At 34.8% G+C, this 65,128-nt stretch overlaps 1 protein-coding gene across 1 annotated transcript; it reads right to left on the minus strand.

The window, feature by feature from the left end:
* Positions 1 to 53,372: 53,372 nt before the first annotated feature.
* LOC149569587 (protein indeterminate-domain 14-like) lies at positions 53,373 to 56,179 on the minus strand. The gene is made up of 3 exons (XM_089822267.1): positions 55,080 to 56,179; positions 54,360 to 54,759; positions 53,373 to 54,175 (listed from the first exon to the last, which is right to left on the minus strand). The coding sequence occupies exons 1-3, from the start codon at positions 55,195 to 55,197 to the stop codon at positions 53,641 to 53,643; spliced, it is 1,053 nt and encodes a 350-aa protein (XP_089678393.1). The 5' UTR covers positions 55,198 to 56,179; the 3' UTR covers positions 53,373 to 53,640.
* Positions 56,180 to 65,128: the final 8,949 nt, after the last annotated feature.

Raw genomic sequence — 65,128 nt, forward strand, 5'->3', positions numbered from 1 at the left:
CGTCAAGGGTTGGTAACCAGACCTAGGGTTGCATTTAACATAGTCTTGCATTACATACTTCATTTGCATTAGCACGCAATTCGATGGTAATTTTGTTCATACTCCACATGCATCATATTCCTCCATGGCTGCACAAGCATTTGGTTCATCAATTCTTGCTCCTCAATGGAATACCTATGACTGTCAAACAAAAACATGCAACACTACGTAAGATGTCAGTTCATACATATGCGTTCTATCTAAGTACAACATACATCTCATGTACATCAAAGCAAAAAAAAATAGACAATGACATGTACACAGGAATACTCGGCTCAAAATCTCATATATATATATATCAAAGAAAGGGTCAGTACAAAAATGGGCGCTGCTCGAGCACAATCGATCAAAAATGATACATGCGGTGCTGGCACACCAATTGATACATAGCCAAAGATCAAAATCAAAAATCAGACATAGAGCATCTAACTCTGTCCTGAACCCTCACCTCCAAGAGGAGCAGGAGGTGCAGGGGCAGCAAGTGGCAGAGGCAGTGGTGGCATATCTGGCCTGATAAGAGGTCATGCACCTCCAAACTCTCGCGCATACTGAGAGAATCACTAAACCTGCAATGTCTCATCAGGTACTGCACTAGTATATGCTGCATAATAGTATGCTACCCAAGCTAACTAGAAGTGGATCTCATCCTATGCCAGCTCCAATCTCCACTCTGCAGTCTCTGTGCACTCTTTCTAAAAATTTGTCTCTCCCTATCGCTCTACCAACTGTGCATCCCTGATTACCAATGCAATCTACAACTCTCCCAACTATCGGGAGGTCGCACGAACTCGCTCTCGATACCACCATACCGCATCCTGTACCCCACCTACCAGCTGATCTGACATATCCTCATCAACCATCTCTGGTGCCTACTACTGTGGAGGTGCCTGCTACGATGGAGGTACCTGTGGCTATGGAGGCACCTGCTGCTGTGGGACCTCCTGCTGAGGGGCCTGCTCCTCTATCCTTTGCCTCCTCCATCGACTGTGTCCTGCCCCATTGCCCCCAGCACCTGGGTCTGATCCCATCTGACGTGGGGGAATAGGCATCTATTGTACCCGGTGCTGGACCTGTGGTGGCATCTTTGGTTGTGCCTACTACTGTTGGGGCACCTGTCCCTGTCCCTACACCTGCCCTGCCATCCCTAGTGGGTTTGTGAAGCGTGGGAACAGATGGCTCATCAAAAATGCCTGATATGAAGGTGTCATCCCTGTATCTACTACCTCTGGCAGGTAGTCCCACTGAATAGTAGCTAAACTGCAGATATCTATCATGGATCACCTTGGATCCATCCGTGGAGGCCATCCCCGCTCAATATCCTTCTGCACCCTAGCATAGGCATAGTACTCAGGTGAAATATCCTGTGGTCAGCCATACTGCCGCCACAATCATGAGATGAAAAATCTCTCGATCACTGATGTTGTCCTATCCACCAACGGTCAAGAACCAAACATCCATGGCAGCTCTCTGGGGGCATCATCCCAGTCCTCTGTCTCTCTCCATGGTCGCCATACAACGGACACTAGGTCATCAAGATGTGTTCACCAGTGCTCAGTCTTACCCAAGTGGGCCTAGGTAATATGCCCTCGATATTTGCATATGCTCCCAGGCATCCTCAAAAATTGGCCTACATACAGGGAGATGCTCCTAGGCCCAAATCTGTAAAACATAAACTCTTGCTTCCATGGTCTTCTTCTCATGGAAGACGACCTTGTGCATCTCATGGAAAAGGTGAGCCAACATGAATTGACCCCATCTAAAGATCTCTGGTGCCTCCAGCATCCTACGAAGCATGACACCCCGTCCACACTCCAACCCATGCTATCCCCTGTCAGGACATACGAAGCAGCTCAAAAATATACCCAGCACGGATGCCAGCCTGTGTGTGGGTCCATAAGTATGCATCAACTCATCCTAGCTAATGGCCCTGCCTCTCGGTACCTCTCTCCCAAATACAATGGAAAGTGCCTCTGTCCCTAATCGAGACACTATATCATAGACGACCTGGGCACCGTGAAATGGGATCCTTAGTATCCTCTATATATCCTCCGAGGTAATCGTCATCTCACCCATCGCCAAATGAAATGTGTTCATTTCTGAATGGAAATGCTCTACCAAATCAGTTAGTAAGCCATGATTCACCATCATGGCTAGAATTCGGCATAGTGAAGACAAAGCCAATCAAGCAATGTTTGCCCGATTTGTGTCATCCAAACTCCGCAATAACTCTCCATATGGCAGATAATGAGATCTAAATGAAACATCTCTGAAGACCTCCTATACGCACAAAAGAAAAAATGACAAACAAACGATCAGTATCAAGTCAAATCGAAGCATCAAAATGAAATAAAGTACAATTTCTAAGTGCAAAATCACAAAACTGTCATGAAATTTCATGCGAGATTTGTAAAATTTTGCATGAGATTTGTGAAATCTCGCGCGAAGACTTTCAGTTTCACGCGAAATAATTCTTTCTTCGTGCGAAGAATCTAGCCTTCGCACGAAAAAAGATCTTCTCGCACGAAGATAGAGCTGCTTGCGCGAGAAAAGAGATTCTCGCACGAAACATGAATTGCCTCGCGCGAAGAATCTCCACCTTCGCACGAAACCAAAATTGTCCCGTGCAAACATCCTCTAGCCGCACGCGAAGAAACAGCCTATCCTATTTGTTCATGCAAAGAAAGAAGATCTTTGTGTGAGAAGAGATCGGTCTCGCATGAAGAAAGAATTCACAATCCTAAAACATGCTAAAAAGTGCAATAAATAACCTCAAACTGTGTGAAAGCAAAAGTATGAAGATGGGAAATCGACGACTCATCGGTGGTCCATAGTCTGCTGGCTAGCTGTGTTGTCTGGAGTGCTCAAAACGATGATATCTCACATTCACTGCCATGTCTCTATCAGAGCTCAAAATCACTACAAGACAAAAGCACAAATGAATTGAAAATGACCCTTCGAGCCCTTATATAGGTGTTGACCAAATTTTTCAAAGTGCTCGAATTTGCGTGAAAATCACACCCCTAGCTAATTGGACCGTTCTGGATCCATTTTTGGGATCAAATTTGAAATCTGACACACTTAAGAGCCTCAAAAATGCATTTTAAAATTTTGTGGACCAACGCGATCGAACGCTTGTGCAGCCCAAATCTTTTTGATACTTTGTGATTCTTGGAATCCTTTCAACTTTACATTCTCCATATTTTCAAAATTCATTTTGAAAATAGTCAACTTAAGTCAACTATGGCTAAATCTGGTCAACTTTTGGTCAAACTCAGTCTTTGCAACTTCGCAATCATTTCAAATCAACCCTGAATTTTCTTCAGATCCTCCAAATTTCTTTAGATCATTCTGATCTCTTCATATTTCTTCAAGATCGTTCTCATCTCTTTATATTTCTTCTAATCATTCTAATCTCTTCTATATTCTATTGAATCTCAAATTTCTTCTATATCTCATGATATACTACTTCAAATTATATTTCTGGTGTGTCATCTTTCAATTTCGCTCCTGAGGGGGCAGGATGATTACATCATTGAATACTTATTGCTCGAGGCATCTAGTTTTCATCTTATGTCCTTGTCACTTGGGGCATCTTGTTCCCTTCTATCTGGCATCTTTGCCATCTATCTTATCTTTTCATCAATTGATCAACCTTATAACAACTCTTCTCAGAGTTTGATAGACAGGTATTGGGATAGTCTAAACCCTGACTCCTAAGGACCAAGCCTCGTTCTGGGGATGATTCTATGACTCATGATTGGACCTTGTTATCTTTTATCAATCTTAGGTATCTAGGTGTTCTATCTAGATCCTTGAAGGTTAAGCTCCATTCTGGAGATAATCTTCTAAATGCTATCAATCTCGGGTATCTAGGTGTTCTACCTGGATCCTTGAAGGTTAAGCTCCATTCTGGAGATAATCTTCTAAATGCTATCAATTTCAGGTATCTAGATGTTCTGTCTAGATCCTTAAAGATTACACTCCGTTCTGGAGATAGTCTTTTAAATGCTATCAATTTCAGGTATCTAGACGTTCTGTCTAGATCCTTAAAGATTACACTCCGTTCTAGAGACAATCTTTTAAATGCTATCAATCTTAGGTATCTAAGTGCTCTGCTTGGATCCCTTAGGATTAAATTATGTTCTAGAGAAAGTCCTTAAAATCTTATCAATTGGTCTCTGTGTCATCAACTTCGGAACCAATCTCATCTTCACATCATGCTTTCTCATTTTCTTTGAATTGAACGTGTTGCTCGCACATTCATTCAAAGAGAGGCAAAATGTAATACCCCAAAATTGGCTCATTGCCATTATACCAATTCTGGTCTATTTCTGATAATTTCTAAGTCCTATTCTAATAGGCAATTCTCATTCTACTATTCGCTACTTGACTTAATTGTCAGACGCAAAAAACCCTAATCTGCATTCATCATATTTCTCATTTAATTCCTATAGTACGTACTCATATTAGTCACATTAAACCTACTTGATTTAATTATAATTTAATTATTAAGTATTTATACTTTAATTAAATTAAATTATATCCTAAGGCTAATGTACTATGGAATTAAATTTATTTAATTTAATAAATACGCCTATCTTGATTAATTAAATGTAATTATTTAATTAAATGGGAAAGGTATTTCTAATTAATTAAATGAAATTATTTAATTAAATAGAGTACTTACTTCTAATTAATTAAACAAAGTTATTTAATTAAATGGGAAGCCATTCCTAATTAATTAAATGAAGTTATTTAATTAAATAAGAAAAGTGTCTCCAATTAATTAAAGATTATTTAATTAAATAGAAAAAGTAATTATGAGAGCATATCTCATTTTATTAAATTAAATATCTCAACAAAATCTCTCTTTAGTTCAAAAAGGGAAATTTCTAGTTCACTATTGATCAAAAATGAGTTCAATCAGTTAACTCCTTTTTCTACTCAAATTAAATCTGTTAACTCCCTTTAATTTGGGAATCTCCATTTATGACTAAACCTCATCTTCAATCCTGACCGTTGATCTGAATTGATCTCAACCATTAATGGATTTCAGGAAAGTGTATTTAAGAGACCCTCATCTCTTCATTTTGGAGGATGAATTTGGAGATTTTTGCATCGAATTGCTGCTAGAATTCATACTCACATTTGCTCATATTTTTTACATACATTTTACATTCTTAGTTTAATTCTCATCTAGATTTAATATGCATACATTTTAGCATAGCTTTCTTTTACATGTTCTTAGATTAAACGTGCATATCTCATTCTAGATTAATCTGCATTCTCATATAGATTAGTCACATTTTCTTTCAAATCCTTCATTCTTATAGGGTCTGGTTGCTTAAACACCTCGAATCTGAGGAAATATGACAAGCAATTCCCTTTAGATAGAAGGCAATAGGTCACTTTGCAGGCTGATTTTTGGATGAACAATTCAATGTTCATTTCGGGATGAATCCGCATACAATGACTGTGTTGAAGTGTGTGTGTTAGCAGAGGCCACATATTCATGCATATAGTGTCTACAACCTTGTCATTTTTATCCACTCATCTAGAATGATGGATAAGGTATGTGCTTAGTTGTCATGATGCTTATCTTATCTCCTAGTTCTTTTTAGAGACATTTTAGGTGCTTCTTGAGAGGCCTTTATATATAAGCACTCCTAGTGTGTTTGAACATCATATATTGAACATACTGAATATAGTGATGTATTAGGACATACTCTGATTAATTAATCATATCCATTTTTGGTTTATAGTTTTTCTTATGTTTAAGTTCTTAGTTCTTGGGCAAATTTTTCCCTAAGGAAAATTCTTACATGGTATTAGAGCTATACCAAATTCTTACATGGTATCATAGCTTGGAAATTTTCTCATCACATAGTCATTTGAGACCATTGTTTCTTCAACACCTTAGCCCAAATCTGGAGTATTGCAAAAATTGGGAGTGTATAGATCTAGATCTAACCTCACCATTGCATCTGAAACACTGATTCGGTGAAAATCAGCTATAAAGTTTCCTACCCTAGACCAAAGTTAAAATTTGTGAGGAAATTATTTTTGCAAATTGGCACCCAAAGGACTGATTTGCAGAATTGGTATGATCATTTCAGATCTGTACTTTTATTTTTTAAATCTACATATTTTTCATCTGCATCTTTGCTATTTTTTTTGGATCTACATTATTTTCCAAATTTTTTTTGGCCATTTGGCCATAGGAGAGATTTTTTGCAGGTGAAGATTGAAGCTTGCTGGTGCAAATCAGATTTTTGTATCACATTCAGAAGGTCCAAAAACCCCCAGATTGGATTTTGTTTCATCCAAATCGAACATTTGAGGCAAAATCTAGAGCCATTTGATTTTTGGAGGCATGACAACAATTCAGAAAAAATAACAGTAGCAACAATTTTCAAACAATGATATCTCCCTCATACGGACTCCGTTTTGCTAGATTTTTTTTTTGGTTTTGGGGTAGGATTTTGTGATCTACACATTGGTGTAGGAATTTTGACATCTCTATTCTTGAATTTTTCTACAACTTGCAAATCATGAATTTTGCCAATTAAAATGCTTAGTACGAGCTCATCTGAACTCCAAATCAAGTACCATTTTTTTTGAAAGTGCATCTTTTTTTCTTATATTCTAATGTTGTAATCATATTATAGGTTCTATAGATAGAAATACTACTTTTAGAAATAGGCCCTAAATTGACAAGTGGCTACCAAGTGCCTAAATCATACATTGGTTACATTATTCTTTTTTTTTAGGGGTTACATTGATTAGTCCATCATGGAAGAGGCAGATTTGATTTACTTGACCTCAAACAACTATCAGGAATGGAGTCAACTTATTGTCAGATATCTTAGTCAGCACAATGCACTACCCTATGCGCCAAATCTTGAGTATAATCCTGACTAGAGTCAAATAATTTGGCATACTCTCTTTCTCTTTATGGTTGATGACATTCTAGATACAATGTCCAACATTAAGTCATCTGATCCATATGTTACTTGGATGTGTCTTTGGGAGCACTATGGAGATCTAACCATTCCTCCATTCCCAAAAGATCTTTTACCTCCAGTTGCAGCTAACTCCTCTTTAGATGAGAGCACACCTCTAGCTCCTATTACTCCTACTAATCTTGTTACAGCCATAGATGCTTCAGGTTCAATGCAACATGACCCTTCATGTCTTCCTACTCTACCTTCATGCGACATCTTCCTTTCCACCCTTGCAGGCCTATTCATGGAATCTCACATTGAAGATGTGGGAGTCACTATTGGTGATATTCATCTTCTCTTTAAGGTGAATTCTATTGCCATAGTGAAAAATTCATGTACTTTAGCATAGCGAGGTACACATGGTTTTTCAGGTGATGACTTCTTACCAGATATTTCAGCTCTATTCTTGGAGTCATAGACAATAGATTTGGAAGACTTCTTTGATGATCTATCGCTTCTCTTTGTTGAGGACAATTATTCTATAGTTGTTGCGAGAGCCCACTCTGACCCTCATGTCCATTCTCTACATGATCAATCTTCATAGGTTCTACATCACTCCTTGTTTGATTTGCACTTCTTCTCAATAGTTTTGGGGGAAGCCATCATCAGCATCAACACAGGGACACTTGAACAAGTTTTTAAGACACTGCTCATCTTCAAGATTCCTTCTCCACATAGGGGATGCATCTCACAGGCACCCTTGCATTTGTTTCTTCCAAAGGGGAGGAACATCATTCAAAGGTCATGGATCAATTTCTATATTGGAGTATTTCTCACTGGTCGACACACTACCTTTAGGGGGGGCTACCTCGTCTCCTTCTTCTCCTTTTTGGAGGGGGGGAGTTTTTCCTCTTAGGAGGTTTTATCCTTCTCATTTTCTCTATTGTATATATTGGATGTATGTCGTAATGGGGGGTTCTTGTTTACTCCATCCATCCATGCATCCCTTTTCATCTCTCTTTTTGGGGGAGGGTTTTTCCCATGAGGTTTTCCCTCTTTCCCTTCTTTATGAGAGATTTTCATATTTATATCATTATGTACATAGGTACCTAACATGGCCTAGTAGTCAAGACCCATTATGCATTTCATCCTAGTCTTTTTGAGCTTAAGTGCATTCCCCTAAGTTGCACTTAAGGGGGGGTTTTGGTGTAAATAATTATTCACTATTTACACTTACTTAAGTTTACTTAGGTTAATGTATATTTTTATTATTTATTTATTAGCCACGTAGGAGTATGCGTGCTCTTGTGAGTTGTCATGTTGAGAACACTGGAGTCTGCACCTCTTTTATGCACATGGTGTCTAAACATAAGAGTTAGCAGACTAATTAAGCACATGGTGCCTACAACCTTGTCATTCTTATCCAATCATCTAGAATGATGGATAATGCATGTGCTTAGTTTTCATGATGCTTATCTTATCTCTTGGTTCTTTCTAGAGACATTCTAGGTGCTTCTTGAGAGACTTTTATATACAGGCACTCCTAGTGTGTTTGAATATCATATATTGAACATACTGAATAGAGCAATATATTAGGACATACTCTGATTAATTGATCATATCCATTTTTGGTCTATAGTTGTGCTTGTGTTTGAGTTCTTAGTTCCTGGTTGAATTTTTCCCTAAGGAAAATTCTTACATGGTATTAGAGCTATACCAAATTCTTACATGGTATCAAAGCTATACCAAATTCTTACAACATGAGATAATCATTCATTTCCTAAGTGATAAGGGAAGTAATACAAGAAAAAATAATATTTTCCTCATTATCAATAGGAGGAGAGTCCTCAGAGAAGAGGGTAGAAAAGTACCAAGTAGCCTCCTGGAACAAAGTTGGCAAGGAAGTTAGTTGGATACCTTGAGAATTAACCAAAGAAGAAATATTACTCTGATTTTGGTGAGATTGCACCATTTTATGGAAAAAGGCAATGTTCTAATCACCTTCTTGGAGCCAATCAACTCTAGCATTTTGCTTCCAAAAAAATTCCTCTCAAAGTTCTCATTCTTCTAGAGCTCTCAAAGCAAGCGATTCAGCCCTTCTAAGATCCTCTAAGAAACCTCGATCTCTAATATGCCTTATCTTCTTGAGAAAGCCTCTTCATAGAGTGAAGGTTCCCAAAACATTGTTTTTTCCATATCCTTATAAGATTCCTTTTAACATATTGAAGCCTTTTAGAAAATGAGTGTTAGGATAAACCACGGACAGAAATAAAAACTACATGCAAATATAACCAATAACAAAAATAATAGAACACACAGAAATGAACACAAGGCACCAAGATTTAACGTGGTTCACCCAATCCCTGGGCTACGTCCACCAAACAGCAAGTCTGATCTTATTACAATCCAGTGATTACAACCTGATTACAATCTGTAATCCCTTACAGCTCAATATCACCGCAAGAACCAATTTCGTATCACCACACATATAAAATACCCAACCTTAAGCCCTTTTTATACAAGTATTAAACCACTATTTATGAAGTATGTACAGTACTTTCCTGATCAGTCACCACAATCTAACAATCTCCCACTTGGGGACTGATCAGGCTCCATACTAAACAACAATGAGAACATAGCAGTACCATATGCAAGAATGCCATCTTTCCACCAACATAAAACAAAATTAAGAAGAGAGGAGTCACGAAGCCACATCAACTAGAACTTACAAGGAGGATGCTTTGGAATACAAGCCCCAATAGCAAAATTTTTGATTGGCCAATGATCAGAACCCCTCCAATCTAAGATTTCTAAAGAGAGAGTAAGGGTGCCACTAGCCCAAAAACAAGAAACAAGAAATCTATCCAGATGTTCCAAGATAGCATCAACCCTAGTCCTTTGATTATTCTAAGTATAGAGACCATTAGAAGGCTTAACATAAAAGATATGTAAACGTGATATGTGTTGTTAAAGAAGAGTAGAAAAAGACCCCAATCTAGCCAAACCACCTTGCTTCTCCTCCAAACTTAAAACTGAATTGAAGTCCCCTACTAACACCCAAGGATGAAAAAGGTGATAGTGTCTAACATATTGAATATGCCTCCAAATTTCCTCCTTTCCCACAAGATCAACAGGTGCATACACATAGTAACCATGATTACCTCTCCTAATTCTAAAGTAGAAGCCACCATAGAGAGAGCTGAGCGAGAAGACACCTAGCCAAGGGGAGAAATTTTTCACGGATCCCAAATGATAGTTAAACCACTAGCACTTCCCATAGCCCCAACACACTACATTGCCCATGAGTTCAAATATTAGAGGCATGTTGGACCATAGACTCCATAGAGAGCTTAGTCTCTTGGATACAAAAAAAAACCAAGAGAATGATCAACCACTAGATTCTGAATAGCCTTTTGTCTAGGAATGCTATTCAACCCCCTAACATTCCATGAGAGAATAATCATCATTGAGTAGAATGGGGAAAATGAGCATCCAATGATCGCAATATATCTCCTGTGAGTTTAATTTTCTCTTGGTCTATTTTGTGCCCACTCCTTAGAGGAGTAAAGAAAACCCACTTAAAGGGTCTATGCATCAACCCCAAGGGGAGAGGAGACCCCTTACCCTTACCTGATGCTAGTACATCCTTAACCAAGTTGACTAGAACAACATCATTATCCTTTGACACCACAGGTGTCACCAGAGAATCTAACACAAGAGCTACAAGGACCTCATAGTTTTGATATAGCACAACTTGGGATGCCCCACAAGCATCATTAGGTACAAGTCCCTCATCTGGGAAAATTGGGTTAGAAGAGATAGTAGGAGGAATACCCTCCTCTAGAGCCATACTATCCAGCACCTCAAAGTAATTAAAACCAAAATTACATATTATATCTTCTAAATGCCTCTTCTAACCATGCCCCTTAGCTCATGGGCAAGCAGGGGTAAATCCATCCTTATCCTGCATTTGAGCCTTTCCCTTTCCTGTAGCATCTTGTTGATTCTTCCCCTTGGTATTATTATCCATATGAGGTTGTCCTTTCCCTATAATATCTGTCAAACCACTAGCATTGCCAGCTGTAGAACCATCCACTCCTTTGGAAGTCAAGTTACAAGGACACTGATGCTATAAATGACCATACTCATGACAAATGCAACATCAGAAAGGGAGGGATTCATAATCTAATTGCTACACCCTAGAAGAAGCCCCAAGAAATTTTTTTGAAGAATCTGGTAATGAGTTATTCAAATTAATTTCAACACAAATTCTTGCAGAAGAAATAACCTTTTTATCAAGGGATTGATGTGTAATCATAGTTGACTTTCCTAACAAAGCAACAATTTGCTGGAGAATGCCTTCTCGCTAGAATTCCAAGGGAAGGCAAGCCAACCAAACCCAAACTAACACTATTGAAGGGAGATCCTCGACATAATTAAATCTTGAGTGTCAGGGTTTGAAAAATAACCCCAAATGGTTATAGAAATAAGGGCCTCCTTTGAAAACACGATCACAATCAGACATGCAAAAGAATACAACAAAAAAATAGCTATTCCCTGCCAGAATGATCTCCATATCACCTTCCACCTGCCATGAGCGGTAGATCCATGCCTCAATTGTAGATAGGGAAATCTGGATTCCAAGGAATTTTATATCATAGCATGCTTGGTCCAATATTCAATGTCCTCCATCACAGTTGTTGGAGGAATAACCAGAATAGGGTGATCATGGCTATGTAGGAAACAACCATTAACTCTTTTCATCTTCGAGATCTCCCCTAAATAAAATGATTCAAATCTCATTGAATGCATAGATGGATAAGAACCACGTGTCCTCACCAATGTAGAAGAAATCCTAAGCCTTTCCATGCAAACAATAAAAAACCCCAATCCAAAATTGTTTGCAAAAGATTTCCAAAAACAAGAACCCACACAAACTTTGTCCAATAGTCAGCAATCCAAAAGGAACAAGGAAGAATATCAGTACAGGGAAAACAACAACCATGGGCTAGGGATTGTGCCCTAGCCCAGCCAGTAGCAACTGCTTCTCATCGCTCTCCTCTATATCATTCATGATCAAAGTGATCTTGAGTTAGGTTACTTATATATTAATTATTTTCTTATTAAATAGTAAACAAGTTAATTCTAATATATTAGGTAAGAATATATTCAAGGTAATATTTTTAAACTTGCTATTACAATTAATACAATAATTGTCATGCATGTTGAATATTGGATTTATTTAAGATTAAGATGTTATGATTAGGAAATCAATTTTATCAAATTCATATATAAATTTAAAATATTTGAGTTAGAGAAATGGACATGTCTCTAGTTTCTAACAAAAAATGTTGAGACCATGAAGTCACATATTGCATGCCAAAAAATAGATAAATTTAAATGATCAACATATATGTATTTAAGCATTTGAAATCAATGATTTATGTCAATTTACAATATTTATATTTGGGTTGCATACATAGAGTCTTGATGTCATGCCACTAACTAAAAAGAGTTATTATTCAATTTCCTTTCTCAAATTTCTATATATATATATATGGAACAAAAATTGGGTCAATCCATTAATTGTAACCTTTTCTTTATTCAAAATCAATAACCAAAGTTCCCTAATTAAATGGTCATACTAAAAATATGCCACTAAGTTTCCTCACAACTATCTTGTTGACACTATATTATCCTTTCTTGTAATTGATACATTTCATCTTTGCTTCTCTTCTCCTTATTTTCTTTTCTCAATGTTGCTTGTCTAAGTTTGATGATCTTTGCAACAAAGCCCTTGTATCATTGTCCATAGGTAAGAAAATTTGACCATGAACTCCTACTCCCATGCTGCTTGTGATTTTCTCCATTATCTTTTTTCATTGAGCGAACTTTGATGCACTAAGCCAAGTCACATCTTCTATTAAAAAAATTATTCCTTATAATGAAGATATTATTAATTATAGTGTCTAACACCTATTCAACATTTTAATGCATTCATGTAGTATTTAATGCCCACAATCTATAATTCTTGTTCCTACTTCTATATCATATGTCTATAATTACTGCAACTTTCAACATAAGGGTATCTTTTAACAATGTTGAATACTAATGACATAATTATCTTCTTAGATAGTTTAATCTCATGGGCCTTCTTTGTGAACATGCACAAAATAATGCAATGCTCTATCTTTCTCCATATTAGTTTTTATACATGTATTTATAAAATATATACCTACACATATTTGCTTGCATCAAATATTCAACCTAGAATTCAATTTCTCACCTTGCTTTATTTATAATTTCTTTGTAATACATGTTTTGCATCTCTAATTGTCCATGTACAACTTAAGGATTGAACACAAATATTTAAAGAAACCCCCCTTCAATGTTTTTCATCTATTATTCTAACATTCTATACAATAATGAAACATAGTTGAGAAATTAATTATATAGATAATTTTGAACAATCTCTTTGTAGTGCTTTAATTCACTAAGTTACAAGTACATTTTGTTAACACAAAGACAAATATCTCTCTCATTGAAAACTTTAGTAGGTTTTTTATACACTTATTCATAGTCTTTATGCATGCATGCATGCATAAAGACTATGAATAAGTGTATAGAAAACCTATTAAGGTGTTCAATGAAAGAGACATTGGTCTTTATGTTAACAAAATGTATAAATGTTTGTAGTGTATTTTTTTGTGGGTGCATGTGTGGAAACACACACATATACATACATATACATATTGGGAAAATGAGAATCATGAATATTGCGTGAAAAGGTTAACCACAAAAACCCTTAAAGAATACAATATTAAGTCCTAACCTAACCACCAAAGAAATTGAAATTAAGTGCTCAAAACATGTAAACATAAAACCAAAATCACTCTTTGCATTGGACTTAAATATCCCTTCTTTCTTCTCTGATTGTTGATATGTAGCTCTAATTTTACAAAATGTGCCTGTGAATGAACAAAAGAAATGAGACAATAATGATTAGAAGATTCAAAAGTATTTGGTTAATAAAATGAGTGAAAGGGAGGCCAATTTATAGGATTTTGGACGTGAAATCCAAAATGGTAAATGTGTGTTTAATTTATATTTTTTCATAATTATGATATAATTGGTTTTAGTAAATGGAAATGCAAATTGGAATGGAAAGGGGAAGGCTAAATTAGTGGGAAAAAAAGGAAGGGAAAATGTAAGGCGTGTGAAGGAAAAAATGTAGGTAGGGGGCATAATTAGGGTAAATGTAGGTGAATGAGTATGATGAGAGATTATTTAAATTTTAAAACTCATTGTTCCCACATTTGAAAATGAGACAATTAATTAAATTTTAAATTAATTGATTAACTATGGACCAAAGGCAAAAAGGAATAATAAAAAATCTATATTTATTATCATGACATGAGACATAGGAAGAATGGATAAATTATTTGTCATTTATCCCTAGAAGGGTGAATTTGATTAATTAAAAATATTTAAATGACCAATGATAAAAATGACATGATTGGAAATGGTCCAAAGATCAAATCAATTGGAATATGATAGAAATTGGGGATGATTATTAGTAAATAATTAAATTATTTTAATGTTTAATCAATGAGGAATGATACACTATCAACATATGACAAAGAGAATATGCATGAAATAGAGGAATACATAGAAATAAGAAAAAATGTTTCAATGCAAAGACACCAAAAATTTGCACCATAGGCATTGATCAATTTTTAGCATAACACTATACAACTCAAAGCATTATTTGAAATAAAAATCAATAAAAAATAAAATGGAAAATTTCCTCAGTAATGATAAGATATAAGGGTGTTCCCTCAAAAAAAAATCAAAAAATATAAGTAAGATGTCAATTTGTCGACAATGATGGCGTGCTTCAGTATAAACAACTAGATAAAATATCAAAGTTTAAACACAAAAGTTATGAAAAAATTATGAAGCCTAGAGTGAGAAAAACATCATGGAGAATACAAAAGAATAAGCTTGTAAATAAATCTAGGGATCCCAATAATGTATAAAAGGACTTGGAGAGGTAAAAATAGATCATTTTCACTCTTCCATTATAGAAAATTTGGAACTTTAGATCAAAGAAGAGAGAAAATTCTAATTCATAAAAAATTATGGTGATACATTTTGAATTAGAAGCAATCACAAAGTATGGAGGAAAAGGTATGTATATAATATCCTCCTTGTGATTGTGAAGTTAATGTACACTTCTATGACTTATTATCTTTTTTGGGCTGAAATTAGGGCCCCTAGGTCAAAGTTGTCCAAATAGGTGTGCATGATATAAATTTGGCCAGTTTACTATGTAATTAGACACTAATCTTTATAGTTAAGAGATGTTTTATGTAGTTGGGATAGGTCCTTCATAGTTATTCATCTTCCTCATAGTTTATCAAATGTATGTGTAGTCAAGTCTTCCAATTGAACATTAGGTGTGCACTTGGGATCTTATGCACTTAGGAAATGAAAAAATGAATATCAAATGTCCAAATTAGGTCAAAATTGATATGCCAACTAAACATTAGATCAAATCATTCATACTTGGTCAGTAAAATGTCAGATAATAGATCATTAATATGGTTTACCCTATTATATATAGGTTGATATTGCCCCTTTACAAATGTGCAAGAGTAGTAACCATTCATTTTTCTTTACATCTATATGTAATACTACTTACATGCCAAAGATCATGTTATATAGAGAACTTATCAAAAATTTGATAGATCAATGGAACTCATAGATGAGTTCATTTTATTTTCCCACAAGAGAGGTAACCATCACACTAGAGGATGTTTGGTACATTCTCAAGATTCTCAACCATGGAGAAATTACAATGTATGAATCAATGATAGGGAAGAAAGAAATGAGTAATTAGGTTACTATGTTGATAGTACACTAAGAATTAGACATTATGAGACTTTATGGAAGAATTTAGTAGAATAACATGAGAGGATATAAATGTCATTATAATAATGGCCATTGGAAGATTGCTAGTGTCAAAATAGATACATTCTTGATAGAAATGAGGAAAGTTCTAGAGTGCATGGTTATAGAGGGTATGGTATTTACATGGGGATAATCCATGTTAGTGATGATATGTTATCATTTTCATCAAGTATCATGTAGATAAATATTACCTATTAGTAGAAAGATCACTTTGTTATAGCTTTGGGCATTTGATTACATCATAGTCTTTTATCCTAGTATAGAAGATAGATGGGTTATACTAAATTTTTTCTATGTATATTGTTATGGTAGCATACTTGAATCTGGGACCATTTGGATACACTTAATATCGAAGACATTAGACTAACACACTAAGGTATTTTACTTGTAAACCATACTCAAATCTCTTACAAATACAACATAGATAGTGGTTGAATGGGGTTGTAATATAATGTATGCAAGAACACACTAGAGAATAATAGGTATTTCAATAAGAATAGATCAAATACACTAATAGATTTATAAATTCTACTTCCTATTTTAGAACCATAATGATAGAGGGTGAGTCATAGAGAGAGCAAAGGAGGGAGAGGGAAGTACTAAGGGTGAGATTAATAGTGAGGAGGATGACACGATAGAGTTTACTAGAAAGGATGATGATGATGAGGGTGGAGGTGGTCAAGACGACATACTTATGCATATAGAGGAGGAAAAACATGATTCACTAGAGAAAATTTATATGATACATTCTCTTAAAGATATATAAATGCAAGATATATTTGTAGGCGATGAGGCTAAGGATATTATTGATGCAAGAGCATCTTGACTATAAGAGCAATCTTGCATCACCCAAAAATATTTTCTTTTTAGTCTTTTCTATTTTAATAAGGACTAGTAGACAGGGTGGTTACTATTTATGGGAGCTTGCTATTTTTAGTAAGCTTTTCATACGATCTCAGAATGTTCTCGTTTTCTACATGAAGGTTCATTTTAGAGTTATAAGCCTACCATAAAAATCTCATTACTCCAACTTAAGTATCGGAGAAGTTATTACAGATTTTTGGTGAAAAAATTTGCAGAAAAATCCTCAAGCTCCCCAGTAGAGGCACTAGAGTGCCCAAATGAGGTCAAAAAATTCAACAAAAAGGTGTTTACACTATTATGATCCTATAGATCATGAGTTGGCATTTCTGAAAAGTGGTTATAATAACCAATAAGAGCAACTTTTCAAGAGTTATGGCCTTTCAAAGTTGGGCTACTTGAAATTCCTAAAATAAATGTCAAAAATGTATTTGGCCAACTCTATATGTATTGTTAGGGTCTCTCAACCCTAGGTATTAAGTTTGAGCATCTAAAACCTTCCTAGCCAACATAAAATTTCCTATTTAAGAAAGGCCTAAACTTTGTCTAGGATAGCTCTGGGTGATAGTTTGCAGCTTGTCTTGCAGATTATTGTAATGAAGGTGCCCATGTGGGTTAGCATATTGTACTTGTGAATTCTATAATTCTACATTTGTGGTGCAAATAAGAAATCCATATTTGTTTCTTGCATTTGCTATTATTTCTTTGTTTTCTATTATGGTTTATGGTATTAAGGGGAGCACCCTTCATCGAGTTGTATCAAAGTTAGAGTTCTTGAGTGTGTGGATAGATCATCAATTGTGAGGTAGTTCACACTAGGACTATGGTTTGGGTTGAGTGTGTAGACAAATCACTAATTGTGAGGTAGTTTGCACTAGGGTTTTAACATAAATGTGAAAAATTCCTTCATGAAGAGAGCATGGAAAAAGAGCTGTAGGTGTTGCACTTGAGGGTTTTCGAGCCATCCAAGGAAAAATGCAAGCATTGGAAGAACAAATTCGCAGAGGAATAAATCTTCTTGTAAGAGATGAAAGCAAGGACAAGGATGAAGTAGAAGAAAATGTCGAAGTAGAGGCAGTTCTAAAGCTAGAGGAAGAAAGAATTTTTAAGACCATCTCCAAGATTAGAAAAAGACCTTAACCCAAAGGAGCTAATTGATTAGATCAATGAGCTAGAGGAGTACTTTGAGTATGAAGATATTGATGATCCTGATAGGGTCAAGTTTGCAAAGGCAAAACTGAAGGGACATGCAAAGATCTAGTGGTAGGAGGTTCAGTTGGAGAAAAATAGAAAGGGAAAGAACAAAATCACCATATGGGATCAAATGATAGCTAAAATAAAGTGACAATTCATTCTTGTGGATTATGAGCTTGATCTATTAAAGAAAATGCAAGGGATGAAGCAAGTGGAAAAAAATGTTCAAGAGTATATTGAAGAGTTCTATCAAGTTCTTATTAGAACTAGCCATGCAAAAGTTGATAAGGAGAAAGTGGCCTGTTATCTTAATGGGTTAAGGCTAAGTATTCAGGATGAGTTGAGTCTAGTTCAAATGAATAGTATTGAGGAGGCATAGCAATTTTCCCTAAGAGTTGAAGAAAAATTGAACAAGAAGTTTAACAACAAGAATAGTGAAAGAGGTCGCAGTGGAAGAGCTGGTGGATGATCTTATCATGGTCGTAATGATGATCAAAAGAAAAGGGATGAGGCTAGAAGTATTAGTCAGAACCAAAGGGGAAATAATTCCAATCATTTCCATGATCATAAAAATAGAGATCAGGGAGGAAGAGGTAAAGGAAAAGGTTCTGTAAGAGCAAGCTTTCATGGGAAATGTTTTCACTATGGAGAAGAAGGGCATAGAGAATTTGAATGTACCTAGTGCCAAGGAAGGATAGAATGAAAAACAGAAGGCTAGGCTAGAGTTGCACATGTTGATGAAGATGTTAGATCATCATATTTTGAAGATGTTGAAAATGGAGAAGTCCTAGTTAACAAAAGAGTCCTGCTAAGTGGTGAGAATGAACCTAATAAAAGGAGTTTGTTTCGCACAAGGTGCAAATGTGAAGATAAGTGTTATGAAGTGATCATTGATGGTGGAAGTACTGATAATCTAGTATTAGAAATGATGGTCTTAAAGTTGAAGTTGAAGAGATAGAAACACTTACGTCCATACTATATTGCATGGGTGCAAGATGACCACAAGCTCATGGTCAATGAGTAGTGCTCAATGAAGTTCAAGATTGAAAGCTACCAGGATGAGGTACTATGTGATATCATACCTATGGACATATGTCATATGTTGTTGGGTAGGCCATGGTAGTTTGACAGGCATGTTGTACATGATGAGTAAGCAAATTCCTACACTCTAACCAAGGATGGAGTGAAGCATACATTGAAGCTGATGAAGGATAAAGAAGAAAAGGTATGTAGTGTTACCAGAATATGTTTTGTTTATGGAAACAAGTTTCTCAAAGGTATGAAGTGTGAGCATATGTGTTTTTCTGTAATTCGAAAAGATAGTAAATAAGAAGTAAAGGAGGTACTTGTAGAAGTTGTAGATATGTTGGAAGAATTTTTTGATATTGTACCAAATAATGTACCTAATGGATTTCCCCCAACAAGGAAGATTAGTCACCAGATGGATTTGGTTCTAGAAGCTAGTTTTCCAAACAAGGCAACACATAGAATAACATTAGTAGAAAGTGAAGAGTTGAACAAGCAAGTTCATGAGTTGTTGCAGAAGGGGTTATTCAAGAGATTTTGAGTCCATGTGCTATACCAATCATATTAGCACCAAAGAAGAATGGAGAATGGAGGATGTGCATAGATTCTCACACTATCAACAAGATCATGGTCAAGAACATATTTTTATTACCAAGGATGGATGATATTATGGACTATTTGAGTTGAGCTAAGTGTTTCACAAAGATAGATTTGAAGAGTAGATACCATTAGATTCATATCAAAGAAGGTGATGAAGGGAAGACTGCTTTCAAGACCAAAGAAGGATTATATGAGTGGTTAGTCATGCCTTTTGGGCTAACCAATGCACAGAGCACTTTCATGAGGCTCATGAATGAGGTACTAAAAGAGTTTCTAGGTAAGTTTTTCATTGTTTACCTAGATGATATTTTGAGCTTCAGTAAGACATTGGAGGAGCACTTGATCCATATTCACAAGGTATTTGATAAGTTGAGGGAAGAAAAATTTTTCATATACCTAAAGAAGTGCAATTTTTTAAAGAAAGAGTTGGTGTACCTGGGATTTGTAGTCTCAGTAGAAGGTCTAAAAATGGACTTAGAGAAAGTAAAGGATATCCTTGAATGGCCTACTCCAAGGAGTGTGACAAAGGTAAGATCTTTTCATGGACTAGCTAGTTTTTACAAAAAGTTCATAGGAGGTTTTAGTAGTATTTGTGGAGCCCTAACTGAAACAATGAGAGGGGATAGGAAAGCATTTAAGTGGACTGTAGGAGTAGATAAGTTTTTTTATCTGTTGAAACAAAAGGTTACTAAGCAACATGTTTTAGAACTTCCTAATTTTAACAAGGTGTTTCAAGTAGACTATGATGCTAGTGGTACAACAATAGGAGCTATTTTGAGCCAAGAAGCTAGACCTATTTCTTATTTTAGTGTGAAGTTGAATGATGCAAAAAGAAAATATTTTCTTTATGATTAAGAATTTTATACTATAGTTCAAGCATTGAAGAAGTGGAGACACTATCTTCTTCCTAAGGAGTTTGTTTTGTATACTGATCATCTTTCTTTACAATATTTGAATAGTCAAGAAAAATTGAACCAAAGGCATTTGAAGTGGGTTGAGTTTTTGCAGAGTTATACAATTGTTTTCAAATATAGGAGTGGGAAGTCTAATAAAGTTGTAGATTCTCTTAGTAGAAGACAACTTTTGTTGACAGAAATACAGATAAAGGTGGTTGGATTCAAGGAATTGAGTACTTTGTATCCAGATGATCTTGATTTTGGTGAAGCATGGAAGGCTTGTATAGAAACTATTACACTTGACAAGACAAAGTGGTTGGATTTCATGATCTAGGATAGTATGTTGTTCAAAGGAAGCCAGTTGTGCATTCCTACAAGTTCAATAAGAGAGAATTTCATCAAGGAGAAGCATAGTGGAGGATTGGCTGGACATTTTGGTAGAGATAAAACCATATCTTTTGTTGTTGAGAATTATTATTGGCCAAAGTTGTAGCAATATGTGAAGAAGTTTGTATAGAGTTGCAAAGTATGTCAGATGGCAAAATGAATAAAGAAGAATATAGGGTTGTATCAACCATTACCTATACCAGAGAAGCTGTGGGAGGATGTCAACATGGATTTCATTCTTGAATTACCAAGGACTAAACATGGGCATGATTCTATTTTTGTGGTGGTTGACAGGTTTTCAAAGATGGCACATTTTATTCCTTGCAAGAAGACTAGTGACGTTGTTCATGTGGCAAAGTTGTTTTTTTTGAGAAGTGGTCAGACTACATAGTCTTCCAAAGAGTATAGTTTCAAATTGAGATACCAAATTTGTTGGGTATTTCTAGCATACATTGTGGAAGAAGTTGAAGACATATTTGAAGTTTAGTTCATCACATCATACACTAACTGATGGATAGATAGAAGTTGTGAATTGTTGTTTGGGAAACTTGTTGAGATGCTTGGTTGGAGACAATCCAAAAGGATGGGATATGATTTTACCCCAGGTAGAATTTGCATATAATAATTCTATCAACAGGAGTACTAGTAAATCACCATTCTAGATTGTATATGGGAGTAGTCCCAAAAATGCTTCTCAATTAAGGTAGTTGGACAAAGGAGAGATAAGTAGAGTTGAATCAGAAGAGATTGCTGAACATTTGAAGAACATCCATTAGGAGGTGACGAAGCACATCATAAATATGAATACATAGTATAAAGCTAAGACATATGTAAAAAGGAGGTATAAGGAATTCCAAATTGGAGATGAAGTCATGGTTCATTTGAGAAAGGAGCATTTTCCAGTGGGTACATATAATAAGTTGAAGATGAAGAAGTTTGGACCATGCAAGATACTGAAAACGCATGATTCTGGAAATGCCTATGAAGTGGAGTTGCTTGCCAAATTGAATATTTCACCATTATTTAATATTTTAGATTTGACAAAGTATTATGAAGGAGGTGATGGAGATGAAGTTGTAGAAGCATAGTCAAGTATTCCAACATCTAGTTCACCTACAAAGGAAATTGAGGAGATACTAGACAATCATGTTAGAAAAAGTATAAGGAATAGAACTTATGAGGAATATCTAGTCAAATGGAAAGGGAGGCTAGTAGAGGATTCATCATGGCTAGAAAGGAAGGAGGTTAACTATCTTGGTTTTCCTCTGAACACCTAAGACGTGCCGAGGTCAATTCTCAAATTACCCCAGGTGTTTGATGTAGGAGTGTCTTGGGTGTAAGAGGGATCTTGCATCACCTAAAAATATTTTCTTTTCAATCTTTTCTATTTTAATAAGGACTAGTAGATAGGGTGGTTATTATTTATGGGAGCTTGCTATTTTTAGTAAGTTTTTCATATGAGCTTAGAATGTTCTCATTTTCTACATGAAGGTTAATTTTAGAGTTATAAGCCTACCATAAAAATCCCATTGCTCCAACTTAGTATCAGAGAAGTTATTGTGGATTTTTGGTGGAAAAATTTGCAAAAAAAATCTTCAAGTTCACTATTGGAGGCCTTAGAGTGCCAATATGAGGTCCAAAAACTTGATAGACATGCACTTGTTCCATTCAAGGATTGTAGAACAAGAGCTGCCATTTCCCAAAAGTGGTTATACTAGCCAATCGGAGCAACAATTTGAGAGTTATGGCCTTTCAAAGTTAGGCTACCCAAAATTCCTAACATATATGTCAAAAATGTATTTGGCTAACTCTACATGTATTGTTAGGGGTTTTCAGCCCTAGGTATTAAGTTTGAGCATCTAGAACCTTCCCTGATGGCATAAAGTTGCCTATTTAAGAAAGGTCCGAACATTGTCTAGGACAACTCTGGGTGATAGTTTAGAGCTTGACTTGCAAATTATTGTAATGAAGGCACCCATGTGGGTTAGCATATTTTACTTGTGAATTTTGTAATTTTGCATTTCCCATGCAAATAAGAAGTTCATATTTTTTTTCTCATATTTGTTGTTGTTTCTTTGTTTTCTATTATGGTTTATGGTATTAAGGGGAGCACCCTTCATCAATTATGCATGATAACAGTTTGAAGGAAGAAATTTAATTTTAGATGTAGCATAATATAGATCTAATGAGACAAATAGTAAGACTCTATAACAAGAGGGTGGAACAGAGAGAATCTTGATACATAGAGTGATAGATGTTGATTATAGAGAGGAATATGGTGATAGTAGAGAGAGAGACATTGATTTTTGAAAGAAATTTTTTAGGAGTGCATAGATTATAGGAAGATACTTAAACATTCATTAGTTGTATCATAGATGTTAGTGTATGATATATAATATGTATGCTATAATATTCTAAGGGGAGACAAGGTATTGGTGATGCATGCATGAGTGATATGTTCCATCATGGTGATTGTTGAGCTTCAAGGATTCATCTAGATCACATATAAGGATACACTCAAGAGGACATGTATTAGTGGTATAGTGTTTAGATCAATTGATCCACTTAAGTCAGGGAACACAAGACCACATATAGGAGGGGATATGGCTTCCAAATAGGATAGATACCAATTGGATCAAGAGAAGATGATGAATCTCCATCTACACTATGACATTTATGCATACATCCATCAATTATTATGTTGAGCATCTAGATCTTACTTTATGCAAACACCTTGATTTTTTACTTTGATACTTTTAGCTATATGGATATATATGAGATCCAATTACTTATACATGGTGACATGGCCTATTACATATACATAGTTTTTCACTTTTCTATGTGGTGATTCTTATGTGATTTCATAGTTTTACCTATGTGGTTCATTTACTATAGATTATGGATGGGATTTTTTATGCAATATCTTATTGTGATATTATATATATAGTGTATGAAATATTTTTGTACTTGGGGTCTTGAAATCTAGGGCATTGGTTTACTATCACATGCAGAGTATAAGTCTATGATTTAGGTTCATGATGAATAATTGGGAAAATTTAGCAAGCATTCAAAGTTGGGTACTTAGAATTGTAGAACTGGGTACACTAGCAAAATAGTGATTTTCACAAACGAAATGGACCTGAGAAAGTGTGCAAGTCGATTCAAAAAGACTTGAAAATTGGCACACTTGAAGCATTTTTAGAGTAGAACATAGTGGTACAACCCATTTAATCTCATCTTTCATGGTTTCAAATTATAACATCTTGAATAGGGCTACCAATCAATCTACATTTTTAGATACCAACAAAACCTTTAGATATTGCATTTAGAATCGTGTTTGTAAACTAGTCAAATGGATTCGTCATAGGCTCAAATATGGAGCATAGCATGTCTCTAACCCCTAGAATATAATGCAAAAATAATTTTCTCAATAGGTTCAATTGGATCAAAGTTATAATTGGTCAAATAGGGCTTCTTAGAATTTTGAACAATATTCATCAGCATGACAATAGTTAACAACCAACTTTGAGGGATTCAAAATGTAGTCAAAACATATTAAAATGACTTGAAATATAAAAAATAGGTTCTTGGATATTCATAATAAACACTCCCAAAGTGTTGAGTCATGAAACTTAACTAGGTGCAAGATATTCAATTGCAAACTAGGCTTCATGTTACTATTTGACACTTAGGCAAAAATGGAAATTTGAGCAATGCTCAAAATGACTCTTCACAAAATGAATTATAATGACAACTTATCATTATGGGACACATAAATATATTTAATGAAGGGTGTTAAATACATGAAACACATCATGGGCCTCAAAATGATGACCAGGTACATTTGCATGTAAAGCTCTCATAGGGGGCTTGATTATACTCAATTTTTAGAATGGTACTCAAAATAGGTGCTTCAATTTTGAGTCCCAACAAGATGTATCATTTTCTCTAAATCCAAATATTTGATCATAAAGAGAGCTAAGCCATTACGCATCTCAACAAATAATGTAGTGGAACTAGAAGCTCTTCGAGAAGGGCTTAGCCTAAGTTTACAACTAGGTATAAAGAGACTAATTATTGAAGGGGATTCCCAAATTATTTTGAATTCTTAAAGAAAAAGGAAGACTCCAAATTGGATTATTAATTCAAAACATGAAACTATACTTAATCTTATAGCTAAGTTTGAGCAAACTAGGCTTCTTCATATCTATTGAGAGGGAAATAAAGAAGTGGACCTTTTAGCAAATAGGAGAGTGGATGGAGAGGACATTACACTCCAGGCATCTAAGATCCTACTTTACTTGGGATCTTCATTATCCTTAGTCATAACCCTATTCTATCCAAATAATTATCTCACTTACTATTTTTTTTTTAAAATTTCCTTCTCCTTAGATCTAGCTCTAATCCTTATTAGTAACTTCTTTCTCATTTATACTTCTCATTTAAATCTTCAACTCATTAAAAAAGAGAAAACTTTATCTGACATACAAAAAAAAGTAATTCATAGGATAGGATTATTAGTGAATCTTAAACATTAATTTAAAATAAGTGTCACTTTATGGAACTAGACATCATGACTTAGTCATGTCTTTTACCACCTTCTGTTAAGTTATCTATCTATCAACTAGAACCTTCTAGGGCATTCATGAAGGATGAGCTTTCTAAAATCTGGGTCTATATATTACATCTATTTTTCACTCTTGTTACTTTCACTTGTTTTCCCTATTAAGCATCCTCTTTGTTTTGTGATCCATGACCTAGTATGGAGTCAACAATTTCTATGTTTCATGTACTTGAAGTCCAAACTATGGCTTTTAGCGGGGCTATCAAACTGAAGAGATGGAATAGGCTCCTTAATTTGGTTGATGACATGACTAGGGTAGCAATGAGTAAGGTTGTAGGAGATATTCCTTTAACTATGATAATACATGGTGCACCAACAGTTCTAGTATAGGGTCATTCATAGATTGTCTTGTTAGGGCTCATGTAAGCCATTGGATGATTATTTGTTAGTGTCACAATATCTTTGATTCAATCTGGCTAGAGGATCTCAAGCAAGTAGTTCTTAGAATCAATAGGCTTTTGGAAATTTCACTTGCATAAGTTTACATGTCAAATCCTCAGAGCAGTTTGGGGCATGCAAATTATGTTCTAAGGTGTCCAATTTTATATATAAGAGATATTAATTAGTTTAATAGAGAGTGACCTAAGATGGAGGCTAGTATCACCTTTCTGCTTCATTGGAGGGGTATAGTCATGGACTAGGATAAGGATTGGCTTCTAAATTATGTATGTATAGTTAATGCTTACATTGAACCAAGGGTGGAATTTAATGACTTAAGAAAACTTGAATTTTCTCTCCAAAATCTATTTAAAATCTAGTAGGGAAAAAATTACATATGTCTTAGTCTCGGGCTCCATGGTAATAGACTTGAAGGAAATGGATGACCTAACCATGGTGTATTAGAAGAAAGAGGAGGAAACTTGATCTCACCAGCCCTTCCTCCTTCATTTTTTTTGGTTAAGGTCTTTTTTCTAGTTCTTGTGGTGTGATTTTGTTGGGATTCTTTGTTTTGGCTAGTTCATTTCCTATTTCTGTTTTAGTCTTTGGGTCTTTCTATATATGTTTTTATTTTAGGATTAGGCTATGCTTATTCCAGCCTATATTCTTAGCTTGCCTTTCCCTTTTTGTCTCTCTTTTCCATTTCGGCCTATAGTCTCTATTTGGAATTCTGATTTCCTCTCTTCTCTTGAGTGTTCTTCAGTTCTTAGTAGTCTTCCCTATCATTGCCTAATTTTCTTAGCAATGCCTGTTATCTTGTTAGGGTATCCATATATCGTCTTTTTTCCTTCTTCCTCAGATGTTATAGTTTGTATACTGTAAATTAAAATATTAATGAAGTGATATTTGATGTATATCTGGTAAATGGAACAAATATATCTTTTGATAACTTTGAGTTTAAATTTTAGTTCTTTTGAGAAGATGATAGTTCCTTCTTTTTAATCCAAATTAATATTTCAATCGATAATGATATCAATCATTCTTGACTATAATTCTAACTCCTAGAATCTCTCTTATGGTATCCATTTTAGTTTGAATGTTATGATGTATAGGATTAGATTGAAAGTGTGAAATTGTGATTGAATAGTATATTTCTCAAATCCACTCTTTCAAGATCATTCACCATTTAGATATTCATATAGAAATAAAAATCATAATTAGATACAAGGTAAGTATATCCCAATCTTTGTAGCATTAGTCTCTGGTTCAATCCCTATATGGATAACACAAGGAAATGTGATGCTTTTTGAAATCTATCTCACTAAATCCATTACTATTTTTTAATTTTATGACTAATTTTAGGAATGGAATATAACCTCCCCTATTGTGAATAGGATCCCTAGAGAGCTTTTAATAGTAACAAGATAAGCTATTATCCCTTCTAGGGTTGGGTGGCTATCTTCTTTTAATTTCCAATGAGATATTTAGTAAAATTTATTCTAAACATGGATTTCAAGAAACAGAAAGTTAGCTTTTCAATAACAATCACATAGAGTACATATATTTAGAACCTTCCCTTTTTAATATACATTACTTTCTTATAATAGTTTATAAATTTTATATTTATTATTATTTCCATTCAATAACTTGTTATCTTCATATCATGAATACAGTATAAACATGATTTAAAAGATAGACTAAAGGAGCATCTATTATAAAGAAATCTTTTAAATACTGGGTAGTCTTGAAAAGATAAGAATAGTTGACCCTTTTTATAGAGGATATTTTGGACTGGTAGTAATCATATGGATAAGTTTGAAGTTTTATTTAGTGTTGCAACAAATTAAGGAAGTGACTTAAGCACAACAAGAAAGTTTATGGTCATGAGTTTCTCAAGTTCTCTAACAAATATCCTATCTCATTTCTAGATTGCAAATTAAACTTAAAGAGCATTTATTATAAGGGTATGTGCAGGATCATGGTGTACCAAACTATGGCCTTAAGTGGTAGTGAAAAATCAGAAAATCAGGGTTATGTCAACTTGACACATAATTTTCAAGTGGTTATGGAATTTATATCAAAAAGTTGTAAGAAAATAATCTGTAGGAAATTGAATTTAGTTTCTAAACTACTAGGCCTTATCAGGAGGAAAAAATAATTGATTGGTCAAAGGTTTGAATTTTAATGCAGTACTACAAAAATTTCAGGGCAAAAATAAAAAGTAGGTGTACGTCTGACCACCTTAATCAAAATCAAATGATAATATTTTTTTAATATAATTATAAATATGAAAAGTAGACTCATGCCTGGATGTGACGCATATTTTTTGGTATTTTTATTCCAAATAAATAATTAAATATGAATTTTTTAACAAAAAATTTTCGGAAAAAAAAAAGTCTTGTGTCTGACCACCTTAACTAATAGAAAATTTTACCAAAATTTTATTTTTATTTTTTTTCTTATACTAGGCGAAGCATAGAATGTGACGCAACTTTCAGATTTAAAAAGTGTTATACCATTTGAAAATTATAGTTGTTTTTCAATCAGTATGTCAATCAACACTTTACAATAATCTTCATTGATAATTAACTAATAAATACTTATCGATCTCAAAATTTGATAGAAAATATATTGATGAAATCTTGAGAGCGATATTAAAAAGCCCTTTTCGTTTCATTCAATTTCAATGAAAATAACATTGTCAGACGACTATCCGAAGTCTGAGTATCACTAAAACCCTCTTCAAACACGTCTTTTGGGTTGATCGAGTAGGCTTGGTAAATACCAAGCCTAATCGGATATCGGATTTCAAATCAAATATTGGATTTCAAATCAGATATCCGATTTAAAATTGGATATCCGATATGGCTAGGTGGATTTTGGTGGAAAATTTGAAATTCCAACCCATTTTGGAGGGAAAACCGGATTTAAGACTTATAGCTTATGATTTATAAATTATTTTTGTTATATTACTATGTAAATATGTATTATAATATATTATGTAATTCTCATTATAATCTATAAATATAATTTATATTATTATTATTTTTACTAAATATAATAACGTTATATATATATATATATATATATATATATATATGTTATTAATTTATATATAATAACATAATATTTTTATTAAATATAATAAAGTTATATATATATTATAACGTAATATTTTTATTAAATATAATAACCTTATATATATATATATATATATATATATTAATAACATATATATATACATATATATATATATATACATATATATATATATATATATACATATATATATATATATATATATATATATATATATATATATATATATATATATATATATATATATATATATATATATATATATATATACCTTATATATATATATATATATATATATATGTATATATATATATGTATATATATATATATGTATATATATATATATATGTATATATATATGTTATTAATATATATAATAACGTTATATATATATATTATTAATATATATATAATAACGTAATATTTTTATTAAATATAATAAAGTTATATATATATATATATATGTTATTAATATATATAATAACGTAATATATATTATAACATAATGTTTTATAGCTTATGATTTATAAATTATTTTTGTTATATTACTACTTAAATATGTATTATAATATATTATATATATAAAATAACGTAATATAAAGATATAACATATAATATATTAATATATAATAATATATTATGTTATTCTCATTATAATCTATAAATATAATTTATATTATTATTATTTTTACTAAATATAATAACCACACACACACACACACACACACACACATATATATATGTTATTAATATATATTATTATATTAATATGTATGTTATTAATATATATGTATATTATTAATATATATGAGTCAAAGGGGGTCATAGGTCCCTTCGACGCATTACATGCTGCCATATGTCCTTAGGGGTCCTAGGACCCCTAAGGACATATTAGAATCATTCTTATAGGTCAAAGGGGGTCATAGGTTGACCTATGACCCCCTTCAACCCATTAAATGATGACATATGTCCCTAGGGGTCTAGGACCCATAGGGACATATTAGAATCATTCTTATCGGTCAAAGGGGGTCATAGGTTGACCTATGACCCCCTTTGATCCATTACATGATGACATATGTCCCTAGGGGTCCTAGCACCCCTAGGGACATATTAGAATCATTCATATGGGTCGACAGGGCTCATAGGTTGACTTATGATCCCCTTCGACCCATTACATAATGACATATGTCCTTAAAGGTCCTAGGACCCCTAGGGACATATTAGAATCATTCTTATGGGTCGAAGGGGGTCATAGGTTGACCTATGACAACCTATAACCCCCTTTGACACATTACATAATGACATATGTCCCTAGGGGTCTTGAGACCCCTAGGGACATATTAGAATCATTCATATGGGTCAAAGGGGGTCATAGGTTGACCTATGACACCCTTCAACCCATTACATGAAGACATTTGTCCCTAAGGGTCTTAGGACCCCTAGGGACATATTAGAATCATTCATATGGGTCAAAGGGGGTCATAGGGTGACTTAAGACCCTCTTCGACCCATTAAATGATGACATATGTCTCTAGGGGTCCTAAGACCTGTAGTGACATATTAGAATTGTTCATATGGATCAAAGGAGATCATAGGTTGACCTATGAATCCCTTCGACCCATTAAATGACGACATATGTCCCTAGGGGTCTTAGGACCCCTAGGGACATATTAGAATTATTCATATAGATCAAATCAGGTCATAGGTTGACCTATGACCCCCTTCGACCTATTTAATGATGACATATGTCCTTAGGGGTCCTAGGACGCCTAGGGACATATTAGAATTGTTCATATGAGTCAAAGGGGGTCATCGGTTGACCCATGACCCTCTTTGACCCATTACATGATGACATATGTCCTGAGGACCCCTAGGAACATATGAGAATTATTCTTATGGGTCAAAGGGGGTCATAAGTTGATTTATGACCCCCTTGGACACATTACATGATGGCATATGTCCCTAGGGGTCCTAAGACCCCTAGGGACATATTAGAATTATTCATATGGATCGAAGAGGGTCATAGGTTGGCCTATGATCCCCTTCAACCCACTAAATGACGGCATGTGTCCCTAGGAGTCCTAGGATCGCTAGGGACATATTAGAATTGTTCATATGGGTCAAAAGGGGTCATAGGTTGACCTATGACCCCCTTTCACCCATTACATGACGACATATGTCCCTACGACCCCTAAGGACATATAAAAATTCTTCTTATGGGTCAAAGGAGATCATAGGTTGACCCATGACCCTCTTCAACGTATTACATGATGACATATGTCCCTAGGGGTCCTAGGACCCCTAAGAAAATATTAGAATCGTTCTTATGGGTCAAAGGAGGTCATAGGGTGACCCATGACACCTTTCAACCGATTACATGACGACATATGTCCCTAGGGGTCCTAGGACCCCTAGGGACGTATTAGAATAATTTTTATGGGTCAAAAAGGGTCATAGGTCAACCTATGACCCCCTTTGACCCATTACATGATGACATATGTACCTACAGGTCGTAGGACACCTAGGGACATATTAGAATTGTTCATATGGGTCAAAGGGGGTCATAAGTTGACCTATGACCCCCTTTGACCCATTACATGATGACATATGTCTCTAGGGGTCCTAGGACCCCTAGGGACATATTAGAATGCTTCTTATGGGTCAAAGGGGGTCATAGGTTGACCTATGACCCCCTTTGACAAATTACATATTGACATATATTCAAAAGAGTTCTAAGAATCTTAGGGACATATTAGAATTGTTCTTATGGGTCAAAGGGAGTCATAGGTTGACCTATGACCCCCTTTGACCCTTTACATGATGACATATGTCCTTAGGGGTCCTAGGACCCCTAGGGACATATTAGAATCATTTTTATGGGTCAAAGGGGGTCATAGGGTGACCTATGACACCCTTCAACCCATTACATGACAACATATGTCCCTAGGGGTCCTAGGACCCCTAGGGACATATTAGAATCATTCTTATGGGTCAAATGGGGTCATAGGTCAACCTATGACCCCCTTTGACACATTACATGATGACATATGTTTCTACGGATCATAGGACACCTAATGACATATTAGAATTGTTCATATGGGTAAAAGGGGGTTATAGGTTGACCTATGACCCCATTCGACCCATTAAATGATGACATATGTCACTAGGGCTTCTAGGACCCCTAGGGACATATTAGAATTTTTCATTTGGGTCAAAGAAGGTCATAAGTTGACCTATGACCCCCTTTGATCCATTAAATGATGACATATGTCCCTAGGGGTCAATTCTAATATGTCCCTAGGGGTCCTAGGACCCCTAGGGACATATTAGAATTGTTCATATGGGTCAAAGGGGGTCATAGATTGACCTATGACCCTCTTTGACCCATTACATGACTATGTATGTCCCTAGGACCCCTAAGGACATATGAGAATCGTTCTTATGGGTCAAACAGTGTCATAGTTTGATCTACGACCCCTTTCGACACATTACATAATGACATATGTCCCTATGGGTCCTAGGACCCCTAGGGACATATTAGAATCATGTAATGTGTCGAAAGGGGTCGTAGATCAAACTATGACACTGTTTGACCCATAAGAACGATTCTCATATGTCCTTAGGGGTCCTAGGGACATATTAGAATCATTCATATGGATCGAAGGGGGTCATAGATTGATCTATGATCCCCTTCGACCCATTAAATGACAACATATTTTCCTAAGGGTCCTACGACCCATAGGAACATATGAGAATCGTTCTTATGGGACAAAGGGGGTCATAGGTTGACCTATGACCCCCTTCGACGCATTACACGATGACATATGTCCCTAGGGGTCCTAGGACCCCTAGGAAAATATTAAAATTATTCTTATAGGTCAAAGGTGGTCATAGGTTGACCTATGACCCGCTTTGAACCATTACATGATGACATATGTCCCTAAGGGTCCTCGAAATCCTATGGACATATTAGAATCATTTTTATAGGTCTAAGGGGGTCATAGGTTGACCTATGACCCCCTTTGACACATTACATGATGACATATGTCCCTAAGAGTGATACGACCCCTTAGGGACATATTAGCATGCTTCTTATGGGTCAAAGGGGGTGATAGGTTGACCTATGAACCCCTTCGACACATTATATGACGACATATGTCCAAAGGGGTCCTAGGACCCTTAGAGACATATTAGAATCATTCTTATGGGTCAAAGGGGGTCATAGGTTGACCTATGATCCCCTTCGACCCATTAAATGATGACATATGTCCCTAAGGGTCCTAGGACCCCTAGGGACATATTAGAATCATTCATATTGGTCAAAGGGCATCATAGGTTGACCTATGACCCCATTTGACCCATTACATGATGACATATGTCCGTAGGGGTCCTAGCACCCCTAAGGACATATTAGAATCATTCATATGAGTCAAAGGGGGTCAAAGGTTGACTTATGATCCCCTTTGACCCATTACATAATGACATATGTCCCTAGAGGTCCTAGGACCCTTAGGGACATATTAGAATCATTCTTATGGGTCAAAGGTGGTCAAAAGTTGACCTATGACCCACTTCGACACATTACATGATGACATATGTCCCTAGGGGTACTCGAAACCCTAAGCACATATTAGAATCCTTCTTATGGGTCAAAAGGGGTCACAGGTTGACAATTGACCCACTTCGACACATTAAATGATGACATATGTCCCTAGGGGTCCTAGGACCCCTAGGAACATATAAGAATGCATCATATGGATCAAAGGGTGTCATAGGTTTACCTATGATGCCCTTCGACCCATTAAATGATGACATATGTACCTAGGGGTCTTAGGACACCTAAGGACATATTGCAATCATGTTTATGAGTCAAAGGGGGTCATAAGTTGACCTATGATCTCCTTCAACCCATTAAATGATGACATATGTTCCCAGGGGTCCTAGGACCCCTGGCGACATATTAGAATCGTTCTTATGGGTCAAAGGGGGTCATAGGTCATATGACCTCCTTCGACCAATTATATGACCACATATGTCCCTAGGGGTCCTAGGACCCCTAAAGACATATTAGAATCGTTCTTATGGGTCAAAGGGGCTCATAGGGCGACCTATCACCCCCTTCGACCAATTAGATGATGACATATGTCCCTAAGGGTCCTAGGACCCCTAAGGACATATTAAAATCATTCTTATGGGTCAAAGGGGGTCATAGGTTGACTTATGACCCTCTTCGACACATTACATGATGACATATGTCCCTAGGGGTCCTAGGACACCTAGAGACATATTAGAATGCTTCATATGGGTTAAAGGGTGTCATAATTTGACCTATGACCTCATTCGACCCCTTAAATGATGACATATATAGCTAGGGGTCCTAGGACCCCTAGGGACATATTAGAATTATTTATGTGGGTCAAAGGCAGTCATAGGTTGACCTATCACCCCTTTTTACCAATTACATGACAACATATGTCCCTAGGGTTTGTAGGACCCCTAAGGACATATAAGAATCATTCTTATGGGTCTAAGGGGGTCATAGGTTGACCTATGACCCCCTTCGACCCATTACATGATGACATATGTCCCTAAGGGGTACTAGGAACCCTAGGGACATATTAGAATCGTTCTTATGGGTCAAAGGGGGTGATAGGTCAACTTATGACCCCTATGACCCCTTTTGACCTATTAAAAAGATTCTAATATGTCCCTTGGGGTCTTAGGACCCCTAGGGACATATGTCATCATGTAATGGGTCGAAGGGGATCATAGGTCAACCTATGACCCCCTTTGACCTATAAGAATGATTCTAATATGTCCCTAGGGGTCCTAGGACCCGTAGGGATATATGTCATCATTTAATGAGTCGAAGGGGGTCATAGGTCAACCTATGACCCCCTTTGACCCATAAAAATGATTCTAATATGTCTCTAGGAGTCTTCGGACACCTAAGGACATATGTCATCATTTAATAGATCAAATGGGGTCATACGTCACCCTATAACCCCTTTTGATCCATGAGAATGATTCTAATATGTCCCTAGGGGTCCTAGGACCCCTAGGGACATATATCATCATGTAATAGGTCGAAGGGGGTCATAGGTCAACCTATGAGCCCCTTTGACCCATTAGAATGATTCTAATATGTCCCTAGAGGTCCTAAGACCCCTAGGGATTTATGTCATCATTTAAAGGGTCGAAGGGGGTCATAGGTTGACCTATGACCCCCTTCAACCCTTTAAATGATGACATAAATCCCTAGGGGTCTTAGGACCTCTAGGGACATATTAGAATCATTCTAATGGGTCAAAGGGGCTCATAGGTTGACCTATGACCCCCTTCGACCCATATGAAGCATTTTAATATGTCCCTAGGTGTCTTAGGACACCTAGGGACATATGTCATCATTTAATGGGTTGAAGAGGGTCATAGGTCAACCTATGAACCCTTTTGACCCATATGAAGCATTCTAATATGTCCGTAGGGGTTCTAGGATCCCTAAGGACATATGTCGTCATGTAATGGTTCAACCTATGACCCCCTTTAACCCATAAGAACAATTATAATATGTCCCTAGGGGTCCTTGGACCCCTAGGGACATATCTTGTCATTTAATAGGTAAAAGGGGTTCATAGGTCATCATATGATCTCGTTTGACCCATATGAAGCATTCTAAAATGTCCCTAAGGGTCCTAGGACCCCTAGGGACATATGTCATCATGTAATGTGTTGAAGGTGGTCATAGGTCAACCTATGACTCCCTTTGACCCATACGAACAATTCTAATATGTCCCTAGGGGTTCTAAGAGCCCTAAGAATATATGTCATTATTTAATAGGTCGAAGCGGGTCATAGGTCAACCTATGACCCCCTTTGTTCCATATAAATGATTCTAATATGTCCCTACGGGTCTTAGGACCCCTAGGGACATATGTCGTCATATAATGCATCAAAGGGGGTCATAGGTCAACCTATGACCCCCTTAGACCCATATGAAAGATTCTAATATGTCCCTAGGGGTCCTAGGACCTCTAGGGACATATGTCATCATGTAATGGGTCATGAACAATTTTAAGACATTCCTAGGGGTCCTAGGACTCTTAGGAGAATATGTCATTATGTAATTGGTCAAAGGGGGTCATAGGTCAACCTATGACCCCCTTTGACCCATAAGAATGATTCTAATATGTCCTTAGGGCTCCTAGGACCCCTAGGGACATATGTCATCATTTAATGGGTCGAAGGGGATCATAGGTCAACCTCTGACCCTCTTTGACCCATATGAATGAATCTAATATCTTCTTAGGGGTCCTAGGACCCCTAGGGACATATGTCATCATGTAATATGTCGAAGTGGGTCAGAGATTAGCCTATGACCCCCTTTGAGCCATAAAAATGATTATAATATGTCCCTAGGGGTCCTAGGACCCCTAGGGAGATATGTCATCATTTGATGGGTTGAAGGGGGTCATATGTCAACCTATTACCCGCTTTGACCCATATGAAGCATTCTAATATGTCCCTAGGGGTCCTAGGACCCCTATGGACATATGTCGTTAGGTAATGGTCGAAGGGGGTCATAGGGTATGACCCCCTTTGACTGATTAGAAGGATTCTAATATGTCCCAAGGGGTCTTAGGACCCCTAGGGACATATTTCATCATGTAATGGGTTGAAGGGGGTTATAGGTAAACCAATGACCCCCTTTGACCCATAAGAACGATTTTAATATGTCCTTAGGCGTCCTAGCACCCCTAGGGACAAATATCGTCATTTAATGGGTTGAAGGGGGTCATAGGTCAACCTATGACCCCCGTTGATCCATAAGAACAATTCTAATATGTCCCTAGCGGTCCTAGGACTGGTAGGGACATATGTCATCATTTAATAGGTCAAAGGGGGTCATTGGTAAACCTATGACCCGCTTTGACCCATATGAATGATTCTAATATGTCCTAGGGATCCTAGGACCCCTGGGGACATATGTCATCATGTAATGGGTCGAACAGGGTCATAGGTCAATCTACAACCCCCTTTAACCCATATGAATGATTCTAATATGTCCCTAGGGATCTTAGGATCCCTAGGAACATATATCGTCATGTAATGGGTCGAAGATTCTAATATGTCCCTAGGGGTCCTAGGACCCCTATGGATATATGTTGTCATTTAATGGTTCGAAGGGGGTCATAGGTCAACCTATGACCCCCTTTGACCCATATGAAACATTCTAATATGTCTCTAGGGTTCCTAGGACCCCTAGGGACATATGTCATCATGTAATGGGTTAGAGGGGGTTATAGGTCAAGTCAACCGATGATCCCCTTTGACCCATAAGAATGATTATAATATGTCCCTAGGGTTCCTAGGACCCCTAGCTATATATGTCATCATTTAATGGGTTGAAGGGGGTCATAGGTCAACCTATGACACCATTTGACCCATATGAAGCATTCTAATATGTCCCTAGGTGTCCTAGGACCCCTAGGGACATATGTCGTCATGTAATGTGTCGAAGAGGATCATAAGTCAGCCTATGACCCCTTTTGACCCATAAGAATGATTCTAATAATGTCCCTAAGGGTCCTAGGACCCCTAAAGACATATGTCATCATCTAATGGGTCAAAGGGGGTCATAGGTCACTCTATGAGCCTCTTTGACCAATAAGAATGATTTTAATATGTCCCTAGGGGTCCTAGAACCCTTAGAGACATATGTCAGCATTTAATGGGTCAAAGGGGGTCATAGGTCAACCTATGACCCCTTTTGACCCATATGAAGCATTCTAATATGTCCCTAGGTGTCCTAGGACCCCTAGTGACATATGTCATCATGGGTCATAGTTCACCCTATGACCCCCTTTAAACCATATGAAAGATTCTAATATGTCCCTAGGGGTCTTAAGACCCTTAGGGACATATGTCATCATGGAATGTGTCGAAGGGGGTCATATGTCACCCTATGATCCCCTTCGACCCATATGAATGATTCTAATATGTCCCTAGGGGTCTTAGGACCCCTAAGGACATATGTCATCATGGAATGTGTCGAAGGTGGTCATTGGTCACCCTATGACCCCCTTCGACCCATATGAATGATTCTAATATGTCCCTAAGTGTCCTAGGACCCCTAGGGACAAATGTCATCTTGTAATATGTCGAAAGGGTTCATAAGTCATCCTGTGACCCCCTTCGACCCATATAAACTATTCTAATATGTCCTTGGGGGTCATAGGATCCCTTAGGGACATATGTCGTCATGAAATGTGTCGAAAGGGGTCATAAGTCATCCTGTGAACCCTTTTGACCCATATAAATGACTCCACTAGAAATAATATAGTAAAAATAATAATAATATAGTATACCAATCATATATATATATATATATATATATATATATAATTTATAGATTATAATAATAATAACATAATATATTATATATTATAATTTACATATGATAATAATAATATATTATAGATTATAATTTATATATGATAATAATAATAATATGTATTAATAACATATATATAATATATTACATTATTATATTTAATAAAAAAATAGTAATAATATATTATAATAATATATATTATATTTATAGATAATAATAATAATAATAACATTATATATTATTATATATTATATCTTTACATTACATTATATATATATATATATATATATATATATATATATATATATATATATATATATATATAATAGTTATGTTATTATACTATATATTTATAGGTTATATATTATATCTTTACACATTTCATAACTCAAATTAGTTATATCACTTACAAATTTATTTTTCCCTCTAATTTTTGTGCCTTTCCCTCCAATTTTTATGCCATTGATATCAGATATCGGATCTCATACCGGATATCCGATATGAGATTCGATATTCGATATGAGATTCAATATCCGATCTCAAATCGGATATCCGATAAGACTTGGGCCTTACTTTCCAGGTTTGGTACCTGGATAGGTGGAAAAAAGTCAGAGCGGATTTTGAAGCGCTTTTAAACGTGTTCAAACTCTATTTTTTTCACATTGCCACTTTTTGGCACACCATGATCCTGCACATACCCATAAGAAAATTTTCCTCTGGACCTCAAACTCAAAAGGGTTAGATGCAAATTCTCTCTTGAACCAAAATTTTGTAAGTGGAAAGGTAACAAATAATATATCACTGCAGTATAGCCCTTTTAAGGATGTAATTTATATATAAGACTATTGTCTTGGGCAAGACTAGAGGTTTTCTTTTCCACTCTCTCCTACTAGTGCTTGCTTCAACATAAAATGTTGTAAAATTCTTCTATTTTAATAAAATTTATATGACCTTAGCCTTTTATCGATAAAAAAAATATTAAAAAAGACTTTTATTTATTTGATTTTAAATGTAAAAAATAAATTATATTTTTATAAAATAAAAATAAACATACAAGTAGTGTTTCCATATGCCTTTGATATCTCACATCATGCAAACATAATATAATTAGTTTTTTAAATCTTTAATGTATTTGTTTTCGCATGCGTGTATAAGTTTAGTTACAACATGTTTTCCTCTCAATGAATCAATAAACTTTGTAACCAAATTGTTTTAGATATAAGAAGAATATTTATCTTTATTTAGAATATTCATGATAAACAACATGGTTCTAATGACAAATTTAAATTTCAAATCCTAGTTATTTAATTTGTTGTTTTCTTCCAATTTTCTACAATTGAATTTTCTCTATATTAGAAAGGGTTTTAAATAATACAATCATAATAATTTTCTAATTTTTTTCTACAATTTTCCCCAATCAAGTTTTTTTTTTCAAAATATACAACATAATCTTTATTGAGAATCAATACAATAAGTTAATAAACATTATGCAAACACTTAGGAAGACATGAAGTAGACAAAACTTTCAATAAAATTCTACAATAGGTTTTCAAATTCTACCACAAAACCACAACTAAAATCTAAGAAAATCTGTGAATGCATGCAAATCCAAACCCTTCAAAACTTTCAACAATTCTTTTGATCCAATTCCAAATTTTGCTCCCCAAAACCCATCTCTCTCTCTCAAATGAACTACAAAGCCTCTAATAAAGAATCATAACCCTAACTAGGGTTTCTATTCTCACATGTTTCAAAAGCCACTAAATTTATCAAAAATATTAAATTTTTAAATTTTTATTCCTTTCGTGCACACTTAAAGAAATTTTTAATTGAAATATTCTTTTATTTTCTTTTCCTTTACTTTATTAATTAGTGCATTCACTATTTAAAGCATAGTTTATTATTTAAAATAATATTACTTATTTAAGCTCATTATTGAAATGCAACTCTAATTTAAATATTATTAATTAAATATTTATAATAAAGTAATACTAAATCTTTATTCTTTTACTATTATAATTGTCTTTTTATTCAACTTCTTAAATTAGACTTTTAAACTAAATCTTTTAAACTGGAACACATTTAATTAATTAAATATTAAATATCATCATATTTTAATTTATCTTTAACCAAAATTTTCAAATTAAACTTCCAAATTATGTCTTTTAAATTAAAGCACATATTTATTTTAATTTTTTATTAATTAAATATTCTCATATTTTAATATTTTCTTTTTAATCAAATAATATTTAATAATTCTCAATATTATATTATTAATCCAAATATTATAATTAAGTCATTTACCAAATAAATCACACAACCAATTCCACATAAAAGCAACATTACCAAAACTAACCAAAAATCAAAATTAAACAAAACATGCAAATATAAACTCATGGGTTTAAAAGGGTGGAAAGTTAGATACATATTCTTCCTCTCAGGACAAGTAATTAGACAATGGATGGCATTGGACCTGAACATTATTTTCACATTCTTACCACTGAGTTATTTCAATAGAGCATGCTCATCCTAACAATTTTAGAAAGTTGATGCCTAGTACCTGCATCGTGCATAAAAGATGAACATGTACATGTGCATATGTATGTATGTATGTATGTATAGATATATACATACATACATACATACATATATATATATATACATATATATATATATATATACATATATATATATATATATATATATATATATATATATATATATACATACATATATATACATACATACATACATATATATATATGTATGTATATATATATATATATGTATATATATATATATATACATATATATATGTATACATACACACACACACACACACACACACACACACACACACATATATATATACACATATACATATATGTATATGTACATCTACATACATACATACATACATACATACATACATACATACATACATACATACATACATACATACATACATATATATATATATATATATATATATATATATATATATATATATATATAAACTAAAAATGAAATAGTGGGGAGTGGTACATCATGTAGATTCTGACTAGCAGGTGAATATGACTCCCTCCCTTAACTATATTAGACACATCAACTAGAAAAGTAAACCATATACACACACCATACACATATAAGTATGGGTTAAGTACTAATAGTAAATCCTAAATATAAATAACATCATATTCTAACATGAATATATCATCATCGTGAGGACATAATAAACATATTTCTACGACACACCATATGAAATCATCATAAAAATAATTTCATTAACTAACTAAGAGCAATTAATACATCATCACTGCAAGTAGGAAATTGTTACAACTTGACATAATCAATTACGCAACATATCAAAGTATTTCATTTCAAATATCAAATAAGGCCTAACACATTTATAGAAGAGTCATATAGAACTTTAACAACTAAGTATACAATTACATTTATGAAATTTAATTATTTCAATTCAAAGTTAATTCCTAAATTGTGGTTTGACCAAGGAAAACCCCCCATCAACATCAAAAAACTCTTTTTTATTGCAAGTTGCATATCTCAGATCAACGAATAGGTTGTAGATTCAAATACACTTTTTAAATTTCTTTGGAACTATGAAACTAGAATCAGCATTGACCATAATTTTACATGATCAAAGAGGTCACCCTTGAATCTAGTGTTGCATGAGCTCAACCCTATTGACATAAGTCACCCTTGTTAGATCACCAAATAATTTTTGGATTTCACATATTTTAGCATTTCAAGCCTAGATCTGGTTATTTATCAGTTTTGAGTAGCACAATAGGCATAAAATTAGATCTAAAAGGTTTTTCCTCTATGTTCTCTATTGCTTTACTATATCTATCCCTAGCTCTCATTGTATCATATGATTATCAAGGACTTTGGTACCTTTTCCCCTATTCCCCTAGATCTAGCTTGTGTTGGTTCTCCTTTCTCATTTGGCTAGCACTAATGTCTTTAGATCTAGTCTTTTAGAATTGGGATTGAAAGGATTGATTTCCTTGACCCACTCTTTGAGTTGTGGAAGAGTAGTTATGCTTTTATATCCTTGATTCACATTTCCCCCTTAACACATATATGGAAACACTACAAAGAAGAAGAAACAAAAGGAGGGATCCCTAGGAATCATAAAAGAAACTATTGGGGAATCCTTAGAAGCTCCACATCTAGAGGAAGTTGTTGCTGGCACTCAACACCTGGTGGCTAACAAAGAGTAGGATACCCCTGTAATAGAGTTTGGGGGGCTAAGTGAACCCAAAGTGGAGGAAGCTTTAGATGAAAAGAAGAAAATGGAAGAGTGTCTATTTAGACAAGAGATAGAGGAATTAATAAGGTCACCTTTGGGAGGACCTAACAAAGGTGAGATGATGGAGGAAGGTGAAATAGTGGCACACCATTCTCCTCCTAGTTATCCAACATGTCCGAGAAGCAAGGGATTATAGGAACAAAATTCTACAGACTATGTTATCTAGGAGATGATATGCACCCCTATAAGAATTATGAAGGCCTCTCCAACAGAGATAATAGCAAAAGTGATAGCAAGTTTAGATAAAGCGGAAGCTAAAAAGGAACTAAGCCCTAATACCCCATAGGCGGGTGATAATGAGGAATGGGAGGTTTAGAAAAGGAAGAATGGGGGGCGGGGGGGTGTGGTTGGGAACTAGATGTAGGAACATGTGGTATAGGTGGAAGACCAAGTAACAGAGCAACTAGGATAAACAAGCAGCAAGGGATGTGGTCAGTGGTAAGCAACTTACACTGGAGACTATAACAAGAGGTAAGAAATAAAATTTCTTTCTTGGAACTTATAGGGGCTAAATAACCCTTAGAAACAATATGCTTTGAAATAGTGTATATTCTAGGAAAAGGTTGACTGTGTGTTAATCCAAGAAACCAAAATATCTAGTGCTAATTTTGGTAAACTAGTGGGTCATGTTTGGCCTAGGGCTACCTTCACGCATGTGGATGCTGACAGAGCCTTAGGGGGTATTGGTACCATGTGGAACCTATGTTCTATGACTAGATTTGAGTTATGAAAAGACAAAAAAATTCTAATAATTGAGTTTCAAACTAGTAATCAAAGATGGGGGCTTATCAATATCTGTGCTTCTAATAATAAGATAGGGAGAAAAGAAACCTATGGAAAGCTGGAAAGGATATTGGAGACTATGAAGGAAAAATAGATAATGTGTATGGGAAATTTTAATAACCCCCTCTACCACTCAGAAAAGTTAGGGGGAAATAGAGACTGCCTTGAAAGATTGCAAGATCTTATGATTTTATGGAAAAAAATGGATTTAATTGATGTAGACTTGAGATGGAACCCATTCACCTAGACTAATAATAGAAAATGAAGTGATCTCATTCAAGTAAGACTAGATAGATTGATGGTGATGGGGAACTAGAATCGGCTGAGTGATTCTTTTCTAGAGAACCTCACAAGCACTACTTCTGACCATTCCCCTTTAATCTTTCACTAGGAGGATGGTATAAAAGGAGGTCCAAAACCTTTTAGGTATGAAATAATGTGAGAATCCCACCTATAATTTAAATTGAATCCAAGAACAGTGGAACATAAGGATAGATAGTACTACAATGTACAGACTAACTCAAAAATTAGATAATATAAGGAGAAATGTTAAGGGTTGGGCCAAGAGTTTCTTTCGAGATTTGTTCAAAGTCAAAAGAGAAGTGGAGGAGAAACTTAAAAAATTGTAGGGGGTAATTGTTGAGGGTAATAATTTGGAAGAAGTTACACAAGAAGAAGAAGAGTATATAAAAAATAGAAAGATATCATTTTGAGAGAGGAAATATTTTGGAAGAAAAGATAAAGAGTTCAATGGTTAACTGAAGGTGATAGGAACACTACCTTTTTCCATAGGTCGGCCTCAAACCATAAAAGAAGAAACATGATCAACAGGTTGGAAGGATAATGGGTAGGAGAATATAAGGACTAGGAGGAGATGTGAAGACATGTTGTGGAGTACTTTAGCAAGGCTTATAAAAAGGAAAATAGAATAGTAAATTGGGCAATAAGAAGAAGTTTGATAAATGTGATGCCACATGTGCTAGGAGAAGTGGAAAATTTTAGCATTCTAGGAAACATCATGAAGGAGGAAGTGTTTCTATGAAATCTTACAAAGCCCTAGGACCTGATTGTTTCCTCCCAGTGTTTTTCCAGCAATTCTGGGAGGTTATTAAAAATGAGTTGATTTGGGCAACCAGGGATTTCTTTAAAATGGGGAAGATGCTAAAAAGCATAAATAAGACTTTTATTGCTTTGGTCCCTGAGACTCCAACACCATGATTCTCCTTGACTTTAGACCTATAAGCCTTTGTAACACACTCTATAAGGTTTTTGCCAAAGTATTGGTCAATAGGATTAAGCCCTTCCTAGAGAACATTCTAGGAACACCACAAAAGGGCTTTGTGCTAGGAAGGCAAATCCTCGATGTTTTGATAACCACTCATGAGAACATTCATTCAATGGAGAGAAATAAACTGCCTAGTATGGCCTTCAAATTGGATATCTCTAAGGCATGTGATAAAGAAAGATGGGACTTCCTTTATGATGTTCTTGAGAGAGTGGCGTTTAATGAAATGGTCATACACCTTATTAGGATGATGGTATGTGGTCCTACTAAACAACTCTCCTTAGGGTAACTTTGAAGCAGGAGAGGATTAAGGCAAGGAGACCCGCTATCTCCCTACCTCTTCATTATGGTGGCAGAGGTGTTGGGGAGATCATTCTCCAAACTGGTAAATATGGGCTATGTTAAAGGTATTAAATCTACCACTACTGTTGAAACTGAAGTGTTACAACAATTTTTTGATGGCACTTTTCTTTTTGAAGAATCCTCTATAATGGAAGCTAGAGCATGGAAGAGTACCCTTAGAAACTATGAAGACAGCATAGGTTAGCAAATAAACTACTCTAAAAGTAAACTTTATTTTTTAACACTGATGTTGTTATGTAGAGGAAGATCCGGAACATTTTAGGCTATCAATATGCTAACCTCCCATATACTTATCTTGGTTTACCTTTAACCACCAAGGAGGTAACAAATGACTTTTCGAATACCATTGTTGAAAGAATACAAAAAAAAATGGCAGGATGGAGAGGGAAAATTCTCAATAATGTAGGAAAACTATAGCTACTATCTGCGGCTCTCTAGGGCATTACAATTTACTTTCTATCCCTTTTTAAAATAAACCAAAACATGGTAGACAAAAGTGAGAGAATACAGAGGAACTCTCTTTGGTCAAGAATGGAGGAAAAGAAAAAATTGAATCTTGTCAACTGGAAGGATGTTTGCAAACCAAAGTAAAGGGGGTTTGGGAGTGAGAAGACTCAGAGATCTAAATAAATCCTTCTTGCTAAAATTGGATGGAGGTTGGTAGAAAACAACATGGATTGGAGCAATATCATGAATGCTAAATACCTATATAACTCCCTATTTACTCACAATCTCTTTAATAATGACCTCTTGGGAGGATAAAAAATATGGATGAATATTGTCAAAAGTAGAAGTATACTAAGGGAAGGGGTGAGGTGGATTGCGGGCAGTGGGAAAAACATCAAGTTCTTAGAGGATAATTAGATGGGGGGGAAACCCCTAGTTTACAAAAAATTTAGAAGACTAATAGAAATATTGAAGGCAGAGGCGGGGATGAGAGTAGCAGATATATTGAACCTAGAAGGAAGTAAAAGAAACTAAGAAAAGATACATATCCCCAAGAGGATATTCAACTACTTAAAGAACTTGAGGAGTTGATAGAAGCTCAAAGAATCCCAATTCTAATGCAAGAGGATAAAGTGGTGTGGGAGATAACATCTAGTGGGCATTATACTATCAGATCTACTTAAAAATTCCTCTTTTGTAAGGACCTTTGTCCCACAACATGGCATAAAGTTTGGATTAGTAATCTTCTACCCAAAATAAACTTCTTTTGGTGAACTATTCAACATGGTAAGATGCTATCATTGGACAACCTAAAAAAATAGGTTTTCTTATCTTAAACAGATGTTATCTCTGTAAAGAAAAAGAGGAGAGTATCTCTCACCTTGTCCTTGAATGCTCATATACCCTAAATATTTGATTGCTGGTGTGGGAGAAATTTGGACTATGTTGGGTGTTGAAGGATAATTTGAGTCAATTTGTGGAAAATTGGGATTATCCCTTTTATCACCCCAAGTTGGTATTCCTATGAAGAATTGTCTCAACATACATTTGCTAGCACATATGGAAGGAAAGAAACAATAGAATCTTCTGGGAGGAGGGAAGGCCCGTGGAGGTAGTTTGGGAATTATGGAGGAATTGCTGAAAGAAAATATAATGATTACCAAATGTAAGGTACTGAAGGAAGAACTAGGAAGGAAAGAATGCCAAATAGTGGAAAGATGGGGTATCCACTATAACTTTAATCATTTTGATAACTCTAAGGTAATAAGGGGGCAGAAAAAAAGATGGAAACCACCAACAATGACACAATTTAAATTAAACTTTGATGATACTGCAAGACAAGGTGTTGGGGCTACGGGTGGAGTGCTGAGGAATGGAAATGGTGAAGCACTGCTAGTCTATTTCATGAAAGTTTTTGAAGGAAGTAATAACCTGGTGGAAGCAATGGCTCTACTTTGGGGCCTACAATTGGTTAGGGATATGCAAATAAAGGAAATAAATATAGAAGGTGATTCTAAATTAATAATTGATATGGTGAAGGGAGTCTCTCAGCCAGGCTAGAATATCAAAAATATTATCATGGATATTAGACATATCCTAAATGGGATGGAAAAAGTCTAGTTACAACACATATACACAGAAGGTAATATAGTGGTGGATGCTATTACTGCCATGGGGTTTGAATTAAAGGAAATGACGTGCTGGAGAAGCATGGATATCCTAAAGGAGGAAATTAAGGCCCTGATTTGCAAGGAAAGGGGGGGGAGCAAAAATTGAGCATGAGTAGACAAATAAAGATCAATGCCAAATTTGGCAATATCATATCTAGGAAGGCGAAGCTTGTTAAATTTAATAAGAAAAATAAAGGAAAGATGACGAGACATTGTCATATAGGTTGGATAATAAATAGACACAATTTGAGGCAAGTGTTACTTCGCAATTATGGTAACATAATGAAAAAATTTAAATATTTTCTTTTTGAAAGTACAAACAATATCATTACAGATACTGTCAGAGATTTCAGGGATGCTAGAGTTATGATGCAAAGTACACATGAATCACATAATGAAAAGGGACGAGATTTTGAAGCACCTCAAAAATTGCTTGTACGATGTTTAAAGGCCCTAGAGATGTTATTTTTAACATTGTAGTGTTATTATTAATGAAAAATATCCCCACTGCTAGCAAGCTTGAGGGTAAGAAGGTTCAGATGCAAATTACTGAGGTTGAGGGGTCAAGAATTAGTGACGAAGAAATGGGTGGGGATTTGAATTGATTAGATCCAACAAAGATAATAAATTTTAAGGATAGAATGGCAACCTGGTTTCTATTAAAAGAAGGGGAATTTCTTCCTTATATGCAGGCAATGGCAAGTTACGATGAAAATTGTGCTCTTCAATTTGTGAATGGGTGGAATGACTGCAGAGTTACCATAAATGGTATCACATTCCAAGTTAATGAGAAGGTTATTGCGATGGCCAATGGTTTGTCCCTAAAAGGGGAAAAATGGAAGAAGGTTAGGAAAATGGTGGACGAGGCCAATGTGAATAACTTATTTGCTGAGGATGAAGAACATATTCGTTATAGGGGAGGTTTTTGGAGGGATAAGCTACTAGCTCCTTGGGATGATGTTTGTCTTGTGATCATGAAGTACCTTAGGCTTGAAGGAAAGTTTGGAGTATATTATTATTATCACTTCCCTCTCCTGAACCATTTTAGAAACATAGATTTTATTTCTATTCCATTGTTTCTATTACACTCCCTTGAGGACATGATAAGTGATGTTAGGGAGAAAAGAAGTAAGGGTAATAATTTCACTATCATTCACCAGGGTCTGATTTTTAGACTTTACCAGTTTCATCTTTCCCTCTATCTCCCTAGGGTTGTTGTTGTTGATAATCAATGTCACCACCAAAATTCCCCTCCAAGTACTAGCACTCGAACTAGAATCCACATGTCGTACCCTTCCCCTAGTAGGGATAATAAGGAAAAAAGAAAAGCCTAGAATTGATATTTGAACAAAAGGGTAGTTAAAAAATCAAAATTGAAAAGCCAGTAGAGGTGGACATTTGGATTTGGAGGAGGGAGGAAATGGTAGGAGAAGGTCAAGAAGGTTAGCCAAAACACAAGCAAGGTATAAACAAATGGCAAATAGATTTAGGGTCAAGGAGGTAGAAGAGGAGAATTCTAAGAACAATAAAAGAGAACTAGAGGAGGAGAAACATTTTGACTCCAAGAGAGAAAAGGGGAATGAGGAGAAAGAAAAGAGTGAAAACTCTATTGATAACACTCGGGTGTCTATTGGTAATGTCAATACCATTGAGATGACACATGTATCAGCTAGTTTTACCTTCCAACCTATTACCTTTTGCGAGGATAACAATAAAGTGGATACCTCCCCTAGCACCATCTCTTCCCTAGTAAAGAAAAAAGCCAATGTTTTTACTAACCCCTAGGTTTTGCAGGATGAAAACCAGCCATTGACAAAGACTAAGGAGGTGCATAAGCATGTTGAAAAAGGAAACAAGGAGAAAGAGGGGGAACATAACAAGAAGAATGCACAGATAGATAGAAGGGTCAAATCTTTATAAGATGGATTTTACTCCTCTAAATTTTCTTAAAAGGTTACCATGCTACTGCTACTACTCTCCAATTATTGGCACAGGAGAAGGATGAGAAGAGGCTAGACATGGAGGACACCAAGCTCCTGTATAAGTTTACTATTGAGGATTAGGGTAGAGTGCTTTTGGCTGGGAAAGGAAAAGATAAAGATGAAAAATAATGTGGTGCTTTCTAGGGGTCTCTTAGCCCTAGTTGTTTATTTGTTTTCTACTACTACCTGGTTTGCTAGTCTATAGCTTATTCTCAGACTTGAGTTGGCTTGTTTATCCCAATAGTTTTATATTCTGAACTTTAATAGTATGTTTAGTACTATAGTCTTTAGAATTAGTATAGTTGATACTCTGGTAGATGTAAATGATCGTGTGCTACTTTTGGACTGGGTTGGTTTGTTTTTGCCAATAGTTCATGTTTTGAACAATCATAGTATGTTTAGTACTATAGTTTTTGAATTAGTATAGATGACACTCTGTTAGCTGTGTTTTTTTGTATGGTGTTTTTTGGTTGATAGTTGCAATCCTCTATAGTTAGTGACTACCATCTATGTGTTTTTGCTAGCAGTGTGCTGGTTGTCAACTTTTTAGATGTAAGGGTTGACTCCCTTGTTTTGGTCACTTTTTATTTCAAAAAAAAGTTAGTTGAAGTTTTACCTAATCAATAAATTTTTAGCTCAATATTTTGAACTTTCTTTTTGTATTTTTAATTATTTACAATAGAAGTTGAGAAAAGTAATACAAGAAATGCATTTAAAAATACAAATTGGAAGGTTAAACTACCTAGATCTATAGCTAATGATAGAAGAATAGTTTATTGATTTTTTATCTTCACAAATTTAATGACATTGAACAAGGGTATCTTAAAATTATAATAAGTATGGATAACCTTTCTTACAATCTTAATAATCATAAGTTTGTCCTAGATGGTCAAAAAGTTGTATTCAAATCTATACATCTAAATTGAAAAAACCATTATTTTTTTAGATCTTTGATCACTCCAATATTTAATATACCAAGCACTTATTAGGATTGTAATGCATATGTATACATTTAGAAATCCATTCTATTTCTAGAGTTAGTCTATCCTTTTATCCTATATATTAGAACCTTGGATGAGTTGTCTCTAACTTGAAATAAAATTTTGAATATATATACAATACGATACAAATGTCCTATGCATAAATAATATTTTTTATTTCTTAAAAGTCAACGTGTACTCTAATATATTTACTTTACAATTGATTTATTTTCTCAAACTTTAGATACTATGATTATATAAATTAATAGTACATTTAACTTTTTAAAAATGCCAAATATAGGAACTTGGTATGTAAACACTAATCAAACCCATCAAATAACAAATTTGAATAGATGCTTAAACATTTAAATTTGATGATTTAAATTTTAAGTGGAATTTCATATGTTGTAAAATTAATCTTAATACGAAAATAAAATGTGTAAATAAATATTACTAGAATAAATATCTTAATAAAATCTATCTAAACAAATGCCAATAGATATCAATAATAAAATACTTAACGTTTAATTTATTAGATCCAAAAATATTTATATTTCATTGTATCTATATTTATTTTTCAGACTAAGTTAAGTTTTTTTTTTTTTTTTTTTCCTCTAAAAATTGATTATTTTTGTCTTCAAAACTTATAATATTAGCAAATCATGTATTTTTATGTGGTGTTTATCAAATTTTTTTCAAAAGTATATTATGTTTAAAATAATATTAAACTTTTGACATGTAAATGACTGTCAAATTTAAACAAAAAAGGTAATTGTTAACATTAACATTCTCACACCATCACACTCCACCCATTCTGTCATTGTAGAATGCCTATCAACATTAATTATTATTATTATGTAATTGTTAATTAATGATGATGCTTTTAGAACTAGTAAGCAATTTTTTGGTTGAAGATGTTTAGTTGTGTTTGTAGTGCTATTATAACTTTCTGAATTTATACTAGCTATTAGAATGTATTATAATTATATAAATATTATTTTGTTGAATAAATATATGTTGCAGATAGGTAATTTCCTACCCTTTCTACAAGTATAACTTTCATGGTTGAGATCTCTTAACAATTGATCACACCAAAAATTAGTTATTTTTTCATTCTTTAATTTGATTGATATAAATATGGTTGCTAGAACATTAATGATGAATTTTTGAATAAGAAAATATTTCTAGAAAAACTTGTAAGAACAAGTTATGATGAACCAACTAATTGAACTATTCTTGAGATTAATGATACACAAACTAAGAGAAAGGATAGAATAAAAGTAATTCTAACCTTCTTTTATATTCAAATGGTTCTATTTAAGACATTATTGTAAAAAAAATTTGTAAAGTATTGACTATTATATTATAGACTGAATGTTTTTATGTTTTACATCATTTTAAAGTATCTATGAGTTCTGGGTGCAATAATTTGCATTAGAGCTGATTTTCCTATTTTTCGTTGTTAGTCTCTTAATTTCACGAGATTTTATTTTAAAGTATAAGCAACTTTTTTTTATGAATGGTGAATCTTGGTTTCATATTGGGGTGTGCACGCGCGTGCACACACATTTACTATTTATATTTAAAAAATGTATGGTTATTTTTTAATTTTAAGAGTATGCCATATCAAAAAAATTGTTGAAAAGAGATTAACAATACTTTTAAATTTGGATGCAGAGAAATGTTCAATTTCCATTACAATGTGGGCAAAGATAACCAAATATTGTTGGAAGATTTTATATGAAGCTTGCCACAATAGTGATCAAATGAATGTTTCTAGGTTGCAAATATTGAAGAAAGAATTTTAAACTATGAAAAGTCAAAGGTGTGAGTGATTGTCATTTAAAAAGGTGTTTAAGATCAAAATGGATTCATGGAAAAAGTTTAGAGCTTCCTTTGGGACTTGTGACAAGGGACTAAATGTGTGGATTCTATAAGTATAGTGGTTTGTATCAAGCATTAACATGGTGATCTTTTAACACAACCACAACCACACTTGTAAAAAATTATGTTACAATAATTAGTGTAAAAATAAAATTTTATCTACTTTCAATTAATTGAATCTTTGTTTCATAAAAAGAGACAAAATAACACATTAGAAAAAGATAATAAGAAATCTTTTCATCAGAATTACAAATCACAAAGAATAAAAATAAATATATAATAATAAAAACAATCAAAACCAAAGTAAAGACAAAACCATGTTTCGCTATCTTTACCAATGGAGAACATAAATCAGTATATAGTAATAAAGTATAACAGATTATATAAATATGATGAGCCAAAATCTAAGAAGAATTTAGCCATTTAAAGAAAAATATGTAAACCCATCAGAATGTGTCCATTTTGATTAATAATTTACCACTTTATTATATGCTTCAGCTTGCGTGCAATTCCAGTAGCTGTGACGTAATTTGGCTTCTGTTATAATATATTCTCGTTTCAGTCTATTCCAAAAATGTTTTCCTAAAACGAGACACATTGACGTGCTGTACTTTGTGCACGACATTTTTATCCTCCTGGAAATTCAAAGCATGACCATCTGAGATAAAATTACCAATCAAACATAAAAAGCTCCAAGATAGCTTCCTGATCAAAAAACATTCACCAGTTCCTGTGAAGCACAGTACCGAATGACATCCGTTTAAACAGTTTCTGTGCCTTTTAAGGCAATGTTTTAACTTTTTCGTTCTCTTTTATTTACAGTTTTTGTGATGATTGAATAAAGAAACTGCTCAAAGACATAACTGCTGCAAAGTACGACCTTCTCAGATCACATTTATTCAGTCATTTCATCAAACAATTTGACCAGCAATTCTAAATTCTACGGTATTTTTTAGTTGTTTCAACATTTCAAAGGCGTTTTTCCACCAAGCTTTAAACATGGCACTTCTTCACATCAAGTTATGTAGTTTTTGATTCTTCACTTCATAGAAAACATATCTATGGATGATGAAATCACACTGGTTTAGTCGAAGCAAATCGATTAGATTATAGTTTCCAATTCATCTTTGATCTGAGCGTGGCTTATTTATATGTTTGTCAAAACACTGAACATGGTCATGCCTGGAATATACCCATTTTCAGACATCTCAGAAAGCAAATTGGTTACAAAAATAAAAGAACAAGTCACCAACAGGTGTTTCTTCTTGAAGATTGATTGAAAAATATACACAGTTAAAACTAAAAACTATTATAAACTGTTAAAAAATTCATGCCAACCTTAAAAAAATCCTATTTTTTATCTTGATCCATGTAGATTCAGAGACTGCATTCCATGAGAGTCGGCCATATTTGTGATCATGAAACTCTCCTTATTTCAGTCCTTCTCAAGCTTATATGCATGATCTGTGAATTTTTTCTCCTTGCTTGTGAAAATTATGATCTACTTGACGGAATGAAGAGATATGTTTTGTAATGAGAGGGACAATCCCATTCCTCTGTGCCCTGTTTTGACATGCTGCTTCTTTTCATGGCTGGTGCAAGACCCAATGGAAAGCTGCAACCAGGCACCATTTTCTGACATATCTGAAGCTTCTTCATTGGCACTCATGGAAGAGCTGCTGTTATCATTATATCTCTCCAATGACACCGAAAGATCTGTTTCTGGCTGTCTTATATAATCCCCTACTATTAGATCAGTGCCTCCATTGTTACCCACTGCAAGTGTTGTATCAGAGGCATTGGATGAAAGAAATTGAAGCTGCCTTTGCCGCTGCATGTTCATATAATATTGGTCCTCAAACTTTTCACAATCAAATGGAGTATTGGCGGATGAAAACCCAAATCCATTTAGATTTTCGTTGGTGCTTCTCTTTCTCATTGTTAAGGAAGGGTGGCTTGGGGAATCATTGTATGGCAATGTGGCTCTTTCTTTGGCTGCATTACAATGGTCCTGGTGTTCAATGAAGCTCTCCACTCTGCGACACAAAATGGAAAACTTTTCATCACAAACAATCTGATTTTTCAGGGAAAAAACTTTTTAACATGATCGATGATGCTAGCATGAGAAATCCCATATTGTATCAATACATCGATCAAAGAAAGAAAGAAACTTTTTAACATGACTGATGATGCTAGCATGAGAGATCCCATGTTACATACCTTGAGAATACTCTGCCACAATCACAAGAATGGCCTCTGGTGCCACATGTCTTGAGATGTGCTTTGTAATCAGATTGAACAGCATATCCCTTGGAACACCTCTCACACTTCCATTGCTTCTCAATGCTGTGTTTCCTCCTGAAGTGTTTCTTGATGCCAACAAGGTCACCAAGAGCATGGCAGGGATTGTGGTGCATGCATGATTTGTCTGGGCAGATGTAAACACGCTTGCGAACTTCAGGTGTAGGCCTCTTTAGAAGCTTCCATGGCACCTTGTGCCGCCGCCTATGCATTTGCAGATTCTGGTCTCTCTGGAAGCCCTGGTTGCATATCTCGCATACGTATCGATCAGATTCCATCAATGTTCTCGGTGATAATGCCACCACCTCAGCATCTGGATCTGCCCATCACAACAAGAAAATCTTCCCACAATCAATTTCAAGAAACACACCACACTCAGATTATCTTTATCTTGAAATAATGATTAGTTTCAAGCAAACAAGTATTAAGAAACGATCTGGATTTGATTGTATGATTATTGTTGTATCGACATTTCAGATCACATTCAGTAATCCATTATAAGATAAGAGAAAGAGATCATGATGAAAATATGAAAAAAACACAAAATATGATGAATTTCACGCAAAAAGGCATCAGAAAACACCCAACTCTAGATTATCTTTGAAAAAACTGATGAATTTCAAACAAACAAAGTATTACCTGGTGTTCCTGCAGGGCGGCGCTTTCTTTTGCTTTTGATGTTGGTGGGACAAATTGGAATAGGAGGAGGAGAATCGGCATCTGGTAATACTTGTGTATAGAGACCACTGGCTGTCATATTGGACAAACCAAGCCAGACCAACAATACAGATGATTATGATAGAAACCCACACAACAATGAAAGACTTATATGGCTCTCAGTCTCTCTTCAAAACTCTTAGTTTCTTTATAGGAGACTATCTGACTCTAACAATCTTTAAAAAAATCTCTGTTTTACTTTATCTCTGATTGCCTAGGCTCTTGCATCATATCAGACAAATAAACCACACAGACAATTACGATGGAAACCCACATTAGAATGGCAGACTGGCCCTTGCATCTGAATCTTTCTTCAAAGCCCTTCTTTTCTCATATTGATGCACTCTTTCAATCTTTTTTTACCACACTGCAGTCTAAAAAACTCTTCTTTTACTATATTTCTGATTACACCAGGGGCTATCCGAATCTAACAATCTGTGTAATCTGATTCCCCCAATCTAAAAAAAACTCTTTTTTTTTTCTAATCTCTCTAATTGTCTGAACTGTGGCATCAGTTACAATTGAAAACACTATCAAAAACCCCAAAAATCAAACTGATCTCGATCTGAAGCAGAAGATTGAATCAGTGAAGGAGAAGAACTTCAGCGGAACAGCAGCTGACAAAAGGGCCAACTGGAATGGCACTTACCACAAGTGTAATGGGCTCTGAAGAAACTCTGCAGCCTTTTCTACTCCCATCATAATTAGCCTCTGCTCTCATAAGTTAAAACGGTCTTTAAAGTCCAGAGAAATTGTCTGATCTCTGCATATGCAAAGGAAGGCGGGCCAACTTATTATATGAACACTGGTACGACTTTTTATCCTTTATCCGTTGTAACGGGGGTGGCCTTGCCTCCGTTTGAAATGCATCATGTAAATCGAGATTGAATTGAATTGAATTGAAATGCATGTAAACTTGTCCTTGTTTGTTTTCCCTTTTGTGTGCACTTTCCTCTTCTGCTTGGGTCAGCGGGCCGTTGGAAAATTTGCTGGATTAGTAGGGAATTACGACGCATGCAATTGCACGTAATAAATGAGACAAATCGATCAAAAAACTACATTTTTTTTACCGCCCTCGTTGGAAACAAAATTCCCAGGCGAAAAAAGTAGGGGAAAGAGAAAGAGGAAATCTCATCTGAAGCAGGCACTTTTGCTCGGAGGGAAGGTGCACGATACGACATGATTATTGATTGCATTTTTTGTGGAAACAAGCCCCTCGTGGTCGTATGAACTCTGTTGACAATTACAGCACTCCATATGATGTTCGTGGGTTCCACTTCCATGGGACCTTTTTGTTTGATTCCTTGCCTCCTTACGGTCTTCAAAGATTTTAGAATTCAGTCTTTATATTACCCTTATTTCTAATATATATTTGCAAACTAATTCTTTTTGAAACATTGATTAGGTATGCTCATTCACCAACTCAAATAACCAAACTCATTTTAGGTAGATGTAAAGGTTGAGTTACATTCTTATGGATTAGTAAGAACTTTGAACATTCGGTATTTGAAAATAACACTAATGTATTAGTGCAGCGCTTTATCAATCGAGTAAGTGGTGTCCTCTGTATCCAATTTATTATTGGTACATTTGTAGCTTGTTTCCAAAACCCAATTTTAAGTCATTATGTAGGTGCTCCAATCTCATAACTCGGCTTTGATTCGATATCTTGACTTACAATACAAATGGATCAAGATAAGACTTGAATCTAGGACTTTTTGTTGGCTATTGAAATGGTCAATTAGTTGAGCTTCTAGTTTCTTTGTAGCTAGTTCATTATTGCTATGGCTATGACTTATTTCCAACATATGAATCATTCAACATTGTTGAATTAACCATCACATCTTGAGAATTGATATCATGGACTAACTCTCATTCTAAGTGTAACTGAAGATGCTAATTTGGAAGTTCAAGAGTACTTATGACTTTTTGTGTCATGGCAAAATAACATGCCATATCAAACCCATATTCAATTCTCTTGAAGGTACGTGTTGGGCTAACCACCATACTTCAATGGAAGTGTGAAGGAAGAGGTTTGTAGTTTTACTTTGATGTACCATATGTTGAGCTACAACTAAGGTTGACTAACTCGGACATGATACTTGAACCTCCCATTTTTCAATGCTATGTTCTACCAACTAAGCTACTAGCTATTTCATGGTCAATCCATTATAACTTGTTTGCTACATTATTTAATTAATTGTCATACCTTAAGGAATTGATTTGCTAGACTAATTAGCCCTCTAAGTATAGATGAAGGCATTGATTGGGAAGTGTGCTAATGCTTAGTGGTTGTTGTGTGATGATAAATTGACATCCCTTATCAAATTCAAATTCAATTCTCTTATAGGTGGGTATTTAACTAACAACATACTTATATGGAAATGTGATGCTTGAGGTTCCTAGTTTAACTTGGATAGTATATGTTGAAGTGCAACTTAGATGGACTAAGTAGGACTTGATTCTTGAAAAAATCCCATTTGGAATTGGAGTGTTCTACCAACTAAAGCTAATAGTTTTTTTATGATTAACCTAGTATGAATTATTTTCAATGTATAAATTATCCTAGAACTGTTGAATAAATCATTACACTTCTAAGAATTGCTTTTGTGGACTAGTTATTGATTTAAGTATAAATGAAGATGTCAATTTGAAAGGCCACTCATACTTGCGCATTTTTGTGATGTGCAATATTAAACTTATATCCAATGCTCTCAAAGGTGGGTGTTGAACAAGACATTTTAGCCTAACTTTGATACCAATGTTGAGTTACAATTCATATGGATCAAGTCAAACACAAATCTTGGACCTTCCATCTGCTATTGGACTACTCAACCAATTGAATTGTGAACCCTTGTGTAGCTAGTCCTATATCGACATGGTTGTGACTTATTTCCTATATAAAAATTGTCTTGCATTGTTGAATTAATCATCATGAATTCAAAATTGATTGTTCGGACTGTCATTCAAAGTATAGTTGAAATGCTAGTTTGAAGTTCAAATGTGACTCTTGAATCTTGTGTGACTTTAACACTATATTTGAACTACAACACAAAGGAATTAACTAGAACTTAAAACTATCCACTATTGTTAACATGTTCTACCAACTAAGAAACAACTACTTTTGTATCAAACACAATAACTGTTTTGTAGCCTGTCTATTATTGATATAGCATATATTTATATTTTCTTGCAGAGTTCATAAAGAACTGCCATTTCCCTTTTTCTAATTGTATTTTTTCAATAATAAACACATACATTGTGAAGGTAATTATCAAACTCCAAAACATAGCAATTTGAAAGTCTACTACCACCCATGTACTTCTTATGTGATCTAATCAACATGCCAGCGGATTCAATTGCCCCAAAAGATATGTTGTACTAGCGACCATACTTCTATATCTCCTTGCGGTATACACTAACTACCTCTCTGACCCTGGATTAAGTAAGATGCTGATTTAATAATTCACTCCCTCACAGTATTTAATATAACGACAAAATTCTGACAGTAAAATTGATCTACTTGAAGCAGTTCTACTGTAAAAAGCTATGGCCGGAGAGTCCTGGCCAGTAATAGGGTAGGGTCCGGACTTATATTCCTGATGAAGTGCAGCTTGTCCCGTGGTGCGCAATAATTGATGTGTTCATGAACTGCGTGCTTTCAACTTTGACGTTTTTGCTTGTTTCTTCCGAGCCCCACTGTGTGGCGTACGCCTTACAAATGATGTCATGATATTAAATACTCTACTCTAATGTTGCCAGACATACTAAAATAAGCTCCCAATTTCTTACATATATCTCGTTATACCCAAATATGTGGGTGCCAAATATGTGGGCACACGCGAGATATGCTTTGTTGCCTCCCTTGTACACAACTTCGCGTTTGGGGTGGCTGTAAGGCTTCATTGTTCAAGACCTTCCCATGCTTTTAAGATCTTCAATAGGGAAGTGATCTACTAGTCTTTCGGGTTAACTTTGTGCATCTAGAATTTAAAAAAATATATGTAAAAAATTGTCAATTTTTTCGGTCAATTTCATTTGATGATTAAATAGCTTAAAGCTAAGGTTTATGCATTTTTGCATTTACAGAGCTCTCTTAGAAATCGTAGAGTGCGAAGTTGTTGAAAAGTACCATTTCAAAACATTAGCGTGGAACCTGATATGTTCACCCCCCAATGACCGCTTACCAAACAAAGAATACCTTTTTGGGGGAGACATTTTAAAAGTGGTAATTGGGGGGATCTATAATGATATCGTATCGATCATTGGACCCTCTAGCAGCTACCAGGTCTCTTCCACTATTCAAAGAAGATTTTACATAAAATTCAAACTTATCTTGGTTGTGGACGGTCCAAATAAAGTTTTGGCCTTGGCCTTTGGTTGTTAGAAGGGTGGGGACTTAGATCCATTCCATTTTGAGTCATGTAGATATTCGTTGGTTTAAATATCCTATGAAGTTAAAAGTGTTTAATTGTTAAATTTGATTATTTTGTTCCATGCTTAACTTGTGATGTTTAAGGTTGGCCCTGAATATAAGCTAATTGTCTTTTCAAATTCTTCGTCATTATCTATGTTTAGATAAGGAGTTCATATAGATTATTATATTATTATTATTTTGATTCAAGTTTGTAGTTTTCAAGTCAAATTTATTAATTCATATTTCATGAGTACTGTTCGAAAGAGTCATTAAAATGAATGGTATTCTTAATATTCATTGCATCGAGGTGATGCTCACAAATATGAAACATTAGATCTTCATTAGAAAATGCCCATCGCCAGATAATATTAGGGGATGTGTACTAGTACTTGTCATAGAAAACTTTATTTGCCCACAAACCCTACTTGGTATATTGGATTTTGACACTTGCTTTTGTTGTCTCTATATGCATCTAATGATATATGGCGTGGGATCAATCATACATGCAAGGGTCAAAAAGTGGTCATTTGAGAGTGTCCTTATCTACCTACTCAATGATGTCCTAATAAACTATGCAATATAGCCTTCTCAACATTTGCCCTTACTTATGTACAAACATTTCAGTAGACATGTGATATATGTACCAAGAAAGTTGCACAAGTTTTAACCATTGGTGATATAAAAGAGCGTGTATCGGTACATGTGAATTTTAGTGATGAACTTTTACTTCTTGCTTGTTCGCTTTCTCTAAAGCTAATATTTGAAAAATTGGGCAACAAAGAAGCGAATATCAATTCAAACATGGTCAAATAACTGGTGTTCTTATCTTATGATTCAAAAGAACCTATTTCTTATAAGAACGAATAATACAATACACCTTCACCAAATACCACTCATCATAAACCAAAAGTCTCAATTTTCCCTATATATGTATATGTATCTCCCAATGCAAGTGGTGTTCTTGGCGTGGTCTTTTGGTTGTGAGGAGGGTGGGAACTAGAGCCATTGCCTTGTTGGTCGGTGTGAACAGAGGCAAGTTATCTTTCAAATTCTTCTCCGTTGTCTCCATCTCCGGACCCAAATAAATTAATTGCGAAATCCCCAAAATTCAAATCCTCTTGGGGGCGTGTGGAGCATGACTGATTTATTCTCCACGTGAAATGGCGTGCATAATGTCTCCCAAGAGGCGTACATTCTGGTCTAGAGAAGGACCATTGGAGAGCGACTCCTAGGTTATAAAGAGTTTAGAAATAGGACGTGATATATATAAATACATTCATTCATTTCTGCTGGCTGCTATAACATACTTACGTCCTCATGACGCCATTCGCCACTTCGATAGATCTTAATCAAGAGTTTATTTTGTCTCATTTTGGTCATGGGAATTTTGTTCAAGTTGTAGGAAGTGAAAAGGCCAAAAGTCCCCACAAGTGAATGATGATGCCTAGCAGTCTACGTGCTTTCCCCTTCTCTTCCGGGTAGAGGAGATAATATTAAACCCTAATCGAGGCCCACACGTGTGGGTGGTGAAAGACGATTTGACTGCCTAGTTATGATTTTTTTTCTTCTTGGACCTTCCGTATTGGAAACAAGATTGACAAAGAGCAGAAACCATATGGTCTTTGTCACCACCTAATCATAACTGCGGTTCATGAAGTCTTACCAACAAAGGAAGTATAAAGTTAAAGCACTTAGTGGTAGTTTCTGCTGCATCTATGACTCTAGGAGTCTCCTAAAATCCAATATCAATAGATTACTCTTCCAACGGATATTTGTTTGTTGGGACAAGTGAGGTAAGTATATTCGAAGAATTGAATTGCTTGGGTGATTCATCAAATTATAAGCTTTCAGGTAGGAAATTTATTAGAAATTATATTAGAGATCACACTAACAAGATTAGCAATCATTCTAAACTTTGATTTGTTTAGGTCACTTCTATAAATCATATTAGTGGCAGCAATTATTCTAAACTTTGATATTTTGTTTGAACCACTCATCTGAAGTAGGAATAGGATTTACTCTTTTAAGATTCAATTTGTTTATGCCACTTATTTGAAATCGTTCTAGTAGGAGTCACTCTAAGTTTTGATTTGTTTATGTCATTCTCTAAAATCACAATTAGGAGTAGGATTTAGTTAGATAAGCTTTGAATATTTTAGATCACTCCTTTGAAGATTGCGCTAGTAAAAATACAAGTAGGAGGTATGTTAATCTTTGATTTTGTGAGGTTACTTATATAATAATGCTAATAGGAGTCAAGCGAAGCTTTCAATTGTTTAGGTCACTTATTTGAAATCATGCTGGTAGGAGTTGGAGTCACATTAAGTTTTGATTGTTGTATGTTGTTCACCTAAAATCAATATACTAGTAGGAGTTACTCTAAACTCTATTGTTTTAGGTCACTTATTCGAAATTACACTAGTATGAGTAGAGGCCACTTCAAGATTTGATTTTTTTATCTAATTTATGTGAAACGACAATACTTGGAGTGCTAATGTGATTCCAAACGAGGCTAATACGAGTCACTCCATGAATTGGTTTGTTCAAATCACTCAAGAAATCACTCTAGTAGGAGTATGCATACAATTTTTTGATCTATTAATTTAAAATTAAAGTTGCATATTCGCAAAAAAGTTTGGGGGATATGGGATCACCCCATGAGAGTTACTCAACACTAAGATCATAAAACTATAAATATCTACTATTCATCAAAAAAAGAAGTTTTGAGAGCCCTTGGACTGCAAGAGGAGTGCTAGAAGAGGGAGGAGGATCAATTATTTATCATCAAAACCCCATGTATCAAAAAGGTTGGGAGGTGGGTCTAGAAGAGACCACTCATCATCTTGATTTGTTTCTTTTTCTTTTTCTTCCTTCTAAGAGGGAGAAATTGCAAGTGCTATCTAAGGAAGCCATTTATCAGTGCTGGAAGAGGGCCACCTAGATGTAGAAGTAGGAGCAATTGGAGTAGCAACATGGGGCTAGCTAGACCCATGTTGAGGAGGAGAGAGCGACGGGCAGAGGAATGAGGCATTTCCCTAATGCTAAAGAAACTTTTGAAAGTGGGTCACCTCCAAGATAACTTTATTTGTTTGCATTTGAATCTGTAGCATCACATTATTACAAATATACGCTTTAGGGTACACAGAAACATAATTATCCATAGTAACATGATTGAAATGACAACATTTCTATCTTTCCATATAGTGGAAAGGATCTTTATCGTGAAAGCATTCAAAACTTGAAAAATAACCTAAATAAAATAATGCTAGTGTAATTTTAGATAAATGACCCAAACAAATCAAACAAGTGCAATGTCATATGAACAACTAAAACAAATCAAAAATTATAATGATTCCTATCATCACAATTTTAAATAAATGACTTAAACAAATCAAATGTTTACAATTTAATTAAAATTTATTGTTTAAGCCAAAATCTTTCAATCAAATATAGTTGTTCATATAAGGAAAATGGAAATCTAATCTTACCTATCACAATAGTTATAGGTTGTCCTAATTTTTTTTCCTTCTTCCCTCGCCCATCCTCTACTTAAAACTTAATTTTACTCTCTTTGTAAATATATCAGTTTCTATCAGTATATATGACAAAACACTGGCATTAGCTCCAAGTCTTTTTTCAATCAAGTTTACTATGATATGACAATACATTTCAAACGCAATACACGCTGCTCATAGCTCTATTCTACAATAGATTGGACCCACAATAATTCATTGCTAAAACCACAATGTTTAACTTGTCAAACATTCCTTTTTCTTGTTTAAGAATCTAATTACATTGCTACATTGTTCTCAACTAAAAATCTCAGTAGAAAATGACAACTTCTTCATCCTGACCAAGATTCCCCACGCAAAAGCAAATGGCCCACATTCGAATTAAGTGGCCGACCAGTGAACTTATCATTGGGAGGGGGTGCCTTACGTTGTAAGAGAGCCTAGACATTACGACTGTAAGAACAACTCTACTCTTAAACAAGACAAACCATTCCATATTACACTCATATTACTTGCATCTAATTGGCAAAAAACATGTAGTTCAAAAGATGATAAAAGTGAGATCTTTTCTATATAAATGTTTATGCTTGTACAATCTTTGATAACGATGAGAGTGTCATGAAGCACATTTTGGGTGTCAGTCTCCAGCGATAAAGAGGCAATCCACTTTCCGACCTTGTTTATATCCTCTACCATTTTCATCCTTTTCTTTATTTCTATATTGTTTCCAAAGAGAATGCTTAATCCCTAAGTACAAATACATCATCCCAAATGTATATGAGAAAAAGTAAGAGCAGTGGACCTTCTTTTCCTTTAAAAAGATGAGCGTGGAGCCTAGGCAACAATCTCTCTGACTCCCGTTGCAAAAGAATTGAATAAAGTATGGATGTAATGGTGGAAAGCACAAAAAAATCTTTTAGACCTTACGAGGAACCTTCATCTTGGAATATGTTTATTTGTTTAAACAAAATATCAATGACTCTTTTTTCATGCGATGACTTGTTTTTCTATGCTCTTTGGAAAAGAAAAGAAAATGGGTGCTAAATGAACAGACCAAGATGTATTGGCATGAGTAGGAAGTCAACCTTTGGTATAGAATAAAGGGAAAATGCTTGCAAGACAAAGCATAGAAAAAATAGTATTGGGAATCCTTAAGGGTGTGGGTATATTGGGTATGCTTCCATTGGATGGGTAGTGCATGGAAGGAACTTTTACTTTTGTGCTATATTATTGTCTGGCTTGTTTTATAAAATGGACAGAGTTTTCCACAAAATGCTCTTTTGTGGTTTACAATAACTTTTTATGAAAACACCCAATGAAAAGTATAAGGATTTTCCATGAGTTATCCTTGGCAATAGCTTTGACAAAAAGAGAAACGACCGATTTGTAGGACTTATATGGATGGTACTTTTACATTATTTGTGTGTTTATCTCCATGGTATATTTTAACATCATAGTTAATTTTTAAGTGGTTTACTTTTGTAATTACGTATTTTTCAAATCTATTTTCTCTTTCCTATGTTTATTCTTGTTTGTTTTTTAACAAAAAGGCAAGGACCTATATATATTGTATTATGTTATATCAGATTATAGCATATCAAGAATTAATAGAGCTGAAACCAAGTTCAAAAGTCCATTCAACTACTATCATTATTTAACAATGATAGCTCAGCATATACATGAACATATAACTCTTAATCATTGACTATAGATCCCATTAAACACTGAAAACATGAATTGAATTGGAAACCCATGATCATAGAGTGAAGATCCAATGGAAGCATGTATTTATTTATTATTGTTAGTTTTTTTCCACCTTGTAACTATGGTTTTACATCTAGGCATTGGGACTTGGATGATATTCATATGCAAAGAGATTTTATATGAACTATTTCTCTACACTTCTTTTTGGTAATATACAAAGAATTAGTAAAGATTGTTGTATAGATAGTATGGTGATTTACATATGATAGTGATGTTGTGTGTTGTGATCCAAATTATATGTTGGTTTACATGTGATGATGTACTAGAATGAACAAATC

Source organism: Cupressus sempervirens, chromosome 3 (genome assembly GCF_028749045.1).
Source record: "Cupressus sempervirens isolate cs-2001-9-10 chromosome 3, ASM2874904v1, whole genome shotgun sequence".
NCBI lineage: Eukaryota > Viridiplantae > Streptophyta > Pinopsida > Cupressales > Cupressaceae > Cupressus > Cupressus sempervirens.

What these genes read in the sequence shown, in the direction of transcription:
- LOC149569587 (XM_089822267.1), bottom strand. Translation starts at nt 55,197, where the DNA reads ATGACAGCCAGTGGTCTCTATACACAAGTATTACCAGATGCCGATTCT. An exon ending in CCGCCCTGCAGGAACACCAG is followed by an intron (nt 54,760 to 55,079) that starts GTAATACTTTGT and finishes TGTGATGGGCAG; the next exon opens with ATCCAGATGCTGAGGTGGTG. An exon ending in TGTGGCAGAGTATTCTCAAG is followed by an intron (nt 54,176 to 54,359) that starts GTATGTAACATG and finishes TTTGTGTCGCAG; the next exon opens with AGTGGAGAGCTTCATTGAAC.